Genomic DNA, 60,948 nt, shown 5'->3' with positions numbered 1-60,948 from the left:
AGTGGCATAACAGTGACTTCCAACAGGAGAGGATCTCATCAAGGGCTCTTTACTTACTGATGCCTTTCCAACTCCTAAAGTGAAGTATAAAATCTCCAACACCATTGTGAAACTCTAGGGCAACTCCAGCCATCTCACGGACCCTCCTGTGCTTGACACAGATGGATAGTCACAGCTGAGGACGGTCACTGAAGAACAGATCTCTGGCCCTGCAGGCCCAGTAGCAGGTAAGGCCTGAAGTTTCACCACACCAGGATGTTTGCTGCCCATACCAGCAGAGCCCATGTTCTGGTTTGCCCCATACTATTCAAAATCTGCTCCCCCAACCCAAGCTGAGAACTCTGTGGGTAACCCTGAAAACTGAGAGGAACAGCCCTTTAGCCAGACGACAGGCAACTGCCTTCAGATCAACGCTATGAAAAAAACTAGCAGCATCACAAAACACAGCTTTTATTTCACTGTTCTGTAATCTCTCAGTGCATCAAACTGCAGTAATAGAAACAGAACAAAGCAGCAACAAGGAGGCACTTTGACCTGGAAAGGAGAGAATGAGATGTAGCCTCTCCCTCCCTTCTCTGATCCCTCTCCCTCCTAAGTCTCATGGTAGCACAGGCTGAACTGTGTAAGTCACTGAACCACAGACTCATGATAACATTATCACTCAAGCAGCAAGCAGAGGAAGCAGGGGCTGGCTGCAGCCAAACACTGAGAAGAAGCCTCGCTCCCAGCTAGGGTCCAAGGACTGCACTGCCTGGTTAGCATGAAAGAGAGGAGGGCGAGGAAGGAGGAAAAGAAGGAAAGACGCACATGGAAGTGCCCTAAAATCCCATCTGCTTTCCCAGACTTCTTCCACAGGACAGGCATGCTTCATTCACTTATTTTACCCCAGAGGAAATGCCACAGTAATGGAAAGTGTCAGTACAGCCGTGTCCTTGGGATCTAAAAATGCCATCTACTGCAGCACATTTCTACTATCATGTCAGGAGGCTTCTCTTTCTGCTCAAGTCTGGGCTGGTCTTTAAGGGACCTGCAACCTCTGTTGCTTCTGAAGCCCTAAGACTGCCTGGAAATCTCTAGTAAGGAAACCTTTAAACAACATCAGTTAGCAATAAGCCCACTGTGCTAACACAGAGGAAGTGAAAAAGGCCAGCCAGCACAGCTTTTAGCCCAAACAAGGCTGCTGGCTCTGGGGAGGAGAATACAGAGCATCCCAATCTGCTTGCATTCCTGTATGGGAGAGTCCCAGGAACCAGAAGGGGGGGGGGGGTTTGGAGGGGGGCTAAAACAAAGGCTCAAGCCTTCAGCTTATGGGAGAGGAAAAAGGATACTGGAGGAGGCTGTCTTCTGTTTACTTTCTATGAAAAGAGGACTGGGTGAAGAAGAGAGAGAGAACCAAAGCTAGCCCAGAGTAGGCTGGCAGATAACTTTAGCTGTAGAACATATCAGAGCAGAGGGACAAGAGATGAGTTGAAGATTAGAATGAAGATAAAGGAGGAACCAGAGGAGAGATCCTGACTGCAGCCCAATGGAGCAGAGCACCCCAGCTTAGGTCCCAAAAGAGGCAGCTGTCACTGAGGCAGCAGGGAGCAGAGCCTGAGGTGTCAGCTGTTTGTCTCCTATACAAAAGCAGTATCAACCTGGAAGGAGTTTCCCCTTTGTGCTTGGGGAACAGGGAAAAGGAGTCTAACACAGAGCAGTCCTTGGGGATCTCTGTGCTACCTGAACACCTGAAACTCAGAGTCCTAGGCTGGGAAGTGGACTTGAGGGGTATGTGTGGGGATACAGAAAGAGAGAGGGAGGGAGACAGAGAGCAGACTCCAGGATATCCAGACTCCTGGCTATCTGGAGAATAGATGGGGCCAGGCATGCCGGTCCAGCACGGTTCCAGACGCCGACTTATTTCTCCAGAGTCAGAAGGAGAGTCCACAACCTGCAGCGCATCGACAGGTGAGAGTCCAGCAGCTCAGAATGTGCATTGTACCAGCTGTTCCACATGTTACACATTCAGCTTGCCAGCAATGGTCATGAGGACTTTCAGGACAGGCATGAAACCAGACACTTCACTGAAACTGCTGCTGCTCACCACTTGGGTGTGAACCATGAGACCCTGTTGGTAGTTCCTAGCTTCAATGCAGCGGGCAATTTCATGGAGACCCATGAGGATAGCTGGAGAGAGCTGTGGGGAGAAGCAGAAGTGAGTCAGCATCCTTAGTGCTGTGAGACAAAACCCCAATTCTCTGCACAACACTCCCCTCCTGCTCTCTACCTGATCCTCACCAAATGCAGCACCTACAAAGCCAGGCATTGACAGGAGGGACAGCACACCCCATCCCTCAGTTTCCTAGCCCATAGTAAACATTAATCCAATACCTAGGTTAAGTTATAGTTAACACAGGTCCTATGTAATGACACTTCAACATTAAATGAATATCTGATGTATTTGAGGAGATCAGTGGTCCATCTAGCACAGAATCTCATCTCTATTCAGGCATAAAATGGACACTCACAGAAAAGATATATGTTATAAAAGTTCTTCCCTTGATTGATAACCCTCCAGAAATTGGCATCAGCAGCATCCTCTTAGATGAAGGATACATTAGGTTCATAACTACCCCCAGAACATTCCTTTACAAATGTTCCTCCCCATCTAGAACCTATACATACACACACACCTCCCAAGTGTACTTCCTGGGAGGAAAACCACCCTACAAACAGTCCCTCACAGCTCTTCCTTACTCTATTTCTGGGCCAAGGTTAAGGAAGAAAAATAGCTAAATTTGGCTGGAATCAAAGAGCATTATAAGGTTTTGCAATCCCTTTGCTTTCTTAAGAGGGTATGCAGTGGAAATACTGGAACAGACACCAGGGCCCACAGCACAGTTCAGAAATGGGATCAAGAAACCTTGATAACAAATGCAGGCATACACTTACCGCCTGCTCACGGAGTTTGTCATACAACGTCTCCAGCCGTTGCAATGCATCTTCTAGCTTCCTTCGAGTTTTCTAAAGTAAAACAGACATTGCTAGCTCAGACAGGGCTTCAAACACACTATTCCCTGTATCAGGTTGCTCTTGTTCAGGTCTCACCTCAGCACCCTGCAATTTCAGTGGCATCTCAACCTCTATCAGACAGTTTACAGCCAGAGACTGTGATACAAACTGGCCATATCCTTGCTATGCACATATATGTGCATGCATTCTCTCCAAAACAGGAGGCTAGATTTGTCCCATTTTCTGCCTCACAGCCAAGACATTTGTCCCTTCTAACAGTGCCTTCAGACTACATAACAGAACAACTACTTCCAAAGCTGGGGAGATGTTCATTAACTGACCCACTGGACATTCAGATAACCTCACCATGCTTCACCTAAGCAGAAGCTTAGAAGCAGAAACCCCAGTCCCCTTGAGGAAGGGAGGAAACATTTTTCCTACTCTAGGTAACCACCAAGAAAAGGGTCTGAGTATTGAAGATCTGGTTGCTCCACCTTGGATAATCCACTCAAAGGTACATTACGCTGTGGATAGAAATGCCTAGCTCTGGTCAACACTGAGACATGGCTGGCAGGCTTAGGAACTCAGGTGTATTGCATTGCTCTAACAATCCAGCCACTCAAATTCAATGTCAGCTTAAGAGCTTCAGACTATTAAGTCCAAACCATAGGTTTTCTATCCCTAGAGGGAACACTTTCCAGGAGATGAGCTGGAGAAGTTACAGTGACTCAAACACAATGCTTGTATGGCTTTCTCTTTCAGTGGATCTTAGCCTTTCCCACTGAGCTCTGAGAGCTTGTACTGACAGCCATTCTGCAGTAACTACCTATGCATCAAAACCATGGAAAAGGAAGCTAAATTAGCTGGGTCATTTCTTCTGCTTTCCTCAAAGAGCTAGGAGTACAGAACCATTGCTTCAGAGAGGTAAAAAGAGGTAGGGGATAACTGTTAGAGAACTCATCTCAGATTCCATGAGATGGACAAGACCATGGCCTAAAGGAGTGAGGCAAATGGAAAATAAGCTGGTTATGTAAAGAAGCCTCTTCCTCTCTTAGGCTGAGAGACACATCAGTCAAACATCAGTGAGGACAAAGCAGCCAAAGACCAGAGAAAAGAGGACTTACTGGATCAGTGGCAACAGCAGAACAGCGTTGCACCAACCCTTCAAGTGTTGTCTTCAGACCCTGGTGTTCAGGGGGCACCTCCTTCTTCTCAACTCTCTCTGCAGGTAGCTGGTGATACTGACAGAGAGAAACAGATGAATAAATACAACAGGAGCACAAAAGGCAGGAAGTATGGAAACTCCTCTCCTACAACTATGAACAGGAAGAATTTCACCTCTGGCAAATTCAGAGAATATCTGGAAGCACAGACTACAGAATAGTTTCAGGCCTCTGTGGATTCCCACTTTTCAGAAGGCTGACAGTCTGTCTTAGCCTGCCTCCCTTCTAGTCACAGACAGGTGTCATTTTCAACCCTGGTAGCAATTCTAGCAATTCCTCTAGCACTCAGGCAGAAATGTTTTATAAGGGCTGAGAAGCAGGCACATAAGCCCTGCAGCTGCCAAGAAATAAGCATCTCAAAAGCCAAGACATTTTTGTACTTGACAAGGAGCTGGTGGCTGGGAAACATCACACTTCCCCTTGATACCTGCAGGCTGCTTTCCTTGGGTGCTCCTGGGGGTGACTGGCCAGATTCTTGCAACCTAGAGAGCTGAGGATGGATCCCTTGGGGCTCAGTGGGCAGGCTCATTACTGGAGCTGTGATGGGAGCTAGAGGAGCAAATTTCTCAGGCAGCTGTCAGAAAAACAAGAGAGATTAAAGACAAAAGAAAAGAAATCTGTGCTGAAAACAAAAATACAAGTCCAAGGAAAGAGGGCTGGTTACTCTCTCCACAATCAAATTCCACTTCCTTTCTAACTTTCAGAGAGCTTAGTTCTCAAGACGTGTAACACATCTCTGTTCTTTCAAGCCCCCTCAAGAGCATGGGGCCCTTCCTCTTGCATCCTAGATGAACAGTCAAAGCAACAGCAAGAAAACCACTCTGGAATTGTTCAGTCAAAGAGATCCGTTGCCCCTGAAAGCACTGGTCCTCAGAAAGCCGCCTTGGCTCTGCAATGGCACGAGTCCTGAATGTAGAGATTAGCAGCAGTAAAGTGTCCAGCAGAGCAAGAGCTGGGGAAAATCCCACGACATGGGGCGAGAATCCTCTTGCAAACACTTCATCATGCCCCTGCTAAGCCAGAGAGTCAGGATAGATTCACTTTGACAGGACTAGATCAAAAGGAGATGGCTTTAACAAGAGGCTAATCCTGTTGTAGTGAGCACAGCCTGAAGCAGGTTCCCAGCTATGCTGCCAGAAAAAGGGTGAGAAGTCTCTTCCAAGCTAAAGAAGAGGAGTGGGGGGTGGGAATGGTGCCAAAGAAGCTTCTTGTCACACCTGCAAGCAGGCAGCAGTAACAGAAATGGGGTATTGAGAGCATTTGTTGCTAAACTGCTCAGCTTACAGGCCCTCCAATGCAATCACTGCAACGCAGGGACAGCAAGGCCAACATGGGGCTGTATCATCCGGTGTCAAGCTTCTGAGGAAAATCACTGTAGGTCTCACTGTGCTGAGGGGAAATGCTGCCCCCAGCTGTTGGGTGTGAATTGACCATGATCTTCCAATCCAAACCAAAAAAAGATGTATGTGCACAGGGATAAGGTTAAATCAGTATTTCTAGCAATAGATGACTATAGTCAGTCTGGGAAGTAATGAATGAGTATGTTACATCACAGATGATAACCATGTTATAATAACCTTGGATAACGGTATATCAAGTTTGGATGGCAAAGAGTTGAGATGATCCAGATTGCAGTTCCAGTGTTGCACATCATGTAGAACTGGACGGGTCAACGTGAGAGCAGCTCAGTGTGACAATAAGCATTTAAAGGAACATACCTCTTGCATGGAGTTCCCTAGCTAAAAGAACCAGCACATATTCCAGTCCAAAGCTTACCTTTTTCTTCTGAAGGCCTCCTCTTGCAGCAGAGGGATCAGTCCAAGATTCCTGAGCTGTCAAGAGAGCGAACAAGATGTCAGGCTTTGAGAAGATGGCCACAGCAGCAATTCATGTCTTGGAATTCCACTTAGCTAAAGGGCTCTTGGCTCCAATTCCCCCACCACTGTACCTGCAGACCGTTTCAGCTGAGGAATTTAAAGTCCACTTGGCAGACCAGAAAACTGTTCTTGCTTTTCTTTCTTAATTATATTTTTAGCAGCTGAGTACATATGCATGTCTGATCAGACTGTCCTGGCACACCCTCACTCCCACATGGAAGGCCTTTTCTGAAACTACCTGAGGCCTTCCACAATCTACATAGGCTGCAGAAGTCAGTCTCAAAGTCAGTGTGGAATTCTGCACGCATGTATGTTCAGGGACTTCCTGGAGTTCTCTAGACAGAAAAGTCTAGTGCTATGATACTGCAGGAAAAGCTATGCTATGGGTGAGAAGTTTTCTTGCTAATGCTTGCACAAGTGCCTCACTGTGGAATTTCAACGTGGTACAGGTTGCCATGATAGAAAGACAAAGAGATCGGTGGTGAGTTGAATTTTTCCCCTTTCAAAAGGATGTTCAGGACCAAAGCTTAGGAAAATTTGCTGGCTTCCCACCTAGAAAGGAACAGACTTGGCCAATTACTACCTTGGGATCAGAGAGGTTTCTCAGCGGATATTTTTGTGGTACGTAGCCTCAAACCTCACTCCAGGTAATTAAAAATCCATCAGATCACATGACATCAAAAGATCTGCAACCACACTTCATTCTGCTAAGGTCAAATTCCAACTACCTTGTCTGCTGCTGTCTTGTAAGAGTATCTGGATCTCTACAGAAAACCTCAGTGCTTCTTTTGTCATGGTGATCTTAATAACCTTAGGTCCATGAGATGGGAAGAATCTGTGAGAAAGCAGCATAATTCTAAGGGGCAATATCAAAATTCCTGGAGCTCAGCGCCACACTTAATGAGCCACTGATCCTCAACTGGACTTTAAAAATCACAGAGGAAAGATGCTAAAGGTGCTTCATTACTTTAATTACCTTTATTATTAAAATTCTGGCAGCCTCTTTTTGCCTTCCCTTTTCCCATGATTTCAAGACTCACTCTCTGATGCGTTTGGATCAGCAGTTTAATTAAATTGGCACTCATTTGTAGCTTGGGGATTCTGTGCCCTAGAATTCTGCATGCCCCCACCAAGCTTGTGGCCTAGCAGTCCCTGGCACTCTTCCAGTCCAGTGGCACTTTGAATCCTCAGAGGAAACAGCTATTTAAATTATAGTCTTTAAGCCAGGCACTTAATCAGCAGACACGAGACGATAGGGCTTTGCTGCATTTTGCTGGGATAAAACCCTGACTACCTTGTCTATGCTACTTGTGAAAGACAATTTCTCATCAACTCTGAACGGAATGCTCCATGGCAGCAGTCTCCAGCAATGCTTATGCTAGAAAACCCACAACTGTCACAGGATGGAGTCAGGGATTATCCTAGCCAGAAATGAGATCAGCTAACATAAATTATTATCCTTTACCCTATCCTTGATGCTCTCTAAGAGCACAGGATTTCTACAAGTGAAGAACTTTCTTCAGCATACTAGAGAAAATTTCTCCACGAGCCCTCATTCATGAGTTTACAAAGCAGGAAGTTTGGCTAGATTGCAAGATCTTAGAGTTCTTTTTCAGGTTGAAGGGAAAAAACAAAAGGACCTATCAAAACCAGGACAGCAGCAGGCAAGAAAGTACACTCTAGGAAACTTATTTGCACTGCTCATCCAGACATGACATACGGTCCCGTACTTACTGGAGCTAAATGCTGCTAGGAGAAGGGAACTTCTTAGCAGTGAATTATCAGAGGGCATCTTCGGCCTGAGGAAGTGTTTGATGTCCTTGCCTTGGAACCATCTTTCCTTTAACAAGGAATCATCAAGCCCTTTGTTTCCCTGTTGGAAGGACAACTCTCTTTCTGAACTCTGTTCTACACAGCAAGGATAGTGAGGATTGCTGGGTGGTATAAGTATGTACTTGGTATTCAGATTTCCTACACAAAGCTGAGACTCTGGATAATCTTTTGTGCCTGGCAGATGGTCTCTAGTACAATCAGCCACTGTGCAGAGCCACCCCAATAAGACATTGATTCTTACCCTACTATTGATTCGAGCCCTTAGTATAGATTGGGATCTATTTGCTGTCATCAGTGAATTCCAAAAGAGTTTAATTTGTACAAAGCACCAGTCTAAAAAGCTTTGCAGTTCAACTTTCCCCCAGAAGATGAAGATTCAAACCCCAGCTTTATCCTATAACTAAAGCCAAGAGGGCTTTTCGATTTCGCTTGGAAGAGAGTTCCCAGACTGTGCTTGGGAAGCTCTACTTCATCATTGTCTTTTGGACCTCCTTTCTTTCAGTCTTACCAGGGAAAGCACAAGCAAAGCCATGCATGAGTCTGAGAGTGTAACAGGGAGAAAAAATGAGGTGAGTTACAACCACTGGACTGTTCATTGCCTGGAGAACCAAGAAAGGAGCAGGCCATGCCCCCCTGGCCCAGTAGCTGACAGAAGGGACATAGACTGAGAATTCTTCCAAAACTGGAGGCAAATAGAGAAGTTCCTGTCTTCTGTACTCAGGCTCATGAGTAACAGTAGTTTTTTCATTTTACTTGCAACACCCACAGTTGTCACTTACCAGTCCCCTGGACAAGTATATGCTTTACCCTGGTTGTCCAGCTCCCCAGACATGCAACAAATAGCAGTGAGCATGCATGCATGCACACTAAACATGCACACACACCCCACGTTTCACAGGAAGCAGCAACACTGCCTCCCCAACAGGTCTAGAAACTTCTCCGTGTACTACCTGCATGATCCACGTGGGGATCTAGCCAAGGGAAGAAACCTGAAAATCAAGGCAGGGTGGGACAGTCATCATCACCAACAGCTTTTACTCAGCAAGTAATGTCCCTAGACTATCATCCATTAGCTTTTCAGAAGAAATTTGAACAGCTTTAGACTCTTTGCATTTAGTCCCCATAGGCTGTACAGAGTGGGATTTGCTATCTTTGGTTAAACCAGCAAATGATTCCAGGCGGAGGCAAACCTCAAAGCCACATTTCCTTCATTTCACAGAATACATATAGCTTGGAAAAGCATCTGCTCAAAGATCAAAGGATTGCCAGCTTTGTTGCTAGGGGTCTCAGACTGGCTAAACCCACACCTTTAGATAGCAAGCAAAGAACTATCAAGCACCAGCTGAGATGATGTTGTGAGAAACAGAAAGTGTGAATGCCCATTCACTGGGAACTAGGACTAACACTGCGCTGCTGCTTCATCATGCTTATAAGGACTTCACACAACTCGCAGGCTAGGCTGGACATAATCCACAAATCCAGAGAGGACAGATTTCATATTTAGTGCACTGCATAGAGGAAACCAGAAGAGAATTCCAGGGCAAGGAATTATGGCAACAGGAAACAGTGAGGAGAATTGTAGCACGGTACACAAGAATTTTATCTTGAAGCTAGGCAAGGGGTATCCCATGTACAAAAGAACCACCTTGCTGCCCCAGCATTTCAACTGCACTTCCCATTTAAGTTACAGAAGCAGGGATAAGATCAGCAAGCCTTCCACCATGCATTCCCTGGGAACTACCACCCTTTCAGTCAGATCAGATGCCTCTGGAGTGAACCATTGCTTCAAGTTGCACTGGGAACCTGAAAAGACAGCATCTTGTAACCACAGCCTGAGGGATAGAGAGGCTGAACAGCCTGAATAAAACCATAGTCACTGCTGTATTTCATCACCACAGCAGGACTCAGTACTATGTGCCTATTAGGTTGGCCTCAGATAATATCACATCCAGCCCTTAAGGTGGCAGACCAGAACTCAGAAGGCCCGTGTCCACTACTTACAGCAAACTGTATCCACAAGCATCCTGTACACACAGGTCACACAGGCAGCACTTACCTATGGGAGGAGGAGGAAGGCTGGCTGCTGGCAGAGGTTTAGTAGATGGAGCTCCAGGACCTCCCTGTGGGTAACCCACATTCATGGGGCTGCTGAATGGTGATGATGAAAAACCTAGAGGAGACTGGCTTGCCACTGGGAGAGGACAGGCTGCAAGAAGCTGAGATGATGGGATCGAGGCTGGAGTGAGCAGAGCAGGTCCAGATGGTAGAACACCAGGAGATGTTATGGGCATGGACTGTCCTGACAGAGGTGGCTGGCTGGGGAAGGGAGCAGGACCACCAGGTCTGACTCCTACTGGGCTGAATGGTTGAGATTGTGACAGAGCTACAAACAAGAAAGAGAGTGCATCTGCATCACTTGTTCTATGTCTAAACTATTACTGATACTCTCCTTCATGCCAGTAAGCCTCTTCTTCTTCAAGTCATGCCCTAGGTAATCCATACCATGAGTATTCCCCATAGCCCAAGTGACATCAGTCAAATAGTGCCACAAAGTTAGCAGGGGCTTCTCCATTCCTATATGTGCTTAACAACAGTAGAAGGACAGCAACAGTTTCTAGAACTAGATAAAGCAGAAGTGCTGAGAATTTTCTCTGACTGCTAATTTTTTTTTTTTTGCGAGTAAAACAGACCTGTGAGAAAGAAGCAAAGCAGACTAAAGCCATAGGCATAAGCGACTAAGAAAATCTAAGGAATTTCTGGATAACAGAATCAGACAATGCTTACCTGGCCCTGAAGCTGTTGCTGGAACCATGCCCATGTTATACTGTGGGTATGGTGGTCCTCTGGAATAGACACTTGTTTGTGGACTAGTGCTGGTCTGGGGAGGGACAACCTGGTGAGGTGCAGACATTGCTGGCACTGGCTGAGGTGGGAACAAGGAAGGCACTGAAGGCTGAGAGGGTGCTGAAGGGGCAAATGATGACTGATAGTTGGGCTGCAATTAAAAAAAAAGACATTTGAAATGGTCAGAGTCATACAGGACACACACACACAAAACAGCCTCACTTTCTATCTCTGTCACTTTTTAGGTAAGAGAAGATGCTGTTTTTCATCAGTGCTCTGGACGGATTGGATCAGAGGCCTCTCTGCTATCAGGAGCACAGTGGACCTCCCTCCACCCCTAAGTGTGGTTGGCAGGAAAAGGCAAAGAGCAGAAGGCTGGGTGCTGTCTTCCCTGCCAGTACAAGACTTGATGACCCTTCCTTTCACACCACATAGCTTGTTCATGAAGCTGGGACCCACACACTTGATATTCTCAGGCTTTCAGAAGGATTAGCCTTTAGGAACCAGTTCCCATGCTGTGACTTCCTAAAAGCACAACCAGAAAAAACAATGAAGAAATAATAATGGAATAATGGAAGCAAAACCTTTAGAACGCAAATTTCTTGTGCAAGAATTGAGATGAAGTTGAAGTACACTAGTTTTACTGAGATCCAAGGGTAAAGTGGAGAAGAGCGATCCCTTTCATGTGGGTAAGGACTTTATGAAGAGAAGCCATCCAGCCCATTTTTGCATTATCAAAGCACTTATGTTTAATCCAGGAACGGACAACACTGATGAGTTCCTCAGTGTCTGCAGTCTGCATTATCTCATAATTCTCCATACATTTTCCCCAACCCAGTAGCCTTCCTCCTTCTCCCACAAGCATTTGAATTTCAGGCTTACATTCTCTGGATGTCTGCGATTTGTTCTGTGTGCCGCTCCTTCAGGGGTGGAGTCTCTCTGGGCTGCTGGAGATGTGTGCTTCATGACACCTACATTAACACGAGCAAAGGGGAAGGGTGGTGGTGGCTGATCTCCCACATTCTCTCCTTGAGCGTGGTAAAGCCGGTCTCGGAGCTGTTCGATCAGGAGCTGAAACAAACCATGCATTAGAATTGCCTCAGGAGCCTCAAATGAAGCATACTGGGGAGGCATTCAAAGCAGACTGATCCAGAGCAGTAGGCATCAATTTGCAAAACAGGCCACTTGCACAATAGCCAGCAGAAAAGAAAGAACCTGTAGGTGACAGAATAAGGGACATATTTCCTTGCAGATGAAGTCTCACCAATCCTTCCTCCAAACTCTACATGATACCTTCTTCAGGCCCCACTTTCATTTTGGCACTGGGCAGATTTAAACTATAAAGTAACCTCCCCATTCCCTTCTTCTATCAGGTAGTTTCAGGATTAGATGTAGTTTCCCTGGAAAACTACCTTCCAGTGACACTCCCCAGGAACCATTTTACAGTTCTGTAGTTTCCCTCCTTTTTACCAAATCAAAGGGGCTACAAAGAAAAAAAACAAATACAGATGCTGTGTCTTAGAAAAAGAAAACATCTCTTCTCCTGAATTACCATAATTAATGTTAAACCTTAAGTCCTGACACAAGTAAAACCCCAAGCTCACTTGTAAAAAGTATCATTTTCCCCATATAGTACTCTTTCCTACAAAAACCTATTTCTCACTCACCTCTTTAGAGCTGTTGGGTAGGTAATTCATTGCAGCTGCCAAGCATCCTTGTGATGCCAGAAGACTGGCATACTGGGTGATTTGTTCTGCCAAGACAGGGCCTGGCACTGGTTCTGCTGTGCCTCGGAGCATCTCAATAGACCTGCTCAGCACCATCACTTTCTCTATGAGATCCTGAATAGGCAGGGAGAGGGGGAGAAATGGACCATTTAGAATCCGATTTCTTTTACTGGCCCATCTCACACTGAGAAGCACCAGATAGCTCCTCCCTTTCAACTGTCATTGGGTCCAATGTGAACAGAAGTTACTCCACTTGGCACCACATGCTAGCGCTGATAACTATTTTCTAAGGTGCACTTTGTGCAGAAAAATCAGGAAGCACATCCTGTGTCATGGTTTTGTGATTTTTGGTTTTTGGTATTCCACATCATAACATCATGCAGGGCAGTGGGAGTTTAACTGTTAATGCTCAAGCTCTGGGTACCTGTCTGGAAGAGAACTACATTCCCCAGGGACTTTGCGGTCACAGAGAGTCTCGAGATATAACTCCTGGCAAGGTCACCTGATGCGCTCTTCTTCGCCTGCTTTTTGTCTTCTATCCTCCTTTTTCTCCCTGCTGCTCAACTGGACGGTGCATCTCACCTCAGTGGTGAGGCCTATCCACCTTTCGGACATTCTCTCTCTCATTATATTTGATTTATTAGCTTCAATTTTAATTATATTGTATTATAGTGTGTTATCTTGCATTCCGATAATATATTTAGTAAATTAAGTTGTTTCTCCTCAGATTGTTGCTGCTGTTTTTAATTATTTTGGGGTCCCCTGTTCCCTTTTTTTCCAGAGGCATGGATTTTGCAAAATCCCTCCGCCCTGCTACTCATGGAACCGGGCCCAACCAGCCCGTAAACCACTGACATCCTGACACAAGTTACTTTTACAGTAAAGGAAAAAGAAAATGAGAAACCACAAGAATGTTACCATCAGCTATTACCATCAGATCTTTTTACTAAGTAATTATTCCTGTAAGTCTAGGAGTCCAAGGTATCAGCTTGGAAGAGAAAAGGATTATAACCATGCCAGGAGAAATTCACTAGGACAAACTACTACTACTACTGACAAACAGACCAGAAATTTTTTGGTTATTCAAAGCCCCTTCAACTCCTACAAATTAAAGCAAAGTTTGCATGTATTTAATGATGTATGCATCATTATGACTGGGAGGAGGCCAGTTTCAATCAGAAATGCCAAAGAGGCCTTTTTGTTGCTGTTATTTACTAGCAGGGAATTCTATAGCAGAGGGTGTTATCAGCAGATGTCAGAGTTGAAGACTTGACTAGTTCATTCTAGTGACTGATAGACACAACACAGGTTAGCAGCTTAACAAGGACTGGTTTAAGTGTAACAGGCAACAGTGCTGACTTAGGACTTAGAAACCCTGATTCATCTTCAAGGTCTGACTGCCCATACAAGGTTATTGTACCTGCAGTGCAAAGAACACAAACTAGACTTCATTTTGCCGGACTGTTCTGGATGAAGTAAGAGCTTGATAACCTTAGCATTACAGCTATACAGTTGATCAGTTCAGCAGCAAATATACTCCCAGGTAACTACCAGTCAGATAATAGATTTAGTGTAAAGAAGCTGAGATACACCACCAGTGTACAAAGACAGGCATGCAAGCCATAACTCCCATCCATAGCTGTATTTATGCATAGTATAATCAGTATTCTGCAAACACGCAGACTCATAAGTTTAAAGAGTGTAAGTCACCTCCAGATGTAAGCCCATAGTCCAGGCTATAAGGAGATACCTTGGTGACTGTGAACAGCTCTTCACTGTCTTTTAGAAGCCAGCAGCTAGTCTACTTTCTATGGGCAGGTAGCTAAAGGACAAGGGGAAATGGTTTTAAACTGGAAGAGGATAGATTTAGACTAGATGTCAGGAAGAAATTCTTTACTGTGAAGGTGGTGAGACATTGGAACAGGTTGTACAGTGAGGTTGTGAATGCCCTCTCGCCAGGAGCATTCAAGGCCAGTCTGGACAGGGCTTTGAGCAACCTGGTCTAGAGGGAGGTTGGAACTAGATCTTAAAGGTCTCTTCCAACCCAAACCATTCCATGATTCATTCTATGATTTGATGTGATGACGCAAACAGATTAATGTTACCAAACTGGCCTAGAGAGAGTCAAATCCACATAATAACACTGGTACCTGCAAGGCAAGGGGTGATGAAGTCTCATGGTTTTTTACCCAGCATTCCACCAACCTCTCCACATTGCCTGATGAGATATAACAGAGGCAGGCATCATTGGACAGGGCTGCATCTCCCTCCAACTCTAGGCGGGAACCCAGCATGTCTAAAAGAAAGAAACACAGCCGATGTTCAACCTTATATTTTGAAGACTTCATTAACCCTCACAGTCCTCTTAGCAATAAAAAGGCATAAAAAGGTAATGACAGCTTTGAATCTGCATCCAACTCTAGGATAACGCAGAAAAATGGGCATTAAGGAATTGCAAAGTCAATTTGATTGAAAAGGGAAGTCTTTCTTACACATCTATCATTTTTTTGTATGTCTGTCTGGTCATATAAAAGAAGGAAAAACCCTTACAGATAATGAATGTGACAAGAAACTTCGACGCTCTTTTTTCCAAAAACATGTGGGTATCTCCAGGCAACAGTAGTGTCTGGTGGTAGAGACAGTAAATAGACCGGTAGTTATCCATATTTAGCAAAAGCTAGGAGATAAAAGGTAAGCTGGAATGACCTTACTACCACTGTCATGGTAACTTTCCAGCCCTACCATTTGGTCTGTATTAGATGCTGTGTTCTCTTGCATTTCAAGATGTCATCTCACATGTATGAAATGATGGAACCTCCCCGACAATGCTGAGTCATTTCTGTTTGCCAGGTGCTATTCACCAGCCAAGCAGCATTTCTTACCTGGGGGTTGGTCTTAATGATTTCTTGAGGTCTCTTCCAACCCCTGCGATTCTGTGATTGAGATTCAGTCACTAGATTGCCCCCTAACTCTGCTTTCTCAAAACAAGCAATTGCTGAGCATATCTGGCTTTTTAACAAGATGGAGGAAACTACTGAAGTCAAACAGTCAACAATCCATCTCTGAATTTAAAAGGGGGGGGGAAATCCTTTTCAGGTGGAATATACACAATACACTGCATACCACAGAGCTGACTGTAGTCCTCATGCTTTGAGTATGTTAACAAGATGGCCAGTGCCTCCTTCCAGCTCTGTAGATCACATGTGCAAACAATATCTTGCCACTTCTGCTGCACAATGGAGGAAACTAGCTGTAAGGGGAAAAAGAAGACCTATCAATCACTGTAGCCTAAGAGTGGCTGCTCAAACAAGTGCATCCACAGGAACAGCTCACTTTCAGTGATACTTCCCAGTATGTAGTAACCACCTCACTGCACATGAGGGTTCACCAATCCCAGCGTTCTAATGTTAACAGTAATTTGTACCTTATATTTCTAAGGAAAAAGCCCAAAGCATTTAAGAAATAAAAGTAGCTGCACTAGGGAAGACTGAAAAATCTAACACGTATACTGCTTCAGAGCACCGATGATGATTGTGAATATAGTGCCGGGCTTTCCCATTCCCTTTTACACTCTGCCATATGGCAATTAATAAGCTAGGATTCTCCTAGTGGAGCTAGAAAGGGGCTGTATATTCAACAGGTTACAAGCACAGGGAGCTAAGGCACAAACTGTCAAGTGAAAAGGAACAGAGAACAGACATTCTAGGTGGGTAATACGATGACTATCAAGAGATAAAATGTAAAGTCTAGCCAAGAGGACATTTCACTTCCCGCCTAAGCATTTCAACATATACTCAGACAAACATCTGCCATGATATCACACATCATATCCCGCTTAATGGGCACACAAAACTGTCACTAACCAGGGAAAGTTTTGTCTTCCGCTTGGCAAAGTAGCGCTTCTGGGTCTCCTTTAGGAGGTTCTCCCCACCAGCTATAGCTAAGATGATGGCATCAGCAAATCGCTCTGCCCGCATGCACAGATCCACAGCACCCTCAAAATTTCCCAACAAAAGAGCTTGGCTGATCAGTCCATCAGTATCTATAGAGGTGAGAAAGCCAGAGTCAACCTACAGGGGCGTCATCCAGATGCATGATCATGACTGTTCTAAAGAGCAGACAGTAAGAAACAGTAACATATGAAGTCCAAATAAAGGAAGATTTGGAAACACAAATCAGGTTTTGCACTTAAAAATCAAAACAATCAAACAAAAATCTCCACTGACTCAATAGTAAGTCTTCCATCATCTACGTGATTCTCCTACACTTTAAATAGGTCTCTTGTCTGTGAAGAGAATTTACTTACAAAATACATATAAATGTTGCATGACAGCAGAGTGGGCCTTGTATTTTAAAGAAAACCATTTGCTGGAGTGGACCAAATTCTTCCCGGTCTCTGTAGAATTTTGTGTTACCTTCGTCCCTTTTTCTAAGATGGCAAAAATACATTTCAGGTAACATACCTTCTGTGACAGGAATCTCCAACATGCTCATATTCTGTGGGATGAGGTTGTCAAAAAAGGCTGAAGAGGAGGAAACAGCAGCTACATCATCACTGGAATTTATCAAAAGCTGTGCAAAGAGTGCAAGAGGTTAATTTATTCATTGAGCACACAGATACTGCCCAGAGCAGTTTGATGGTTTGCAGAGTGGGATGGGACTGCTCTGCATTCGGTTGAGAATGCTCATATATGTCTGAATTTCAGCTTGGAAACCCTTCTGTGCCTTCTGTCACTGCTCTACCAATGTGAGTAGTTTTACTGAGGCACCAAGAAGAGCAGTGCTGCTATTGACAATGCTTACGAGAATGACAGCGTAAGACATGCATTGACAACAATACTGCTGTCTAGTTTTCCTGCATTCAATGGTCAGCCTGTAAGCAAGCTGAACAATTTTGCATGGAATAGAGATAAGCCCAGCAGGAGATGCATATAATTAACAGGCAGGATCACATACATGTTTGGTGCTCGATAGGAATGCAGGACACAACTGCTACCCCTAGAGTATCTCAACAAGTGTTCAAAATTACTACATTGAGGATAGCAGCTTTAGATTCCTCAGAAGAACACAATTTACAAAGGATGCTGAACCAGGCATTGGGAGGCATCTGAAGACAGGCTTCTCAAAATCATGTGAAAATACAGTTCAAAGGATAGAAGAGAAAAGAAAGAAATGCAAAAGAAATACCACAGCAGAAACTTCACAGAGGAAATCCAGAACTGTAGCATGAAGTTAAGCCAGGGTAAGGCTAGGTCTATCACTGAAGAAATCAATGCTAGCAAAGCAAGCCCTCTTGCAGTGTTAATAGCCAGGAGTCCATCTTCATCATTCACTGATTTGTTTTAAAGCCAGAAGGGACAGTTAGGATCACTTAGTCTGACCTTGTGAGAGGGCAGTTCACAGGCCTGTCAGACTATGTGATTGCTGCATTGAGCCCAACAACTTGTGGTTGGAACTAAACCTTTCTGTTCATTCTACCCTTTTTCTCCTGGACTGGTAAGATGTACAGAACATACCTGATCTGGCTGTGCAGCATTTGTATCATCTGTCTCAGGAAGAGGCTGTTTGTCTGGGATTCCATTACTCAAACATGAAGTGATCTAGAAAAGAAAGAGATATTCACAAGGTAAAGGTTAACCACGATAGCAGCACAGCCACCAAGCAACTAACAATTACTAGACAATTCTTTGACTTTTCCACCAGTGTGAAAAGTTCTATCTCCCTATTCCTGGCTGGCCACACAGCAGACATTATTTAGCCTTTTCAGACACTTGTCCATGCTGTTGCAGTTCCAACTAGTGTAATATCTTTATCTGTCACCTTCCTGGCTGAGGAACTGCCTGAGATGCAGAGCTCGATGCTAGAAGCTCTCACAGCTGTGCTGCTGTTATACACCTCTTTGAGCATCAACTGGCAGTAAGATAATAGGGCTCAAGACCATTTTTGTCTGATCCAGTAAAACTACTGCTACACTCTTACTAGTGTCTATATATTCGTTTTAACTCTGGAAACTTGGGTCCAGTTGACCAGCACAATCAGAAAAAAAAAGATTTGAACGGTCATTTTGGACTTTGTTTCCATCATCCCTCTTTCAAAGCACCTCTGTGTGATAAGCAGTTCATCTTTGAGCTCTGAGGATAAGGACTCTCTGTAGAGGTTTAGCTATTCTTGTTACACATGTCAGCTTGGTCAGCTTTACCATTTAAGATCTAAATAGAGAATTGCTGAGTGCAATGGAGGACAAGGAGATCTTTGTACAGCTTCAGGTCAGGAGGAATGAATCTGGGCTGATCCAGCATTCCTAGTGCAGTTCTAAAAGAAGCCACAGAATAACTCTTGCTTACGTTCCCTACCCACTGCAGCAGGTTTCAGTCTGAGGGATACTTCAAGCCCCCTTCAACTGAAATATCATACAGTTCAGTCCTTTGTGTACCACAAGGACAAGCATTCATTTCCAGTAGGAATCCTATAATGTTCGAGCAGAAGCTTTAGCCCTGTAAAGGTCTCTCTCTAACAGAAGTCTCCTTACCTTTTTTTGAAGGTCTTCTTTGCTGTAGCCCAGCAGCTTGAGGAGTTTAGTCCTAGATTCCTGCTCCAGGTTCACCTGAGTCCCAAAAAGACATTGAAAAAGACAAGAAAACGTATAAAATCCTACATACTGCCAATAGCTAGCTACTTCTAGCAGCAACAAAGTATTGAACTCAGTTTACAGATAAATAACTATGACAAATACACCCAGTACACAGTAGGAAAACCTACAGAATTTAAATTGTGGTAACAATAAAAGCTTGTGGTAACATTCAAGCTTGTTATAAAGTTACAAGTAAGTGGGAACCAAGCAGAGGTTTATGCAGGTGCACATTTAGTGCACTTGGCCATTAATTCCCTGGGTGGCCCAGAATTTGCTGATATAATCTCTGCACAGCGACAATGACCGACCTGAGCTTGGATGAAAACGAAAGTGTGATTGCATGAGCTCCTAGCTAGCTTCAACAGAAGAAGTAGCAAACTAGTTGTTAGAAAAGCTTTCTGAGTAGGGATTTCAGACAGACTCAGAAATTTCCTCAGGCTGTACACAGCCCAGCTTATGTGCTACTTGTATGGTTTGATGACTGATTAGTACCTTGCAAGGAGATCCAGCTATTTCAGTAATTCTTTGAGGCCATTCCTACTACCAGACTGAACAATCTGTACATATACTTGTAAACAGTCAGAAACTGTTCCTGCAGATGCAGAAATGGTCATGCAGAACATTCTTTTGAACAGAATTAAGATGCTTGGCTTGTAGTTTAAGATAGCAATAATGAATCTTGCCTGCCCTGGAGTGGTTTCACAGGACCGTAGGCTAGCTGGATTATAAAAACTCAGTAGTGACAGTTCGAGATATCTCATCCACTGCTACATGGTTGCAGTGATCCTTGCAATGGAGACTCTTGTCACGACTTAAGACAGCAATTGGTCACCTTATTCGTTCAAGAGACCAAATTTACTATGCAAATGCTGTACAGTTGAAAAGGTCCCAATATTTTCCCATACACAAACACATAACAGAATTGATCCCTGTGCTTCACCAGTGGCATCCTACCTTTAGGAATTTCCACAGGTTCTCCTCGTACTTCAACTTGGCTGTCTGAATCTTGCCCTTGCAGTAATCAAGGAGGTTTCCTGACTGCAGAGCCATCTGCAGTTCTCTGGATCGAAGCAGAAATTCGGTTTCAGTAGTGACTTGACTGATGAAAACTTGGTGAGGGTAAGTCTGCTGTATTTGCTGCCCAGGAGCTTTGGTAAGACCAAAGGTAATCAGTTTTCCTCCAAACTGGGAAAGACAGAAAGAGACAAAGTAAGCATTTTTTCATTTAACAACTTTACTTAATTCTTTATTTAGCAAGGCTGACTCAAGCTCCAGCTGTGACCAGTAAGAACCCAAAGTTCCATGTACATGTACAGCAAGAACACAGAGGGAGTCCTTCAAATGAAGGATCAGTAATTCCTGCTGGTAAGCACGTCACTCATGTATGCGTTGCCAGGCATTGCTAACTGCAAATGTCAGAGAGGCACAAAGGAAGAAGTACCACTTGGAACTGTTTGTTCTTTTCTGAGAGGCAGGCTGCAATGATGAAAACCATCACGCAAATAGTAGGCACTAGACAGACAGAGAACAAGTCAAGACAGGCTGAAGGAATAAAGAGTTTTGATTGAGGAGGAAAAGAGGGGGAAAAAAAATAAATACTGAATAGAAAGGAGAAAGACAGAATAGAAATGCATATTACAGCCTACAAAGACAGGATTTGTGAGACTTTCTTAGCTCTGTTAACTTCTACTTAGACTCCTTTTCTCTGCCCCAGGACACTTTCTTGTTAGAAATACACCCAAATATTGAGCAAAAGAGCTTACCCAGATGGAAAAACACACTGCTCCTTAAAACATTAAACAAACATTAAAACAACTGGCAGCAGGAAGATCAGAAGGTTTTGCTAAAGAAAGGGGTTATATCACTAGAAGACACCAGAAGCATTTTCAGTGAAGGATACTCCATTTACTTACTGCAAATGAAACACCCACAGGCCTGCGAATCCACTTGGGTGGCTTTTTTAATGGTGGAATCAAGGTGGTTTGAGCTACCTGCTCTGGCACCTGCAAAGGAGGAAGGGTCTGTCCTGTGCCAAATGGATCCAGGTTATTGAAGGAGGAAGAGATCTACAATCAGACGAAGAAAGGGATAAGATATAATTCAATTTCTCTCTGTAATGCCCTAAGCACAAAAAAAAAAACCAAAAAACTGCTAATAATTAATTACTTTCTTCGTCAGCAAGAAGAGAGACAATGACAGAACATCTTTCTGAAATACAACCAAGCCCTTTGTAAGACAAATAGTATTACCAAATAGTCCTCAAAATAATTTCTCAAAGCTTCACCTTCAGAGACTTTTTAAGTTTTCCTTAGCAAGACAAAAGTCCCCAGCAAATACTGCTTGATGTAGCACCCAACTCATAAAAAAATAGAGGTTACAAAATTGTTTTATGCAAGACAGTGACAAAACATGGTCAAAAGTTGTCAGTCTGTTTCCTGTATTGCTCATTGCTGTGTCTTTCAAATGAGTTAGTTTTTAAGACTTTCTCAAGCTTTTATAACACTTTGACAAAGCTGGTGAAATAATTTCTAGACGAGAGTATGTCAAAATTGACCTCTGATCTGGATTTCTGACATTTAGGAAGTTGGTGAAAATATATACAATGCTGTTTACAAGCATTCCTTATTTTTAAAATTATTGGAATAGATTTGGTGTTTGCTAAGGATAAGCTTGACTGGATCATAGGACATAGCTCCAAATGCAGCAGACTAGAATGTCTGAAAGAAAGCAACACAAACCTCAGCAAGGTAAGGCTGCCAGAGGTTCACAGGCAAGATCTATGTGTTTTATTTTTCAAGTCGCTCAGTCACTTGAAAGGAAGCTTATTCCAAAGAAAGACCATTTCCTAAAGGAACATCTAAAATTCAATAGATTGGTTACCCTGAATCTTAAAATACACAAACAAATCATACCACCACACTACGGAGGTACCTGTAGTATTAACTTCTGTGTCCTTTACCTTGTCAGCCTGTGTCCTCTGCTGAGCTTCTAAGTTCCCACCCATAACAGAGTAAACATTAATCCATCCATCAAAAGTGGCAGCAGAGAAGACTGAAGGGTTCCTAGGACACCACTGGACATCAAAGCACCACTGACTACGAATGGGCAACTCATAAACCACCTATCACAGAAACAGAGAAGGCAGAAGCATGTAACATAATTTGCTTTCCCCAAATTACTAGCCCACTCTCAATTTACATAGCACTATTGAATAAAAGTATGACAAGTATTTTATTTTTGCTTTTTGAAGAATGCATTTGCAAGATCAGAACTGTAGCACACTGAGCCCAAACAACAGAAGGCTGTTAACAATGGGAATCTAATGGCAGAGCACAACTGACTTGCTACTTTGGGATTTTGTTCTGCTAAGTATTACAGCACAATAACATTGTTGCAACTGCTGTTAAACAAGGGAGAAACATCAGAAAACGATGCAAGAAAACCAGAGGTCAATAAGGAAGAAGGTGTAACGAGCAAGAACATGTGGGCACAAATGATAGAAAAAAGGCTTATGGAAGAAAAAAAGTAGAAAAAGAGAAGAGGATTGCAATAGCTGCAGACAAACTACAAAGGATATTACAGCCAACAAATTTCTGGTCCAGCAATCAAAAATTCAAAATTCAATTGATGGCCCATTCATAGATTTCTTGCCTACCTTGGGGCAACTCACTAACTCAACCTTGACCTCAAACCTCCAAGTTTTGAAAGTGAAGGTATCTGCTTTGTGCCTCACAGGTAGAAGACTTTCCAGCATAAAGAATCCCAGTTTTGTTCTGTGTGGTGATTATTTGTGTTCTCTGTTCCCAGCTATAAAACCTTGCATTTACTTATATTAAAATGCAGACTGCTCTAAAGTAAAAGAATAAATCCCCACCCCCCTCTCCCTCCCAAAAATAACAAAAGAAACCAATGCTTCCCCCAAAATTACCAGACCAGTCATTCTATGTAAATGCCCTGTCCTTACTATTGAAAACTCCCAATTCTGGTATCATTTGAAGATTTTCTAATGGTTGGCACTAAGTCAGACAAGCACACTAAAAATAAGCTGCATTAATGCATTAACTTGAATTTAGACTCTGCAAATCTACATCTAGATGCATAAAGACAAGCCAGCTGCACTAAAATTGCTTTTTAAGTTCTTCCTCTAAAACAAAGTGAAAAGATTTCAGTAAGAATTAGACATTTCAGAGTCTGATTCTCTTCCAATCATCAGCTATCTGTATGGAGTGAGCTCCAAAGCCCATGAAATCGCAACAGCACATGTAATGTCTTTTACAAAAGGGGCAACCTTTTTTCATGCCTCCAAGGCAAGTGGTCAGATATCAAGTGAAATGAATCAACTCTGAAGCTCACAGATGTACTTTGCTCAGTATTGTAAAAGTATTTTCCCTGTGCTATCACCATATCCACCCAGCAAATTTTGTTCAAAGTTCAAATTTCAGTTTTATCCAGAAACTCAGCACTGAGTGAGGAGGCATGTTGAGAATTTTTCACACAGATTTATTTAAAATGTTTAAATTTAGTGTGAAGCATAAATTTTTTCAAAAATGTTAATTCTGAGACACATGACTAGGTAAGCAACTACATGTGAAACCACTGTGCTCTGAGTAAAGTTTGCAAGCATATTTAATTATATTGTTCCCTTCTCAATGACTGTAACAAATGATCCTTGCTCCCATTCAAGTTCCACCCATCTTCTAGTACTCTTGGAGAAAGAAACAAACAGACATAGAGAACACCAAGTGTTAACACAGAGTAGTCTTGATTTGCTTAAATAAAGTTTTAGTCAAAGATTGCTTCCATGCACAACCTCTGGACACAGATACATCAGAGGAAATCTCTGCCTGTAGTTTTTACTCAGGATATGGACAGTATTGTCATTTTATCCAAAAAAAAACAGTGCAGAAGACATACTGGAGGAAAAGACATTGGCACTCCACGCAAATACAAAAAAGGGTCAAACAGATAGTATAGCACATGGGTTTGTATGAAGAAGATAAGGTGTACTTATAGCTGTTAAGTACCTCCCCTGTACTTGGGTTCCAGCACAAGATCCGGTTGTCTTTGGCACTACTCAACAGCAATTCAGGATCAGCCTGGCACCAGGAGACAGACAGAACTCCCCTAAAACAGACCAGAAAGAAATCAGTGGTACTTCATAATCAGCCCTCTCTCTCACTCTGTCAATAAGAAGTGCTGGTGCATGTTGGTTTAAGTTCGGAAACACCAGTTTTCAAATCTGCTTCGACCAGACTCATCTGTGAAACAAAGCAACCTAAAATAAATAACCTCACTTCTCCAAAGCTGGTCTTGCAGATGCTGGCTCCTGAAAGATGGAGATCCCTGAAAAGGCAACATGACAACCAGGCCCTCACCTAGTATGTCCTTCCAGCTGGCTCAAAGGTGAGGTAGCAAAACGTAAGTCCCATATTTGGATCACTGGCAAGCGGTCGTCCTCAGAGGAAAGAACTAGCTGCGTTGCAACTTCTGGGTGCCAGGCCATTCCTGAGCAATGCATCTCGGAATAAAAACAGCACAGGATGAAAATTCAGCAGTGCAAGCTGGCAATAGCACACATGGCCAAGAGCCACTTCTTTCTGCAAGTAACTTGCCTAGAATGCTTGATATAGAGCAAGTCTAGCAATGCCTTACTATGAGATGCAAGAGTTTCTACTTTCTCCATACAGCCAAAAAACTAACCAGTGAAGTTGGAGGACTAGGTAAAAGTTGACTGAGGAAAACAGCTAGGATAAAAATGAAGGAGGCTTCTCAGAAACAAGACATGAACACAAATGTAGAACACTGTGAAGCACTCTGTACTTCAGGAATAGATAGGAGGCTTGCTTTTGCAGTTTGTTAGGAAGAGAGAGAAGTGTGCTTTGATGCTGTAGCTCCAAGAGAACCAGTCACAACAGCTCCCACAACACAAGCACTTGAACCCAGGAGCTGTGCTACTGCTTTGCTGTCACTGTGGTGCCATGTCATAAGCAAGTCAGAATCAGTCTTCACTCACTCTGTTACTGTGGTCACTGACTTTGATGATAGGTTCATTCTTCCTGAGGTCCCAAACCACTGCCTTGCCACTGGGGTGAGCGGAGGACAGAATATGCTGCACCTGCCGATTCCAAGACACCACACTGATATCTTCATGAGGCTGCAAAGATAGAAATGGCCATAGGTCTATTATCTCTGTGCTGAGGAAGCACTAATCACAGGATTCTGACGCTACACTAACTAGAACCTGCAGAACATGTAAGATCAGGCTGCAGACTAGAGAGAACTACAGTTGAGAGAATGTTAATGTTTCTACTCTGACTCCCGTGAGAAACATAAATGGAAAAGTGACCTTGTGCAACATTTCTGGAGTGCAACAAGATGGAAAATGGTACAGCATTCAAGGCTAATTGATGTTACTGTGTCTCCTGCAATGCAGGAGATAGATAGGAGAGGACACAAATGCAAGGCTTATTGGAGAAAAAGCTAACCTGCTTTTAGACAAGTTTACTATGGTTGTCCTGAATAACATGATCATAATCAGCTTATTCCCCTTCAAACTCAGGAAAAATTGTCTAGGAATAACAGCTGAGAAGCATTGAATGGCTCACTGGCCACGCTGGATATATTTTGCCTTCGTGAGATATGAAGAGCTTCACATGAAGCCTGAAGTAAATTGTTTCCTCAGAGAAGGCACAATAAAGCATCATTAATACAAAACACATGCCCCAGCTGGATCTTAAGACAAACTGGTCAGGTACCTGATGCAAATTCACAAAGAGCTTAACTTGTCCATACGAAGTACATTGTTCCATAATTTATTAGCCTACCTCACCTTCCTTACAGCATTCTTTCCATACCCTTAAAATGAAGCCTATCAATTATGATTCATCTTTCCCCTGACAAAGGTCAAGCTCACTCCCCCTTCACAGAGTAACTACACCAAGATGATTCCATACAGTCACACCTTTTGCCTTCACTACTGAGATAAGACTGCAGGGCTATTGCCTAGAGGAAAACTCATTTACCTGTGATTTAGTCCCTGGAGTCATAGGCACACTGAAGTTATTCAAGTCCCAGATGAAAATTTCAGAATCATTGGCTCCAGAAGCCAAAAGATTGCTCTGCAGAAAAAAAAAAAAGGTCACCTGAATTTCTTGCTTATGGGGAAGGAGGACAGATTTCCTAAGAATAAGTATAAACAAAAAAACTCAAAACTTCCACAGCCAGATAAGAGCTGCATCTAACAGATGCCTTTAAGATTATAAACTGAGCATGTTTCTGGCCTTTATGTCTTCAGCTGTGCCATGATAGAAACTTAAAGTTTGTCTAGCAAGCAGCTAGATTTGCAGTTGAATAGCGTTGATCATGAAACTTTGCCACAGGTCTGGAAGCTACTGCCTCTGGCCAGCTGAGCCTTTGCTCCAGGCATCAGGGACATTCCTTCTCAGAAAGTGCAGGCTTCCCAAAAGGGTTTGTGTTCACAGACCAATTTGCCTTTGTGCTGCCACAAGAACTTGTGTTCTGTCCAGTTTTTGCTTATTTTGCAGCCTCTTTAAGCATGATCAGAACCTCACTGAATTGGGGATCAGAACCCCAACACTAATTGGAAAAAAAAAGTAAAAGATGTCCTGCCTTCAGATGGGTAATGGTCCAGCTTGTAACAGCATTACAAGATACGTTTTGTTCTGAGGTAAAATGAATTGATTAAGGTCACGGTGTAATACAGTGACAAAGCTGTGAGCAGTGCCCTCATCAAAGTTCCAAGTCAATCTTGTGGCACAACTAGCACGTCTCTTTCATATTAACTGTTGTTCCAACAGTTAATAAATCTGTATACACAAGGAAAAAAAACCACATTTGTTCATAAGTATCTTTATGTGACATACCTGGAAAGGATTGAAGTCAAGAGCTCGAACAGGCCCTGAATGCTTCTCTGTCTGCCCAATTACAGGATCACTCTTTGAAGCCAAGATCCGGTGTGCACTGTACATTGTCAGTACACCATTTTCCCCTCCACCAATGATCACTCCAGAGGACTCTGGGGACCCATTTCCAAAGTTACCCCAGATCAGCTTATGAAACCTAAAGAAGAAAATAAAGTCAGCATAGGCTACAGTATTTGGTGGAAGTCAAGACATTCTGCATTATCAAACGTCCAACACGATTTGTGTGAAGTCAAAAAATATTTAGTCCTTGATGACAGAAATAAACCGATTCAAAAGATCACTTTATATCTTGAAAACAAATCCCCTCTCTCCTTTTTTGCAGCAGAAAAACCCTCTTCAGTTCCACTGGGCAATAGCATGAGAAACTGATACCTGTTTGAGGCAGAAAGTGTTCCTTTCTGCTTCATGTCCAGAGAGGGATCCCTGAAGTCAACCTCAAATATTTCCAAGGTGGCATTTGTACTGAAGGATGCATCCAGTTGCTGGGCAGATGTTCCTAGCAGAAGTACAAGGGTAGTACTTAGAATTGACCAGTTTTTCAAGATCACAATATATAAACAAGGTTTAAACTTAGTAGTCAACACATCATCAGTGCTGTGCCTATTGAGGGAGAGGACATAGGCAAGTACCTCAGAAACAAGAATAGTACAACAAAGACTAAAAAACTCTTCAAGAAATTCTGGGCACCAGGATCACTGCTATGCAAGTAATATCTTATCTAAAAGAGAGGAAAAAATTCTTATACCTTCTCTAAACTACCACAGTTCCTGATATTAAGTTGTAATCGAAGTTACAGATAGAGTTGCTTTTTCAAATTATGCTCTTAAATATTTCTGTATACTACTCAACTTTGACCAGAAGTCATGATCATAACTTCTATACTTAGCCTACAGCAAAAGTTCCCCAGTCTTAAGCCAACAAAGCATTCCTTAGCAACCCACACAGAGAAGTAGTCACTCAGTGATGGCTTCCTTCTCCTCAATTTAGGGAATAAAAGTTAAAAATAGATTTAACATCGCCTAATGAGACACTGCCATGCAAATAATTACCCAGCTACAACAGGGATGCTTTGCAACTGCCTATGGCAAGAGAAGAACCCAAGGGACCATAAAAAAGCAGTACAAACAATAAACTGCAGCTTCTGGTCTAAAGCAGATTGAAGCCAAGGCCTTTGGTCCAATCAAATCTCTGGCCTTAGCAGAGAAACTCAAAATAGAAAATCTACCCCAAAAACAGTAACGCTGCTTTTAAGGCAAAAGCCAAACTTTAGTCAGTTTCTCCTCACAGCCATTCCTGAAAAAAAAAAAAAAAAAAAAGCAGGACAATATGTCAACCTACACAACCCAGACAGACAGCAGACAGACCTGATTACTTTCCGTATTGGGTAGACAACACAAGCTGTTAGATCCATACAGATGCTAAATTCACCTGCTTCCAATACAGTGAAGATGAAGATTTTGTGCTTCAGGAAATAATATGGTTATAGAAATTGTAAATGATTGTTCTGCAGAAGCATTGAAAACTAAACGTAAACCAAACCAAGCAATATTTAGGAAGAAAAAAATTTTATTTTCTGATTGTCAAGCTACTTGATAATGACTGAAAACCAACAAACTGAAAATGAGCTTAAGCGAACACGATTTGGGTGAACTTAGTTCCCCAGCTATACTAAGTAACTTCGTTTAATTTTTTATAGCTAGCAGGCACTGGAGTTCATACAGACTTCATTAGAAGCTAGATCAAAAAGCAATGTATTCACCCTCTGAAAAATGACTACTCTTTAAGGTGTTAATGCCAGGCATAAAAAAATAACTTCCATGGGAATGTCACTTTAAAAAAGTGATCATGTTTTCAGCATATTATTTGCAAGCTTTCAAGAGATAATTGAAGTGGGAATTCCCAAAAGTCTGGTTTTTTTCTTTTTCTTTTTACCAATATAGCTCTACATAAAGTCTCTCTGTGATTCATACTCTGAGTTTATTGAATCATGAAGAACTTTACCTGTTGCTAGATAAATGGGGTGGTTGTTTGCAGGACTCCATGCTTCTACAGCAGTTCGCTCAATTTCCTTTAGCTTCATTTTCTAGGCTCTAGAAGAAATTTCACACAGCAGTTAGAATAGCTAGACAAAGCCAACATGAAAATAACCACAACAGTAACAAAACACACTCCTTACAGTAGTATCAAGAAAAAAAAGCTTTCTCTCTGCTGAGAGTAATTATTTGCTGCTTTCTGAGTTAGTACAGTTTTACTGGTACAAATTAATGAAAAAACAGTCCTGCTGTCTGAACTCAGATTTTCCTTATTGCATGGCTCTTTTTCATATACCCCAGTTACAGGAGAATTTCAGTGAAAGAGAGGGGATCTGAATTAAACAGCATACTCAAGCCTTCAGCCCAGGCTGGTTTAAATCAGTTGCCGAAATTCACTTAAAAAATGTATTTGTAAAGCACCAGTTGCTCTCTCTGAACACACTGGTGTCAGTACACATCGGCAAAAATGGAGCAGATGGAATCTAAGGACAGGGTAAATTCCAAACAGCAAAGCGATGTGGCAACAGAAAACAAAGTGCAATGCTACCACGTGCCAATTTAATTAATGTACTTTGTTCTCACGCCTCAGAGAAGCCAAAGGAAAAATCATTTGACCTTCTGCTTCAGTTTGTAAATGGTAGCAGGAAGGTGAGAGGAAGTGATCCAGAAGTATCCAGTGGGTTTCAAGCCCACCTCTGACTGTAATTCTTTTTACTGAGACTGAGTAGACAGACACACACCTATACAAAAGCAACAGAACCTCCCCATGTCACTGCAGAGACAGTTGGGCAACAATGTAGCGAGATAACTGAAAGACAAACATCAACAGTGCACAGTCAGGAGGCTGCAACATTGAGTACAAATTTAAACAAACTGCTGTTCCAGGTAGCATCTCATTCCTACTGGGTAGAGAGCAGCCAGCACCAATCAATTCTAGGCCTTTCGAGCACATAACCATTAGCCAGGCTGTTAGTCCAGTCACATCCTGAGTCCATGTGGTCCCTCTGTCCAGATGTAGGATAATGAATGTCAATCATACAGAGTTTGGCTGTAGACCAGAACATGGATGCTTCTTCCTGGCCTCCTTCATAAATGTAGCTTGCTGTGCCCAGCCCGCTGCCTGGCCAAAGTATATTAAAAAAAGCTTTGAAAGTTTTCCATCATCCTGAGGCTTATGTGAAGCCACGGCCTCCAACTGACAGTTTCCCCCTGCAGAGACATTTGGTCAGCAGCATTTCTAGGACTCAGACCTCATGTCTAGTAACTCCAGACCCATCTCAGGGTATTCTCTGTCGCCAGTCAGAAGGGTAAGGACATATTCCCACTTCCTCATGTCATAATCAAACAGCATGTCCTGATATAAGTGACCAAATGCTTTATAGCATGCATTTTTTAGGGAGCACGCTCACAGACGAACACTATTCCTGGCCTGTTCCCCTTTTCAGCAGTGGGAAATGAAAACATCCCCAGAAGGAGCTTCAGGAACCTGCTAGCAGGGGCTTAATGCAAAAACATCCTGACTCCATTGGAACAGGGGTGTCAGACAGCTGGTTTCCTATCAGTCCCCTCCCTGCCTCTCCCTCCTCTACTTGAGCTCCATCAGCTGCAGGAGCCAGATGCACACACAAGCCTCACTGCTTCACTTTTGAGATGATAACCTCCTATTGAGCCATTAACATTATTAGAGTATGGCCAAAAGACCCCCTCCTTCTGGTAAGTAAAACAAGAAAGAGTATAACCACCAAACTCCTGGCTAGGTGAATGTTACAGGCCTCCTCCCACCGCTTACCTTCTGTGCTGGATAGGCTGCAGGGATGGCTGCCACAATCTGTATTTAACAGGCAAACTCAAAGACAAACTCACAAAATCATGCAAAACCTTACTGACTGATTGCCCAGCTCTTTTTGTCAATAAAGCACTAAACATTTTGCATAAGAAAGTCAGCATTATTGTTCTCTTTTCATAAAATTATGTTAGAACAAAACTGGAAGGTAAAACGTCTTGCCCATGGTAACTCACTGAGATACAGGAAAGCAAACAAGTGGCTTGCCTAATAGATTGGCTCAACATCAACAGAACAACTGCAGGAGTGTTAGACAACAGGAACTGGACAGCTTCTATGTCCCCAGCCATCAAGGCAATGCAGCAGCAGGGCCAACAGATTTGAGGGCCCATGAAACACATGCAGGAAGCCAGAAGATCGCAGTATCACGTCCTAAAGCAAATTCTACTATTTCAACTCCATTGCAGCAGTATCTATGCAGCAACGCTTCCTTAAATCCCTGGGCTCCAAGTCCGCAAGGTAAGAAGCCCTGACTTTGAGTCTTCCACGATTCTTAAAGAAAGAAAAGGCTCTTTAGCAACCTCTTGTGGTTGTCTGAGAAAAACTCACAAGTAGCGGACTCTTCCACAGCGTAATTTTTAAGGAGAGATTGCCACCTGCTGTCATCTCCCAAAATAGCACCTAAGACTTCTGAGAAAGCTCATGCTTTTCTTACGATCTCTAATTAATTAGCCATGACAATTCCAACCCCCCCCCTCCTCCAGAGGAACATCCGATTACAGACACAGTGCATCAGCAGATCTCAGCCCCAGTGGCAGCAGCAGGACAGAAGCAGCGCTCCCCCAAAGCCTCCCCCAGCCTTGCTTTCCTGCACAGTGTCCTTAAATGGTAACGCCGCCTGCAAAGCCAAACCCGGCACTGCCGGGCACCGCTCACTGCTGGGAAATGGAGGGCATGGATAGGAGCACATGCTCTAACACCGCAATGGATTACACGCAGTGCTGACAGGGGCAGAATTCCTTGTCTACAGTAGCCTGAAACACTTGTAAAAGACCAAGCTGACCTTCTATTTTCTGGTTGAATCTCAGAGCTACCATAATAACCAACCCCGTGCCACTCTTGCAAGGCCCTCTCTCTCACTCTCCACCCAGGACCGTCAGTATGGCCCTACTTCTCCAGTCCTCCACACCACTGGGCATCAAACCATTCCCCATTCATAGAATCATTAAGGTTAGAAAAGACCTCTAAGATCACAGAATCACAGAATTGCCAGGGTTGGAAGGGACCTCAAGGATCATGAATCTCCAACCCCCCTGCCACATGCAGGGCCACCACCATTCCACCTAATGCTAGACCAGACTGCCCAGGGCCCCATCCAATCTGGCTTTGAACACCTCCAGGGACGGGGCATCCACAACCTCCCTGGGCAGCCTGTTCCAGCACCTCACCACTCTCTCCGTAAAGAATTTCCCCCTGACATCCAACCTAAATCTCCCTTCCCTCAGCTTAAAACCATTTCCCCTTGTCCTGCTGTCATTGAGTCCAAGATCATTGAGTCCAACCATCCCGTCACCACCACCGTGCCCACCAGCCATATCCCTCAGTGCCACACCTGCACGGTTCTTGAACACCTCCAGGGATGGTGACACCACACCCCCCCCGGGCATCCCGCTCCTTTCAACAGCTCCCACCGACGCCGCCCTCCTGCACAGCACAAGAAGGAAGCTGCCACTCTGACCCACTGTAACCAAGCACACAGCAGAACACGCCACTCTGCCAAGGTCAGCTGGCAGCAAAGCAGCCCCCCGGAACTGACAGAGGCCATAGGGCCACGACACAGGAGCTGAGATGCAAACCGCATGACGCTCCACATCCCAGGATCAATCCCCAGCCCTCGCACCACTCCTCCCTTTCCGCAGCTCTCCCAGGTGCCCATTATAGCCCCAGATTACAGGAGGCACAGGCACTAATCGCGGCTAATCGCCGGCGCTGCCGAGGCGGGGTGGCAGCAGGGCAGGGCTCGGCACTCCTCCATGACACCATCGCGGCACGGAAAGAAACTTCTGAGTTTCGTGCGCTCCAACCCCACGCCTAAAGGAACTTCTCACGCTGCGAGCACACTCCAGCTGTCGCCAGGCACGCTCTGCGCACGGCAGCGCACACGTACCGGGGCGGCGGAGGCCGTCAGGCACAGGGCCGCTCCGAGGGCACGGGCGCCGGGCCGTCCCGGCGCACCCAGCTGACACGCACCGTGCCGCCGGGAGAGAGGGGCGGCGACAGAGCCCCGGTAACGCCGAGCCGAGCGGCGGAGGCGGCCGGCTCCGAGGCCGCGGGGTCGGCCCGAGGGCGGCTTCCGGGGCTGAGCGGTGCCGGCCCGGGTGGGGCGAGGCGGGACGGGGAGGAGAGGCCGCGGCCCTTACCGGCTGCCGGCTGTCCCGCCGCTCGGTCCCACAGCTGAGCCCTACGACGGTGGCCGCCGGGAGCCCAAAAGGCGCCGCCTCCGAGGAACGCGCCCCGCCCGCTGCACCGCGCATGCGCCAGCGGCGCCTCCCCGCGGCTCGGCCGCAGGTGGAGCGTGGGGAAAGCTGTGATACGGCGCCCAAAGCTGAGCGTCCCCAGGAGCGCCTTCCTGCGCGCGGCGCGTTCTTTCGTGGTCCCTGCAGCTCGAAAAGTTACCCGAAAAACCCAAACCCTCCTGAGGTACAGCACCGTTGTTTCCAGCTTAAAAGCAGGAGCCGGGCAATGTGTGGATTGCTCAGTCCCGCCCGAGAGGTCAGCCTTATTTACAAACACCTGTGTGTCCTAGGACTTAGTCACCTCATTTCTTTGCACGCAATCCCTACAGAAATGACACAGAGACCAAACTGCCCTTTAGAATCTGCCGTTATGAGGTGTTTTCTCACAGTGCTAATTGTGAATTGTTTCCTGTAAATGCGCAATGTCCAATTCCCTTAATGCACACCCCCGAGTGACAGGAGGGTGCTGACAGCAGAGCAGGGAAATGGAACTTTATCACATACCTGTGTGGAAGGTACTGCCCCCTTCAGCAACAGAGGTAAAAGCTTATGGCAAAGGGTGGAGCTAGAAAATAAAGGAGCTTAATTAAACTATGCATAACTTTCCCAATCAAACAGGGAATAACACCACAAAAGGCCCTGCACCTGAGCTCAGGCTGTGTAGCACACAGCTTGAGCATGTGTGCTCTCAGACCTGAAGTCCAGGCCAGAGCTGGGTTTGTTTGCTAGCTTTTTTTGGCAGGTTTCACTGAAGTCATCTAGAGCAGGAAAAGATCAAAGCCAAATCCCACTGAGGAAGGACAGTTATTCACATGGAATGAGACTCCCAAAAACTGGCACTTAGTCTGGTTCCAGACCAGACATTTCACATCAAGTGATATGCTCTAGTTCAATTCCAAGCTGCACCTCCAATAAGCCACTTAGTAACAGGCAATATCTCCTACATACACAGGTTTAGCAAATATACCTTCTACAAAAATATTTATAAGCCAGAAGCTTGCCCCACATCATAGCCTGTCTAGAAAAATGGCAAATAACATTTAATTCCATTGGCCATTGCTTCACCTTTTCAAAACAACAGAAGACAACTAGCACAATAGGTATCATTGATATATTTCACTGCAGTTAGTGGTTCAGTGTTGAAGAACAAGCATTAACTTATGCTGCAGTGAAAACTAAAGAAGATGCCAACCCCAGCAGAGCTGGTGCAGGATAAAAAGCACTTCCAGCAGCTTTCAGATTTTGTAGTGCGTCACAACTGGTGGCTCTTTATTGGGGTCCCCTCCTTTCTCCAGATACAGATCATTGAAGGGATACTGCTTCGGTCCCTACAAAGACAAAAACAGCAGCAAATACACCATACTCAAACAAGCAACTTAAGAGGTAAGGAGAAAACATCTCATTCAACTTCCCCCCTCCTCTAAGACCCCTAACCTTTCCCCCTTAAAAAAGAAGGCATGTCAGCCACACCTTAAATTTCAATGTAACTGCTTCAGTAGAAATGTCAGATCAGGAAATTCAGACATTAGAGGTCGGGTTGTTTTTTGCAAAAACCCAAGCCCTTCAACAGGGAAATATTTAAACAACCAACAGTTCATTTCACAGTGTGAGGATAACACATTGCAAGAACTGTTTGCTTGTCTGTGTTCAGACTCATGTATCAGTAGTATTCAAAATGATGCACATCTTTGGAGAGAATGAAAAACACGGGTTAGAGAAGAGGAAAAAAGCATTTCTCGTGTACAGGGCCACACAGGCAGGAGAAAGCCTAGACCAAAGGACGGATCTTGTAAGAAAATTAAAAATTAGTTCCCTGAAAATGAGAACTGCTCATTATGAAACAACCTGTGAACTGAACTGAGCCAGCCAACAGAGTAACTTAGGTTGAATGAAGCGCCTCTTGTTGCCAGCAAGGTTTCACATCCACACTCACCAAATTGCAGCAGAAAATACTCTTTTAGCCATCAGCAGTGACAAGCAGCACTGCCATTTTCCCTCCCTCTACCCAAGAGTATCACTCACCACAGGCCTGTAAGATGGATAGATCTCTCCAAGAGCAAACATGACCAACATGGTACCCAAAAAAATCAGGAAGTGGTTGCGCATAGTATGCCATGGAACTGGAGTGGGGGATGTATCAACACGATTCCGAATATACATGTCAAAGTCCCAGTGCATCTAAAGAATAACAACAACAAAGAAGGATACAGATTTACCAGCAGTACTCAAGCTGCTCTTACCTAGAACTATTTACAACATTCTCAATCACAAAACTGCTAGAAGTTACCTTTAATCTCCACCACACAAGTGGAGATAAAGCCAGAGAGGCAGTAATTGCTTACGGTAAAACAAGGCTCCAAGTTCCATCCTATGTTCACACCTGGCAATCGTGCTTAATTATAAGACAGGAGCACTGTTTATTTATATGCATAATCACTCCACCTTAGATTTATTCCCCAGCACTGTTCAGAAGTCATGGTAGAAACTGGTACCCTTTTTTTATGAAAAATCAGTCACACATTCAAACAGAATTAGCAGCTGTATTCCAAACAAAGAAGCAACCACCTGCTATTTGGAAGCTGGTTCCTCAAAGCAGGTAAAGCACCTGCTGCTACTCCATAAGAGTAAGGGCAGCAGGAAGCCACCACAAGTAGTAGCAAGAGCCAGTTCTTACAAGTAAAAATCTTACTCATCTTAAGGGCAGCATTACCTATACAATCTTTCGTGTGCTGACCAGCACAAAAATACAGAATCACCACAAAGTTTTCTATGTGGTGGCTCCTACAGACACCGCAACACAGACTTTAAACTCTACTCTGTGATACACATGCTAGCAAGCTCTTGCATGTTTATACTATGATGTATTACATACACATACTTATATAAACTCTACTTCTAGTAAAAAGAGCTCAAGTCAACTACCAAACTCAATAGTAACAACTAGATTCCAGTCCTTCACAGAAAGGCCACATACTAACAGAAATGCTACTCCTGACCAGGAGCTTGAGGAGCTTAAGATAATGCAAGCTGACGTAGATGCTTTATTTGAGCAGGTTTCTCCTGATGGTTACAGCCTTTACTTCTGACTGTCCCTGCGCTGTGTGTAACACCCCCGTGCTTGTGGATGTGTTTGAACAAGGAATTGCAAAGCAAGCACAGTAAGGATGCCCCTGTAATGCCATTCAGTAACATCAGCACTGATGCCTGAACACTGTTGCAGGTGTTCTCACCGGCTCTCCCCAGTTGCGCCTCACGTCTGGCTGGTCCCACTGGTACCAGGGGTCTCGCTCATGTAAGGACTTATTAGGGAGCATGGGATAGTCACCATACCTGTGAGAAACAGACAAAACCCCACACCTTCGAGAAATCTGCATTAATTTTGGCACATAATATATATCCGTATACATACCTATATATGGATCCACGTGCACATACACCTTTTTAAACACACACCTACACCAACACACCCACCACCGCAATACCCACGCGATACCTCCCAAGCCTGCACACACGCAGCGCTGAGGACTGCAGCAGGCTGCAGCCAGACCCCGGCCGCAGGGGGCGGGGGCCCCCAACTCACCCGAAGCCGTCGTCAGGGTAGGGCTGGTAGTCCTCCACTCGCATGTTGTACTTCTTGGCGGCGGCCGCCCGCTCCTCCGCCGTCCGTGGGTATGGCCCGGGCAGCTGATCCTTGGTCAGACCCGAAGCTGGAGGGGAGCGGCGCGGTGGGCACGGGCCCGGCCGGGAAGGGCGCAGCGCCCTCACAGCCCGCAGGCCTCAAGGACGCCGCCCATCCCGCCTCCGCCGCCCATCCCGCCGCGGCCCCCCGCTCCCGGCCGCCCCCTACCCGCCCGTGCCCCTGAGGGCGCCGCAACGGCGGCCCGCGTCGCCCGCAGCCAACTTGCTGCCTGCCGCCAGAGGACACCGCCGCGCCCGGCCGCCGCCGCCATCGCCCCGCCGCGCAGCACCGCCGACGGTGGCTGGCAGGGACAGAAGGGACGAGAGGGAAAAGCGAGAGCCGGGGCCGGCCCTCCGCCGGAACCGCCAAACGCAGGGGGGCGCCGTTAGCCTCTATTTCCTCCTCCCGTCTCCATGGTGCCCCTCCCTTCGCTTCCGGCGTTGCTGTGGGCGGGCATCTTCCGCTTCCGGCTTTCTAATTCCGGGTTCCCCGGCCGAGGTGGTGATGGCGGCGGCCTCTTCCTCCTCTTCCTCTTCTTCCTCTTCGGCGGCGGGGTGCCGGGACAGCCCGGTGGGGCCTGGCTGGAGTGACTCCCAGTTCCGCCATTACTCTTTCGAGACGCGGCCCATCCCGCGCCTCAGCCACAGCGACCCCCGCGCCGAGGAGCTCATCGAGAACGAGGTGAGGCGGGGAGCGGACGGCGCTGCTCCTCCGGCCGTGCGGAACGGTGGGGCAGCTTATAGGCTACGGGGCTCTCCTGGCGCCGCTGCCATCCGTTCCGCTTCCCGACTCGTCCCTCGGGGCTGCCGCTTCTTCGCTCTGTGTGCCCCGCTTGCCCCTTCCCCCGCGGACTTGTAGCCCGCCGGGTTCCCGGTCCCGTTATTTGTTATTATTCCTTTTGGCGCTGCAGCCTTGGCTTTTGTACGTGTAGGAGCTTTTGCTTTAGTTACTTCATTTTTTGAGTGGAAATCGTGAAAATACTGTGTAAAATCGCATGCACGCAGTTATTCTTGAAGTGAGTGTGGCCACAGATGTGAAGTTTGCATTGCAGTGGCTGCTCTTCTATTGGTTCTGGAGGACAAGCTCAGAGTTTGGTAAGGTTTTGCGCCAGCAGTCTGACAGGCAGGGGTGTTGTGCTTGTGTAGTTTGAGGATATAGCAGGCGTTGTCTTGTTTAGGTCTCTTAGTATTTATACACAGGGAGACAAGTAACATTCTTTGCTTTACTTCCGTAGTGTTTGGGTATAAGGGAGGGTATAATCTCAGGTTTTGGATAGTTGTAGTTTACAGTTATTCTCCGTGAAAAAAGAGAGAAACATTTTCTCTTTCTCTGGATTTAGAATTACTTTTTTGCCAATATTTACCCCTCAGTAGTTAGAGCTGGAAATGATGAGGCAGAATTTACGGTTTCCTTGCTACGTGACAGAACCAAGCAAATCTGAAACAGTCCCCAGCTTCTGTTTGCCTAACCTCCCATGTTAGAGATTAGCTAAATAGATAGCAGAGTCTGTCCTCTTGCTACCAGGAGCTGGCTGTGGGAGCAGCTGCCACTTACTTAAGACTTCCTGTCGTGTTTTGCGTGTTTTTCTCTCCAGGCCAAGGTAAGTCATTGCTCTAAGTGCCTTTTCAATTATCTATTTTAAAAGAGGGTTTGTAGGGTTGCAGTAACAAACATGATAATTTTCAAGTTTAAAAGATCCTTGAATTGGTGAACTTCCTGTTTCTCTCCAGGAGCCAGTGGTGCTGACGGATACAAATCTGGTTTATCCTGCCCTGAAATGGGACCTGGATTACCTCCAGGAAAACATCGGCAATGGGGACTTCTCAGTGTACAGTGCCAGCACACACAAATTTTTGTACTATGATGAAAAGAAGATGGCCAATTTTAAGAATTTCAAACCCAAGTCAAGTAGGGAAGAGATGAAGTTTGCTGAATTTGTGGACAGACTTCAAGAAATACAACAAAAAGGGAGTGCTGAGAGGTAAGTGATAGGCAGAAATTCCATCATTTCTTCAGGTCCCCACGGGGTACATTTCAGGGAGAGCTGGTGATTAAAACCTTTCAAACTTCATTTTTATAGGCATTTCCTGCATAACTGCCATTTGACAGCAGCTGTATTAGCTTACTAAAGAAATACATGCCCTTAGTTCATGAAACTATTCAAACTGTTTTCTTCTCTCTCCATACTGGGGCTTAAGCAGAGGAAGCCTTATGCATCACTTGACTTTGGCAAACTGTGGTATTAGTAGAGGAGTTTCTTTAACGATAAAAAGTAGAGGCTATAGAACTCAATCTTTTTACAGAATACTGAGGTAAACTGTCTTAACTTTTTCTCACAGAGATGAGGGAAATTGACTGTGTGCTGTGTGTTTGTAGGTGATGTATGCCTACGACTAGCAAATCTGTAAGTTCCTGAGTGGAGCTCTGTTCTATATAGAACGTACCCATTAAAACCTCCTGATTAATTTCATCTGTCACCAGCTACCTAAAAAGCCTTATGAATGTCTAGTTATGTCTTAATTTGAGGCAGCTCTGTATGTCCATGTCCACTAGTTGTCTGTGTATTTCCTTTCTTTCTCAGCTTTAGGTGTACTTTCTTCTAAGAGAGGAGGCAGTCTTTAAGCTTAGAAACATGTTTTTCTTTGGGCATTGTAGTCTACAGTCAGTAACACCAAGATTGTTAATACATACGTTTGATTCCTTTGATCTTCTATGTCTAAACATAAGTGTGGCTTTAAGGCAGCTTGATACTGAAATGTGCTGGATTTTTCTGAGCCTTTACACATTTTATGCTCATTGCAGATGACTTATAGTGTTAACATTTATCTGAGGATTATTTGTGAGTGTTTTTGTGAGCTAATCTGTTTAGGGCTTCTTTCTCCTGCACCTGTGAGGTGGTGTTTTTGATTTAAAATTCCAATTTTCCCCCTGTTCCTATGGAGTTGTGTTCTTCTTCATTGTATAACAGGGAAACATTTGGCAAACTGTGGGGACTTCTTGAAGCCATTCCTTTTCACAGCCATTTATAGTGCTGTTAGAACAAAATCTCTAGGAGTTATATTTCTTTGTCTTTGAAGTCTTTCTTAAGAGATGTGGAGATGCATTTCTGTGTTCATCATAAAGCTTAATATTTGCTTCCTGCCTGTCTTTGGGGAAATACAGACTTTACCTGCAGCAAACTCTGAATGACACAGTTGGAAGGAAGATTGTGGTGGATTTCCTTGGCTTCAACTGGAACTGGATTAACAAGCAGCAGGGGAAACGTGGCTGGGGTCAACTGACTTCTAACTTGCTGCTCATTGGCATGGAAGGTAAGTAGCTTCCTATGACTCAGGGAGAAGATTTGGTCAGCAATTCTGTGTTTGAGTTCCCAAAAGTCTTTCAAATGGATTTTCAGCTAGCTCCTAAATGTTCTTTCCAAGCAAGCAATTTAAAACTTTCAGTTGGAATGGGACTGTTGTCACAACTTGAGTTATAAAAAGGAAGAAACCAAAATGAATAGCTTGCTTATTGTGAATGTCTGGAGGTAACCTTCTTCTTGTGGAAAGGCTCTAATTGATACTACAGGGTGATTATTTTGATCATATTTTAAGACCTGTTTATTGTTTGAATACTTCAGATACCATAGATTTAAAATGTCTGCAGTCTAAGAGTTTGTAAGATGAGTGAAGTTAGCCCTCTGGATTTTTATTAGGAGCGACCAATGTCTATCCTGAAGGAAAAAACAGATGTGTATAAAATGACTCACTGTATTTTAAAATTTGATAATATTTAAGATTTAGTAATAATAGTCAAGCTTCATAACCGTTAATCAGTGCCTGAGACAGTAGGAGAGGGTTGTATCATGAAGCCCCAATGACAAGGAGGTTTGTTTACTTGTTTTCTTGCAGAATTACTAGGACTTTTTTCAGACTTGGACTATTAGACTCCTTTTCTCTAGATTAATAATAAGTTGTAGAATTGACTATAAAAAATTCTCAGCTAAACAGACTATCTTATGAAAAAGCTTCCCATCAACATTTGCCATCTGCTGTTCATGGAGACAAGCTGGAAATCCTAATCCTGCAGAGCATAAATTGCTGAATATGGATTCAGCATGGAAATTGTGTGTGGGGGTAACAACTGTTCAGTAATGACCGACTGATAAAATGATCAGATTGTAACGTTCCTGGAGTTATTTTCCTTTCTTAGTTTTCTTGATATGTGGAAGAGTATTTACAGTCTCCAGCAAGGAATAGAACTTGCTTCAGTCTCTTATGACTGTACGGAAGTGTCTTGATTATCTTTTCTCTCTGCATAGGGAATGTGACACCAGCTCATTATGATGAGCAGCAGAACTTCTTCGCTCAGATTAAGGGTTACAAGAGGTGTATCCTTTTTCCTCCTGATCAGTTTGAATGCCTCTACCCTTATCCTGTGCACCATCCATGTGACAGACAGAGCCAGGTGAGAGTTGCAGATCTGTTTTCTGCTCCATGGGTAAACAAGGGTATTTGTGAAGATGCTATGTGAAAAGAATCTGTATTACAGTTAAAGCTGCATAGCACTTCTGAGCTTTGCAGCACCTGTATTCAGATCTGTTAACTACTGAATACATTGAGTATAGATGGGAGGACAGGAGGTCTTTCTGTTTGTGTGTGGTCCTGACTTGCAAGCGCTAGGATTATCAACTTCTACCACTGATAGCACATCTGATCTTCAGCAGCTGCTTCCTCTATTCTGATTCATAGATCACTTGGCCAAAGATAGATTCTTGGAGAGAAACTTCAGGACTCTTACTGAGTTGGTGGTACTTTCTGGATATGCAGGAGCTTACTATGAAGTTAAGACAGAAATGGGAATGTAAAAGCCAGGAAAGAAAGATAGGGAGGAATTTCATACTGTGGGCCAAATAAGGACTGTCACAGCAGGAAGTTTTTCTGAGTATCTTAATGTTTTGTTGTGTTAGGTGGATTTTGACAATCCCGACTATGAGAAGTTCCCGAATTTCCGGAGCGTGGTTGGCTATGAGACGGTGGTGGGTCCAGGGGATGTGCTATACATACCTATGTACTGGTAAGAAAGATGGTGGGGCTGCACAGTGACCAACAAGTAGGGGTTAAAAAGTTTTCTTTAAACTGTTCGCTGACTCTTAGGAGAATTTTGCTTTGCTTCTTCCAGCAAATGTGTCATTTTATGTTATATCTTGGGCCAGCTTGCTTCCTTGCTTTAAGATGGGAGTGATAGTTCTTCCTGATGTTACCTTGTTGTGTGTGTTCTATACTAACGTGCAAGAAAAGGATCTGTATTTAAGAAAGGAGTTCTCCAGAAGTCCTGAGTTCTTCATCCTGGAGGTATAGGGCCGGTTTTGTCCAGTGCAGTCTGAATTCAGTCAGCCAAACGATCTGCCTATAAGCTGTAGAAATATCTTCTCGGTAGTTCTTTTTTCTTTTGATCTTTCCATGCAGGTGGCACCACATCGAGTCTCTCCTGAATGGTGGAATTACCATTACTGTGAACTTCTGGTACAAGGTGAGTACAAGCACCTTCCTACACACCTTGGATATCTCTGTTGCAGAAGGTTGTTTCAAACAGAGCTCTATTGGCACATGCTGTCATTCTGAGATCTTCTTTGCAACAAACTGTATGCTTTAATGTTGAAAACTACTTTGTGTTTCATGTGGTGTGAAGAGCTGAGTGGCTGGGAGAAGACTGAATAAATTGCCAATTCAGTAAGCGTGCAGTGAAGCTACTTTTGATATTTCAGGGTGCCCCAACCCCAAAGAGAATTGAATATCCATTAAAGGCTCATCAGAAAGTGGCGATAATGAGAAACATTGAGAAGATGTTGGGAGAAGCCTTAGGAAGTCCACAAGAGGTACAAATGAGAACCAAATAGTCACTGCTATTGAAATGGTTGTAGGTTAATGCAAAACTTAAGGTACAAGCTATTTGGCTCTGCAGGTGTTGTCACAGCACAGATAGGAGAACACAGCTTTACTCTTTTGCTGTGATTGGTTCTTTGTGCTGTCTTCAGAATTCTCCTTGGCTAGAAAAATGCAAACTCTTTAAATTATAATTTTATAGAGGAAAACTACAGGCAATGAAATAACTGTTCTGCTTTATGGAGAAAGATGTACTTTGGCTTTGGGCAGTATCAAGAAAGTGTAGCTCCCAGCTATCACAAGTCTTCTGTGCAGCAACAATATCAAGTATTGTAAATAAATAAAAATGGTTTTATTTTTACCTGTTGAGTCCAAATCTCTTAAATTGGAAATAACTCTTCCATAGTTGTGTGCTTTCCCCTTAATCCAGGTAATCTCTGCTTTTTTTCCCCCCCAATTTTAGTTAACTGATATTTCAAAAACAGTGGGCTAAAGTACTGATATGTGCTTTTGAAGATGTCATGTTGATCTGAATGTGAAAATACTGAATATAAATGCTTTCATGGTCTGTATCCCTTACTACTGTGCGGGAACTCTTCTTTAGCTCAATGTGAGGCCAGTCCTGTCCCCTGCAATTATCTTGCTACTGTAGCATGTGTAAGGTCTTCCCATCAGGCAGTGCTGAGAAATAGGAGTGGTCTTGCTGGAAAACTGTACTAGCCTCCCTTCCAAGTGACTCCAATGACCAGAGTGGATTTAGTGGTGAAGAATATTCCTTCTCTAACATGCGAAAAGCAATGCCTGATGAAGGTTGGCTGCTTTTAATAGCATGTTCTGAGAAATCATATGCAGGAAAGTGGAAAAAAAATGTCAAACCAATACTATGCATGTAGTATTTTGGCATCTGAAGTTGAATACTGTCTGAACTCAGGGTGCCCCAGTGCTGATATCCTCTGCCCTTGGGCACTTGCCTCTTAAACTGTCTAGATGTGGAAGGAGCATGCTGTGCAGTTGCCTCTTCTGTATAACTATCTTGTCTAACTGTGTTTTTGCTTTCAACAGGTGGGTCCCTTGTTGAATATGATGATTAAAGGACGGTATGACTAATGCCTGGCTGCCCAGGTGACTGATCTTGCAGCTGCTTTGTTCACAAGCAAAGGAAGATACTGAGAGCTAGTATTGCACGCAGCACTTAACAGACTGATGGGTTTCCTGGCCCATCCCTATCCCTGCCCCACTACAATAAAGGGGGCTACTGGAACTGCAATACCATTAGTACCCCGATCATCCTCCACTGTCATCTAATCAAACCTCCCAAGAAAGAGTCTGCACTTACTGGAAGCTGGATTCATGCTCACTAACTTTTTTTTCTTCCTCTGCTCTATTTGCCACAAAAAGAAGCATGGCTTCTGGCATTCAGATGTTGCTTCAGGATTTTCAGGCATTTGAAGAAGAGTTTGAAGGGGAACTGGGATCGATTGTGTTTCCTCAGCCTCATGGGGTTTGGGCCTCTTGGCTGGGTTTATATGTTGGTGCCTGCAGTGAATGTGGAATGGGAAGTGACAGGTTTCACAGTTCTGTGTTATCAGAGAACCTGTCCATGCTCAACTCTGGCACCTTTCTGTATAGCAGAGGTGAAAAAGTGAAATGATCTGTGTATGAGAGTAACTGGACAAATGATTCAGTTTCTTTAACTCAAGACATCTGTGCTTGAGACTTTGTACAGGGTAGAAAAGTAAAAGAGAGTTAATCAAGTATGTGAGCACCAAATCCTGTGCTCTCCAAATGTCTGTTGTAGGAGTCTAGATAAACCTTCTTCATTCTGACAGCAGCTTTGGGGAGTGAAGACTTCTCTCCCGCTCTTAAGCTGCAGTGTGTTAAAAGGGGATGAAGCATTGTGAAGTGAGATAGATAAATGTCAGGCCAATCTTTGAGTCTTGACTGATCAAGCCACATCTGAAAAAAAATTCTGTGGTAGTGCTGAGAGAGACTACAGAGACACAGTGTCAGACAGGTACAAAGTCTCCTTTATCCCCATCAGGGATGCCAGCTCCTCAGACATTTTGCCCTTTTTTTTTACCAAACCTGCAAAAACTCGAGTGTGTGTGGCTGCACGCATGTGTGCATGTTTGTGTGATGTTGTATGGTTCCTGTCCATCAGTTTAATCCATGCCAGTGTGGTGTTCCCTTTCTTGTACAGTCACTTGAAAGAGGTCAGGGCTTTCTGTTTAATTGTGATTAAGTTTATCTTAATCCTTCTTGCATTCTGGAACTTGGCATGGCTGGAAGTGACAAGACCGGAGCAGAGGAACAAGAGGAGCTTCTGGTTGAGTTCTCAGTGGTCACCCTAAAAAATCATTTTGCTTTCCTCCATCTCTGCTGGGGGGGAAAAAAAAAACAACAACAACAACAACAACAACAACAAAAACTGGCAGAAAATACCTTAGGCTCATATGGAGGCTGGCTTTTTATTCCCCAGGGTGCACTGCAGTGCTGTTCCTGATGTGGAGATAGTGCCAAGGACTTGTATATCTAATGCAGTTGTAATGGATCCTAAGAGTGTAGATGGGAGAAGCTGTTGTATTTCATTAAAGAAAATAGTGAGGGATTGTTTTTTCCTGTTGAGACTTCCTTCCCATTACTTTCCCCTTTCTTCAGGTCTTATTCTGACACAGGATTCTGATAAGTGTTGAGAAGATGCTGCTCGATAAGTGCTCTGGCATTGGCCTCAGGCCTCATCTTTTGCAGGGATAGCTCATGCACCACGTGCTGTGAGGTTTTCTTGCACAAAGGTGATAGACTTCTTGAACTGGAGGTTCTAGGGGCTAGGTTTATGGCTGCTTGCAAGTCAGAGCAAATGAAGTGTAATTGACAGCTACAGAGCCCTTATTTAGAAAATGTACATGTCACAGAATAGTCTGACTGCCATGTTACTTGTTGCAGATTCTGCCAAATGAAGGTCACTCACCTGGATGCTTCTCACTGCTTAGCCTTTGGGCAGGTGAGGGAGAAGGCTAGTGTGCTGACTGGCCCAATAGAAGGCCTTCCCAGGAATCCTGGGCACATATGCAGTCTCTGCCCTTGCTTGAAAGATGCTCAAATGAAATCCCATCTCTGTGCTATTTATTTATCACACAGTAGTCTCCAGTACTACTTGTTAGACACCATCAATTCTTGGAGCTCAGGGTGGGAGTTCATGTCCCATGTGGAGAGAGAATGGTACTTACGTAACTTTAGGATCCTTTTTATTTGCCAAAGGTCTAATTTTTAAAGTGTCTGAACAGTTTTTGCTGCACTTGACTTTGTGAAAGCTCATTTACAATGCACTGATGGACTGACTCTCCCCTTCCGTTTTCACCTTGTGCTTTCAATGCCCCTTGCCATGGTATTGGGAAGCTGTGTGTGTTCTCTGCTAGGGGTGTGTGTGTGTGCAGGGGGTGGGGTGTGACAAACACACGGTACCTTCTGAAGTGTAGTTCTTAAATACAACCAATGTTGAACAACAGAACTGTGTGGCTTCTATTTTATGAGTGACTGTATATGAAAGTTCTTTATCAATTGCTTCTCCTGTGTGCAACTTGTTCTCTCTTTGGTTCTTTATGTGATTCATACTTTGGTCAAGGTAATCTTAGTGAAAGGTTTCCTGTTTGTAGAAGCACACAACTGTGGGTGGTGGAGTACTCTCAATAAGCTGAAGATGTGGACTACTTTGGTGGTGATAACACCACAGTGATCTCTGCATCTAACTATCAGTGAAAAAGCCTTGGCTAAATCGGAACAAATTTCTAATATGTAGTAAAATAGGGGAGAGTTGAACAAAGGATAGGGATGTTGAAGGGTGGTAAGAGAGAGACAGCTGTCTGACCCTGGGGTTCTGTAACATTCATTCTTTCTTTGCACCCTCAAGGGACAGTTTCAATGTGGAGGGAGTAGAAAAGACTAGCGGGTGTGTTTTCTGTGGCCACGAGCATTCTCCCTTCCCTGCTGTGCCTGCTGGGATCATCTCCTCTTTGAATACACAGTTGCTTCTCTTCCACTGGGCATAGTTGTCTGCATTTGTTTGTTGCTATAGTCTTTCTGTTGTGTGCGTATCTCTTGAGTAATATGCACAGCTGGTACTATAAAGCTCAGAAATGTCTCAGATTGTGGAAAGAAGTAGAGGAAATTGAGGTATCAGAACTATGTCATTTGAAAAACAGGTCAGATTCTTAGTCTTGTTTTTATTACCTTAAATCTTTTAATATTTTTCTTTCATTTTGCTCCCCACTTCTCCTGTTTCTTGAAAAAATATTCTTTTTTTTCTGAAGAGAAGTGACACTTCTCTTAATCCTTGTAGGCCATATCTGCAGGACTTTTCCTGTAAGAATATAAAAGCATGGTGTTTTAGGCTGGTGTGCCTTTTTCACCCCTCAGTGGTTTCTATCACTCAAGGTGCCCAGAGGAGGAGGCCAGGAAGCCAGCAGGTCAGGATCAGAGTTAGAACTGAAAAGGTATGAGATCAGGTGCAGACATGGCTAGGGCAGCCCAACACAGGTGGAGATGAGGGGTGAGACCTCCAGCTTCAAAGCAGCTCTTGATGGGAGGACGGAGGGGGGAGGAGAAAGGGCAGGCCCTGGCTAGGGCAGCTGCTGCTTTTCTTTGCAGCAGTTCTTACTAACAGACAAGCTGCTCCCAACTCTGAAGTTTCTGAATGGGCACAGTGCACTCCAGCATTGGCAGTCTCTTGGCAGGTCTTAATTGGTGTTCATACATGGTCAAGCCATGCTGCTGTCCCTCTCCTGGAAGTATAGCAGCAGCTGCAGTAGGGAGTACTGCCTTTGTATGTGGCTTTTTTTCAGAGGGGCTTTTCTCTAAGCCTTCCTTCTGCCGCATGTGCCTGAAAGGCTTTCCTGCACTTTGCTAGTTTTATGATCTTTGTCTTCTCATCCCAGCTGAGAGACGGCACCTCTCCTGTCAGTGTCCCAGGATGGGAAGTTGCCATCCTCGCTGTGTGATTTTTCTATATTGGAGCTGCCTCGGAATTCTTGTTCAAGGAAAGTAAAAGCGAGGCTATTACTGTGACAAACACATGCAAAGTAAGTTCTAATTACTGCCTTGCAAAGTCAAATATTTGTTGCAAGCAGAGGACTAATTGTGGGGGGGAGGGAGCGGAAGTAGAGCCTCTTGGAGTGTAAGTGGAACAGATGCCCGGACGCCTTGGGGAAACGCAGCTTTCCTCTACAAATCAGAGCTTTAAATTACAAGGCTTTTACCAAAGAGAACAGTTGTGGGAAGTCGTCTGCTCTCATTTGCGTAATGGCTTCTGTCACTGGTGATTAGACACAGGATGAAGGAAAAGAAATTTGACAATTAGGAATGAGCGATCATTAATCAGAATCTTTGTTAGAAGGAGGAAAGGGGGGAGAATATCCCTCAAACAATGGAGGCAGCCACAGGAGCCACACGAAGTCCATGAGATGCATAACTGAGTGCTACTGCTGCTCTACAGAGCCCCCTCCGCCTAGGTATGGAGTGGCAGCAAGGGTTTCAGCTCAGCTGTCAGCAGGGTAAAATCCTTCTTGTGCTGCCCAGTAAGTGTTCGCTGTCTGCTTAGTAAGGGAGAGTTCTTATCGTGGAGCCCTCTCCTGGTCCTGTCAACACATTCTGCTTCCTTCTCCTTGGCACCTGACCCCAAATTGCCAGTAGAACCACTGAATCAATGTTAAACTTTTGCTGTCTCCTCTCCATCTGTGTTGTATGCTACTTTGCAGTAAGACAGAGCTGGAACAGGCCTTGAATGGTATGTGGAAAGATTAGGATGAGCAACATGAGAAGTTCCAGCTCTTCTGCTAATGTCATTTCTTATAAGAGCAGGGGGGGAATCTGCTGGATTATGTGCAGGTAGACAAAAGAAGGCAGTTATTATTTCTTTGTGTTTGTCATTTGCTGGCTTAGCTCATCATCTAAGAATGCACAATTCAGCACATGCATTTGTTTGTATCTTGTGGGGTTTGATCAAATTATCGCTACTCATGGAAAAACAGGTAACACATAATACTACAACTGTCATCTTTGAAAGCATCCTGTGCAACTGCTGCTGCAAGGAGTCGCCAGTGGAGGTGTAATGAACAGAACAGCATCTCTCTACTACTGGCTGCCAGATCCCACTCCTCATGTGAAGGTTTAGCTCTGCCCAGACAAGGTGTGGCTGATAGGATAGGTGAGGCACAGTGCTCTTGCTGAGTGGATCTACAGTGATAGACATGTATGTAAAACCCCATCCTTTCACAGGAGTGGCATGTAGACCACAATACTAATCCAATTTGTAATGCTCTTTGTTTACTGGACGTAAAGTTGTGCTTCTCAGTGTCTACAGAGAGGTTATTAAACCAGTCAGAGCAACAGAGTTGGAAAGAATATTCCTTGCGCGTTGTCTTACGGCGTAATAGTGTGCTCCTAAATAGGCTGCTCATGCTTTGTTGGCTCTCAGCCTTTCATGCCACCTTTTCACTGCTTAACCATTAACTGTATTTTTGATCCAAGCATGAAATCATGCTTGAGAACAAGGCTGTAGGTTAACCTTTTTCTTTTTTCTAAAGAGCACCTAATGGAACAAGGATCATACAACACAGCAAGGGACTGTTTTAAGTTACAAGCCACAATTAATTCCATTGATCACAAAGGTCCTGTGTTGAAATAAATGCAGCAGTAGTAGATTTGAGCACGGTGTCTATATTGCAGTAAAACCAATCCCAAAGCTCCCTCCTGCTTGGAGTTCTTCACTGAACCTGCCCTTGTCATGCAGAGTTACAGCTGTTCTCTTCTGACTATTTTTAGCAGACTAGGCTTTATGAGCGGGATGTCATCAGTTTATACCATTTTGTTAAATGCTCAGCTTCATCAGTAAGCCAGTGGTACAGAGCAACATTCGACAGGTTTGCTTTCAATTTTATAGTCTAGACTGTTCTATCAAGCCAATCACAATAGCCCAACTCTGTCTGGAATTTGCTATCCATTGGGAAACATTTATGTGGAGAAAAGGGGAAAATAGGTAAAGTATTTTAGAGCTCTCAAGACAAATAGATTTTTTTTTTTATGTGATTAGTCCATCCATAGCCTCCCCCATAGCTCCTCAACCATTTCCCTGTCCCAACTGAAGCTCTGCCACCAGAGACAATCATCTTAAATGTATGCAACTTGTAGGGACATGTAACTACAGCCTGGGTGTAGGAGACTAAGTACTTTTACTGGGTGTGATTGCAAGGACAAATGCGTATGCAGCAGCTTCATATAGGTGCACACGTGCAGTGCTGGTTGCATGGGCAAACAATGGGGTGAAGGTTAAGCACAGGAAATATTTAGGAGAGAGTGGCTAGCTAAAATCAAAGGACAAGAAGGCATCATGGGGTTATGGCAAACATTGGGAGCTTTAGGCATACTGCAGTAGGGTTCGTATGAGCTGAATTTAGTGTTGTTGCAGTGCAAGGTCATAGGTCACATTTTCAGTTCTCTGACTTAATTGATGTGTTGTAAATGTATTTCCAAGTCTTGTCATGGTAAACATTTTGGTGTGGCTTGCAGGAAGAGACTGCCTCTGATTAGATAAACAGATCTGGCTTGGGAGGGAGGCTGGCAGATTATTTGTGGAACGTACAGGGTTGCTGGGTATCAAGACTGGAGCTTACTGGATTTATTGATTTCAGTGACAGCTTCTTTCTTTGCAAGGTTGGGCCGTTTGCTTGAGGCAGAGGTCTCTGTCGGGGTGGTTATTCTTTCTGTGACTGGAGATCAAATTGAAGGGGAGAGCTGAATCTATTTCACTTCATTCCCAACTGGCTTTAATTTCAAAGAAACAATAGACTGGATTTTCCCAGTAGCTTGTATTGTTCACCAGAGAATCTCAAAATGAAGGGGAAAACAGCAGGTCTCAGGACAGGATGGGCTTTTCATCCATGCTCATCACAAAAGCAGCTGAGAGAATCAATGGTCTCATCGCACTGGGAATCTGAGTGTGTCCAGCAGCAACTTTGCAGGCAACAAGAATTAGTGGTTCTGGTAGGTGTTCAGGTCAGCTGTGGAGCTGGAGAGTGTAAGGCCAGTAAGCCTTCCTTGGCGTGTGAGGCGATATGCTCCTGATCTGTCAGCTTATTTGGTGAGCTTTGTGGAGCTGGGGAGTTGCAGAGTTGTGTCACTTGGTCTGTCAGGTCTCACCCTGCTCTGGAAGGACAGTCCTTAAGGCTTTGTGGCTATGTTCAGGTGGTGCAAGTCTGTAGAGTGAGCAGAGGTGTGAGTGTCCAGTGGGAGTTGTGGCTTGGAAGGTCCAATTCATCTGCCACCATCTGACTCCAAGCACAGCCTGCAGCCCTTGCTTCTACCTCCTCCCCAGCATAGAGGCAGACATGTCTCCTGCTTTTGCTGTTCACTCATAGCTCTCCCTGTCCCATCTGTCTTTCTCTCCTCCTTCCTCCCCTTCCTTCTCCCTCCCTCTTCCACCTCCCCCTCATTCCCTGTAAACGATTAATCATTTTGACAGGCTCGGCAATGGCCTTTATTTTCTCGAGGCAGCCAAGAAACGTCTGCGAGCACCTTCTCTGACACTCCTTGTGCTCTCTCACCAATCAAATTGGCCACTTCTTCTGGAGTGGCACTGCCAGAAATGTGAGGAGACTGGGGGTAGGAAACTCCAATAGATCTAGCTGTGCAAATGGACAGTGGAGCAGCATCCAGTTAGGGTGCCATGAAGTACTCCGTTAGCGGTGATGAATATCATCTCACTATAGCTTGAATGTGGCATACTTTTCTCCCTCCCTCTTCTCAGGCTCCCCTTCGTATCTTGGTTTCAGGGCAAAGGCAGTCAGGAAGAAACCAGGCTGCTAGAAAAATATCAGCCTTCGAAAGAAAGGCTGGAGGGAAAGGCTGTGGGAGAAGAAAAGCTGGGAAAGAATTTCTTATAAGAGCAGATAGCAACAGGACAAGGGGGAATGGTTTTAAACTAGAAAAGGATTGATTTAGGAAGAAATCCTCTACTGTGAGGGTGAAGACACACTGGAACAGGTTGCCAATGAAGTTGTGAATGCCTCTGTGCTTTGGTTTACCTGGACTTGTATTATAATGAGGATGCCTTCCATTCACCTATAGTCAGGGAAGCTCTTAGGCCAGTGTACATGCTATTGCAGATGATCTCCCACCTACCTAGAAGAAAGGGTGCATCATGTTCCCTGATCTGCTCTAATAAAGTTTTACAGCATCTTCCGTCCCCCCATTGTGGAATCAATGCATGCCACAACTCCAGAGTTACTTTTTCTCCTCTTAGCATGAAAGCAAACACTGTGTCTGCAGCAGGAAGGAGAGGCCCTCAAATGACCAATCTGCACACGGCTTCTGGGGAGGTCTTTTTGTGGAGATGTAATGAAATGTAACAGTTACAGAAGTACAGGAGATAGTGAAGGAGAACAACTATAAGTCAGATGGAATATGATGTAAAGACCTTGCGGCTACCTGATGTGAATGTCAAGTCACCTATCATAAGACAGGAGACTACATATGCTGACCAAGGTGGTCCTCTCTAGTCTCGCATTCCCATCAGACAAGTAACAAGCCCTGACGTGCTGCCCCATGTCTCAGGAGTGACTTCTGCCAAAGTCACTGTTGAGTTGCTCTAAACTAGCCCTCTCAAGGAAGTATTGATTTTTGTGCTGGTGATGCTAAGCATATTGTTGAATGAAAGGCTGTAAATGCTTGGCAGAGCAGCTGTGGCCAGACCATTGACCTGACCTGCTTTCCATAGGCTTGTTCTCATGAGGAACACAGGCATTGTGACTCCAGGCTAGTGGCTGCTGATGGCTTCAATGCCTCTTCTCTGGCAAGGGGTAGTTACATGTTCTCCCTTGTGTGCAGTCAGCAATGGGGCTCATCATTAGCAGGGCTTTATTTTCCAGCAGAAGATAGCCAAGACAGTTAATGTCTAGTATGGGAAGTAACATTTCTTTCTTGAATGTAACATAAGAAGAGAATGTGCTGAAAGTCTTGAATAGTTTATCTCAGTTGTAGTTTTCAGAGAATGTATGAGATCAGAAATAAAGTCTGACCAGTGTGGCTAATGCTGACTATCCTAGAGAGCCTGTTTTAAATCATGAGCAGCCCCAGCAGGGTCTAGGTTTTCACAAGTTCCTGCCTGTTGCATGCGCTCAAGGCTTTGAGTCATGTCTTTGTGCCTCTGCAGTGACAAAATACATGAGAAAGCCATCAGCTGTAAGCACAATGATGTTGGTTTCATCTTTTCCTTCTCAGGAAGCTAAACTCTAGGAAGGGGAGGCTGAGTGTCTACCAGTGGGTTTTCATTGCTGCTTAGACCTGTTAAATTCAATTTTGCTTGCCCAGGGAGACTGTGATATCTCCATCTGAAGAATTAAATGTAATCTGAATTGCCAAGGCGCTGCCTGATCTAACTGTACCTTCTTTAAGCAGGAAGTTGAAGCAGGTGATCAATGGGTTTATACCAGAGAGCTCATCACCTGATGTGTGATATTTCATCCCAACGTGTGAAATGATGGTTGGGCTAGATGATCTTTGTGGCTTTTTCCAACATTAATGATTCTGCCTTTCACTGAAACGGCCTCAGAGCCCAGTGAATTTAGCATATGTCCAGGGTTATGAGGACTCTTCTCAGTGAACTTAAGTATGTCTGTCAGCAGGGCTTGTTACTATAGCAGGCTCAGGTGGATGGTGTTTTACTGAGAGCTCTTAATCATCGTGTAGCAGATGCTTATCACTTTCCTTCACTGAGCATCCAGTGTTCAGTGGGAAAACTGGAGTACGAGGCAACTTCACGTGCTCCTTTTAGGTGGCAGACATGCTTGTGCTTCTAGGGATCTTGGGACTGGAGTTTGAGTGAACTCGAGTTTGTTCTCGAACCATCCAAATTTTGAGATGCCCTGGCCAGTATGGAGATATTTCTGTCTGGGCACTGTCTATCTGGGCTGCTCTGAACATTATGGATGTGTTGCCGCTGTCTTTGCGGAGTGGATGAAAGTGTTTGTGGTAAAATGTAATCAAGTGGAAAATTGCAGTGCATATAAACACATATGGCACTCAATGACTGGGCATTAGGCACAGTGACTGCAGGCAAAAAAAATTATCTGTAAACGTTTCGCAGCAAGTTTCGAAATCTTAAAGAACAATAAGATATTAGCAATTTAATGGGGTGATTCAGCGAAGCAGCGATCCTTGGGTTGGGAGAACGAGGATGCATACAGCTGCAGTGACGGAGAGGCTGGAATTACTCAGCCATGCTCAGCAAGCCCTGTCTCTCAGCACAAGACAGCTGCCAAAGGTTTCCTTCCCATGGCAAAGTGGCTGTGCTTGGAGAGGGGAGCCAGGAGATGGCCCGTGAACCTCACCAGCTTCCTCCAAGAGCCTGCTGTTTACAGCAGCATTTGGAAGAGGCTGTGTGCAGTCAATGAGGCAGAACTGATGGGCTAGGTGGATCAGGCCTGGCTCAGACTGGGAGCTGCAGAGTCACTGCAGGTTAACGGCTGCCTTGGCCTCCCAGAAAGGGAGCGCTGGGCCCCGGTCGCTTTTTGTGCCTCGAGGCTCCCATCTGCTTTTGCTGTCTGGGGTAGTGCATTCTTAGCCTCTGCAGAGCCTGCAGCAGTCAGATGCTTCCTGGGAGCAACCGTTTTTCACCCTGCCAAGATGTCACCTACTGGAACTGAACTTGAGTCTTTCTTGTCTGATACCATGAGATTTCACTCCATGAGCTTGCTGTCAGCCTCCAAAACTCTTGCTTTGATGTAAGTATTGAAAGAGGACAAGAGCATGTCAGGGCAGCAGGTGAAAGTGATTCTCTCATGAGTAACAAGTATCAGAAAGGTGTTTTTCCTCTTCTTTCTGTACAACAAATTTCCTTTATCTGACATTTAAAGAAGGTTGCCTTCGGATGGGAGGAAAGGAGAAATGCACCTTGCCAGTGTCACCTGGCTGTGATGGGTCCCTAAGGGACCTGGGAAAGTAGCTTCAGTAGTAGAAGGTATACAGCCCAGGTGCCCCTGCTGCCTGCACTGAGTCCTGGATCTGGTGGCCAGACCTGCTGGGCAGTTGATGAGGGAATTGCTTCTGAAGGAATGAGGGCACCAAAATGAAAAATCCCATTGGATTTGAGGTATCAGCAGTTCTGTCCAGCAAGGCCTGGCTGACTCCAGTCCTACCTGGAGAGAAACCTTCTCAGACTAACTAGTGACAGTAAGAACTATCTAAATGGAACAAAATAGACAAAATCGGTGCTTCTTATCTGTGACTGTTACTTGGGAATATAAGGAGCATAGTCGGGAGCTAAGCTAGTGTGAAAGAGCAGTAAGTTCTTTCTGCCTTTCACTGTAGGACCTTTCATTTCCATGCTAACTTGTCCACAGCCATGTGAACATGCTTTATCTTGGACGTGATATCTGATTGTGGAACCTGAGAGCGAAGTGCCTGGATCATTAGCAAAGTGTGACTTCAGTGAGATCCCAGGCAGGCTGGGATGGATGTCTCTGGCTTTGTATGGCAGACTGCCAAAGGCTGGGCTTGGATAAGGCAAAATGCTTTGTCAAGGTGTGTGTTCAGCTTTGCATAAAATCGGGATAATGATGGGAAAAGCTTTTAATGAATTGTTATTCAATTATGTTTTTCTTCATTCCATGTTTTTATCCATTTAAGAAATTTCTGCTTTTAATCTATCTCCCTAAACGTGATATATTAGGTTATATTTATTGTTTGGTGTGTCTGCTGGTTTAGGCAATCATAACGTTTGGAGCTACAGAATGCTTGTCTTTGCTGACGCATAAGTATCACAGAGAAGTTGTCCCACTACCAAATTGAGCTAAGGGATGTCTACCTCTATGAGAACAGAAACATTTATCTACAGAATTCCTCTCTATCTTAACCTTCAGATGAAGGCAGCTCTCAAAGGATGCCCCTCCAAAAAAAACCCACAGAATATTCTGCTATGGTCAACTTCAAATGTGAAGATCTTCTCAAGATTTGTGCCATGTAAAATGCTCTGCATTTGCTTGAACTACCTCCCTGTCTACTCCATTCTTTGCTTTGCTACCTGTGGTCCATAGCTTTTTGTCAGCTTCATCTTCTCTTTTGACATTTCTGTGCTATGGCAACATTAAATCCAGGGAGTTTGAGCCTCACTTCCTCACACAAGAAAGATACAAATGATGCTTTTTCCCTGCTTGGTCTCATCAGTCTGCACACAGATCTGGAAGCAGAGATCTCCTAGACCTCGTATATTCAGAACAACAGTCTGTACCTCTGTCAGCTCTCTGCTGAGAACATCAGTTCTTACCTCCTGCCATCTGAGCTGGGGCAAGGGGGAGATGTTATGTCCAATTCCCATTGGGAAGTGCAGGACAGTGCTTTCTGTTTCTGGGTACGTTGGTATAATTTCTTCTCCAATCCTTCAATTCCTCTTGTAAGCCTACATAATCTCAAGTCCAAAACCTGCAGATCTCCATGCTCCACAGTGATCTAAATTTGTTCCACATTCCCTGGATTTCAAATACATCAGAGGTGAGCAATGTCCCCTGCTGCCCTGAAGCTGGATCACTGGTAGGCAGAAAGCCTCTAGTTGATGGGAGGAGAGCTGTGCTCTAGATTTGAGGGAATATTAATGAAAATTGACACAAATGAGTGAGTTATGGGTTTTCTTAGCTCATTGTGATATGTTTCTCTGAAGCCTAACTAGAAGTCTGGAGTGCATGGAATCCTAAGATACTTCTATGTGAGCTCTCAGTTATGGTATTGTCCTCTAGTGTGAGTGGATGCACAGAAGGCTGAAATAGGGCCCTGTGCTCCTGAGCTTACGTCTGACAGAGTCACTGGGGAGCTGCTGGGAAACTGGGCGTAGCTGGAAAAACATCTGCTGCTCCAAGGGTGGGGTACTTCTGAGAAGGATGAGAGGAGGGAGCATTTCATGGCTCCCTATAAACATCTGATATCTGGTCCTGAAGAGCAGATGGGTCCTGTCTGTGTTGGCACTACTTCTGTGCCAGGGGTTGCAGTGCAGTTGCTCTGACTGTGGTGAAAGGCATCTGGAGGGTAACGCAGAGACTTCCTTCTGGCTTGTGACCAGGTCAGGAATGGAAACGTTTCTCTTGCTTACAGCAGCAGTTGGTTTTGATCCTAAGGCAAACTGGAAATTGGCAAGGTTGATGGGCACGTGATGGGTTGTTCCTGTGACAGGCTATGAAACCACTTGAGTCACTGTCCCCACCCACATGGAGGCTGTGATACTGGAAGCAGGTCTGCCTGTCACACCTGAAAGAGCTGTGCAGCTCAGGCGCAGCCGGGGAGAGATTTTAAGTCAAGAAGCAGCTGTTTTGTTACTCTTTGTAAGCTTGTGGGTAACTAAGGGAATTCTCCTGGTTTCTTTTGTCTAAACCCTCTTCTCCAAAGGCCCTTCTGTCAGAGTTTGAAGGCACTAGGACAGAAGAAAATCCACTGCTGCTCTGAGGAATTTGCTCCAGAGGTGAAAGTTCCCTTTGATTCATGTGAAAACCCATCACCAGATCTCAGTTTTGACTGGTATGGTTTTACTGCTTCTGCAGGTTCTTCTGCCTGACCCTCTCACTCCTTCTTGAGCAGGGTTGCCAATGCTGGCACTGCCTTGTGCATTTGCGTGGCTGGACTGCCATAGCTAGGTCATTAGATGTTGCCCTGTTAAGGCACCTTACAGCCATCATGCAGTGTTCCTGCATGGGGTGGAAAACGAGTCTCTGACAGGCAGTTCCCAGGCAGTGGGGCAAATGTACCCATGATGTGGGTGATGCTGGACAGATTCACAAGTATCCATGCAATGTGAGTACAGCAAAAGAGGAGGGCTGGGTGGGAAAACTCCTACATCAGCCCCTGTTGTCAGGACATGGTCCTGTGTGAGGGTTATAATTAAAGGTGGTGGCTGTGGTGGAATGTGGAAGCCTCAGGATCTGGTGGCTCGGGGCATGATTTTGCTTTTAAAATGCTTAAAAACAGCCTTGTCACTGGGCTGAAGTGAGTCCTGAGTAAGTAAAGGGGCAGCTGCCCTATGGGCTGAAGAGAGGGTACTCAAAGGGGGGGGGGGGTTGAAGTGAGTTTTGAAGCATCTGTGCTGCAGTTTTGGGGACACTGGGGTAAACAAAACTGCAGATATCCGAGTTGAGGGATGCGGAGAGGCTGGTGCTGATAGCGGCCGGTCCCGTCCCGGAGCCGCCTGTGCTGCACCGCGTTGGCCACAGCGTGGAGCCCGCGGTCCGTGCGCAGCTCCGCGGAGCGCCCATGGGATGCAGCACGGGGCTGCCCGCGGGGATGCGCGCTCCTGGCCCCGGAGCACAGAGTCCTGATGCTCCAGCGGCGCGGGGCGTGAGCTTCAGTTCCATTTCGGCCTCCGCTTTGAAACCCTTGGTGCTCGACCAAGGCTGGATTTGTTTCATCTGGACCTCATGCACACGAGCTGTGAAGGTCCATGAGAAAAGGGACCTAAACCTGCACGCTGGTGTTGTAGGATGGATGGTGTCTGTTGGGCTGGGTGCCGTGCTATTACAAACGTGATGTACATCACATTTTTGTACTGTTATATGTGTTGTCCTACATCCACATAGTTTTGCTTACGCTTGTGCCTACTCCGTTTGTGCATCGAGCACCTAACAGCAGCCTACGGATACATCAGGCTCAGCTGTGATGTCCATCTGTCTAGAGGAAAGGAGGAAGGACAGATGTCTTTCCCGGTGCAGGGAGCTTGCTCTTGACCCCCTCTCCCACCACCACCACCACATCCTCCTGCAGTGCGGGCGTCGGACCCGAGAGGGCAGCAACAGACTGCGGGAGGAGCGGGCTGTTCTCCGAGGTGACAAAAGGGACCCCGAGCAGGGGCTCTTCCCCGACAGGGCTGCTCTCCGAGGCTGCTGCCTGCGAGGCTCGGAAGGTGCTGCGGGAGAGGCTAGGCACGCTGCCCACCTTGGGGAGCACCTTGTCTCTGACCCCTCTTGGGATGAGGGCTTGCCTCAGGATGGAACCTCTGAGACTTGTGGTGGCAAGGGGGGCTCTGCCTAATGTGATGGGGATGGAGTTGGCCACCCAGCTCTTTCTATCTTCCCTGCTAGCAGTGTACCCAGCACCACAACCAGACTGTGGGCCTGGGCCCAGTAGGTGCTCCCAGCACCAATGGGTGTGAGCAATGGAGGGCAGAGAGGATGCTCACCCTTCCTTCTCAGGGGAGTTGTGGAGGAAAGGGCGTGCAGAGGAGGAGGAACGGAGTAGGGTACAGTAGCTGCGGTGAGCAACGTGGAGCTGTGACACCACAGCAGCCACTGCAGCCCTTCTGCTCACCAGGGCTGTGCTTGCAGCCCCCTCCCTCTCCCTCCTTTCCAGTCCTCTTGTACTGTTTTCTTGGCAAGGGTGCTGGCTTTCAGCCCCCGCACCTCATGTGCTCCATTGATAGCTGGTAATTTATGCAAATCTCCTAATATATGGATTCTGGGATCAGGACGGAGGGTTTGTGTGTGAGATGAGATTAATATGTTTGCAGATTCTCTCTGCAAAGAGAGGGTGAGAGGCAGGCAGGGCTGGGACGCTCACCCTAGGTCTCTATTAGCACCTCAGCACACTGCTGTGCCTGCAGCTGGCTGTGTGAGGGCTTGCATTGCTTCGCCACCCTGCTTGCCCACAGCCTGCCACACTGGCCACCCCAGAGAGAGCCTGCCCCTGGGAAGCCACAAATGCCTGGTAGCAGTTTGTGTCCCTGCCTGCTCCTCCAAGCTTCAGCATCTCCAGAAGGTGGCTGGTCTGAGCTGTTTCTGCCACTGCAGAAACGTGTGGCCCTGTGGAAGTCCTGGAAAACTGTAGCTTGGTGATGGTTCTGGGATGACTGAGGCCACTTGTAGCTGTGGGTCTCTTGGTACAGATGGGCCCAAGCCAGGCAGGGTGGCATGAGCAGCAGGAGGGAGATGGTAGGCACAGCTCTGGCCTCAGTGCTCAATCGCTGGGCTGGTGTGATGTGACAGAGGTGAAGGTCAGCTGGGCTGAAGCTGAGGGGTTGCAGGGAGATGGAGATGTCATGTGCTGCTGTCTTATCCCTCCTGGGGACAGCAGGCCCTGGGGCTCGAGCTGTTTGTCTTCACCAAACCCAGCCACAGCTCAGCTTCATCGTGGAGCTTCCAGCCCGACACCTGCTGAACGCTTAAACAGGAAGAGAGGGAACTTCCTCTGATTCAGATGTTCCCAAGGAGTACGTATTCCACACCTGACATTTAGAAACCAGGAATCCCACTGATTGATAGAATTTGATGTGGTGGAGTATATTTCACAGTGTCATTTATCCTGGTGCTGCCTCATGTGAAATACCAGCCATCCGGGAGTGTTTCTGATTGCTCTTTGAAGCACTGGTTCCTGATACACTCTGGAGAAGGATGCTCTTTCCCCTCAGCTCAGACAGCCCATAGCAGGCCAGGGTGGCTCAGCCCCATACCCTGTGGGCTGTAGTGAGGCCCAGCTGCCCTCACTCCCCCTGCGGCATCGATATCCCTTGGGGAACCATGCAGACACCTTTCTCCCAGCCCACTTCCCCTCAGCAGCTTGTTGTCCCCCCCCCAGCTTGTTGTGCTCCCTTTCCCTGACTGCCTCTGGATTTGATCCCAATGCTCTTTTTAGCCTTTGGAGGAATATTTTTGACTCTCCTGGGGTTGCTGCTTTTGACAATGGAAGTCTATTGTGTTTTATGTGCCTGGAAAATGAATTTCCATGTCAGAAGAGGAGAGCAATTATCACAAGCAAGAGAGATCAAATTGGGTCTTTAAAAAGAAAATAAAGTTCAGATCTTATCTGATTAATGAGATTTCTTCCAAACCTTAACAAATCTTAATTACAGCGACTCTGCTGGAAGGGATGAGGTAAAGCTAGGATTGGGGCTATCTAAACAGAACCGGTCTCTTCTGAGCTAGAGCACATCCCTGCATGAAAGCAGCAGGGACAGCCATTGAGTGTGGAAAACTGCTCAGCTGGAAAC

At 45.0% G+C, this 60,948-nt stretch overlaps 3 protein-coding genes across 7 annotated transcripts; 1 reads left to right on the top strand and 2 right to left on the bottom strand.

Moving 5' to 3' along the window:
- Positions 1-434: 434 nt before the first annotated feature.
- On the bottom strand, positions 435-34,408 carry SEC31B (SEC31 homolog B, COPII component). 5 transcript variants are annotated; one of them, XM_090145133.1, is made up of 27 exons: positions 33,906-34,408; positions 29,071-29,159; positions 27,442-27,565; positions 27,010-27,205; positions 26,149-26,244; positions 25,140-25,280; positions 24,502-24,644; positions 24,151-24,250; positions 22,086-22,247; positions 21,040-21,192; positions 20,081-20,311; positions 19,025-19,099; positions 18,012-18,095; positions 16,959-17,067; positions 16,359-16,537; positions 15,619-15,745; positions 14,646-14,791; positions 12,436-12,609; positions 11,651-11,839; positions 10,709-10,919; positions 9,981-10,307; positions 8,875-8,913; positions 5,991-6,046; positions 4,642-4,788; positions 4,116-4,232; positions 2,932-3,003; positions 435-2,176 (listed from the first exon to the last, which is right to left on the bottom strand). In XM_090145133.1, exons 2-27 carry the CDS (start codon positions 29,147-29,149, stop codon positions 1,997-1,999), a joined length of 3,657 nt encoding a protein of 1,218 aa, XP_090001259.1. In that variant the 5' UTR covers positions 29,150-29,159; positions 33,906-34,408; the 3' UTR covers positions 435-1,996. The 5 variants fall into 5 exon arrangements, with proteins under 5 accessions (XP_090001259.1, XP_090001257.1, XP_090001258.1 ...); XM_090145131.1 differs by lacking the exon at positions 33,906-34,408 and adding an exon at positions 33,306-33,422; XM_090145132.1 differs by lacking the exon at positions 33,906-34,408 and adding an exon at positions 33,053-33,207.
- An 89-nt stretch (positions 34,409-34,497) lies between these two features.
- NDUFB8 (NADH:ubiquinone oxidoreductase subunit B8) lies at positions 34,498-37,522 on the bottom strand. Its single transcript, XM_031602087.2, has 5 exons — positions 37,249-37,522; positions 36,982-37,108; positions 36,632-36,731; positions 35,424-35,579; positions 34,498-34,729 (listed from the first exon to the last, which is right to left on the bottom strand). The coding sequence occupies exons 1-5, from the start codon at positions 37,349-37,351 to the stop codon at positions 34,637-34,639; spliced, it is 579 nt and encodes a 192-aa protein (XP_031457947.1). The 5' UTR covers positions 37,352-37,522; the 3' UTR covers positions 34,498-34,636.
- A 20-nt stretch (positions 37,523-37,542) lies between these two features.
- HIF1AN (hypoxia inducible factor 1 subunit alpha inhibitor) lies at positions 37,543-46,538 on the top strand. The gene is made up of 8 exons (XM_031602086.2): positions 37,543-37,761; positions 38,811-39,061; positions 40,243-40,391; positions 41,381-41,526; positions 42,029-42,135; positions 42,528-42,591; positions 42,827-42,937; positions 44,007-46,538. Exons 1-8 carry the CDS (start codon positions 37,585-37,587, stop codon positions 44,049-44,051), a joined length of 1,050 nt encoding a protein of 349 aa, XP_031457946.1. The 5' UTR covers positions 37,543-37,584; the 3' UTR covers positions 44,052-46,538.
- Positions 46,539-60,948: the final 14,410 nt, after the last annotated feature.

This window comes from Phasianus colchicus, chromosome 8 (genome assembly GCF_987193195.1).
Source record: "Phasianus colchicus chromosome 8, bPhaCol1.hap1.1, whole genome shotgun sequence".
In the NCBI taxonomy this organism is placed as follows: domain Eukaryota; kingdom Metazoa; phylum Chordata; class Aves; order Galliformes; family Phasianidae; genus Phasianus; species Phasianus colchicus.
The sequence above is the reverse complement of the archived record's forward strand: the minus strand, read 5'-3'. Positions and strand labels throughout refer to the sequence as shown.

What these genes read in the sequence shown, in the direction of transcription:
- SEC31B (XM_090145133.1), bottom strand. Translation starts at nt 29,149, where the DNA reads ATGAAGCTAAAGGAAATTGAGCGAACTGCTGTAGAAGCATGGAGTCCT. An exon ending in AGCAACAGCTTCAGGGCCAG is followed by an intron (nt 10,308 to 10,708) that starts GTAAGCATTGTC and finishes TCTTGTTTGTAG; the next exon opens with CTCTGTCACAATCTCAACCA. An exon ending in GAGGCCTTCAGAAGAAAAAG is followed by an intron (nt 4,789 to 5,990) that starts GTAAGCTTTGGA and finishes TTTTTCTGACAG; the next exon opens with CTGCCTGAGAAATTTGCTCC.
- NDUFB8 (XM_031602087.2), bottom strand. Translation starts at nt 37,351, where the DNA reads ATGGCGGCGGCGGCCGGGCGCGGCGGTGTCCTCTGGCGGCAGGCAGCA. An exon ending in GCCCTCAGGGGCACGGGCGG is followed by an intron (nt 37,109 to 37,248) that starts GTAGGGGGCGGC and finishes GCTCCCCTCCAG; the next exon opens with CTTCGGGTCTGACCAAGGAT. An exon ending in TACCCTGACGACGGCTTCGG is followed by an intron (nt 36,732 to 36,981) that starts GTGAGTTGGGGG and finishes TGTTTCTCACAG; the next exon opens with GTATGGTGACTATCCCATGC.
- HIF1AN (XM_031602086.2), top strand. Translation starts at nt 37,585, where the DNA reads ATGGCGGCGGCCTCTTCCTCCTCTTCCTCTTCTTCCTCTTCGGCGGCG. An exon ending in AGGAGCTCATCGAGAACGAG is followed by an intron (nt 37,762 to 38,810) that starts GTGAGGCGGGGA and finishes GTTTCTCTCCAG; the next exon opens with GAGCCAGTGGTGCTGACGGA. An exon ending in CTGTGAACTTCTGGTACAAG is followed by an intron (nt 42,592 to 42,826) that starts GTGAGTACAAGC and finishes TTGATATTTCAG; the next exon opens with GGTGCCCCAACCCCAAAGAG.